Here is a 72,089-nt window from a genome sequence, read left to right as displayed (position 1 = left end):
TAGATGTTCAGGAAGCCCACAAGGCCACCCTGAAGCTGCATAGTAATCCACTGAGCCTTGCCTGGCACAATAATCCCTCTGCCCACAATGGCCTGCTGCAGTGAGTCCGCAATAGTCATACATACCCCACCCTGGATGCCTCCAGGTCCAAAAGCAGCTGACCAAAAGGTATCATACCATCCACGCAAAATCTGACCACATCGCCGAATGCGGCTCTCAGACAAATGGTGCTCCTGAAGCATAAGGAGATCAATCTCTCCTCCCACAAGGCAACGCTGAAGCTCCTGATGCAATCGGCCCCGTTGTCACTGAAACTGGGGCCCACCTAGTCCTTGCACGTTCCACGAGACAATCCTCATGGGGAGCGATAGAGAACAGATGCTGTCGCAGCAGCAAGACGGGCTATCTTCGAGGCTGGCTTGGATGGGGGGTAATCCGCATCCGAGCGTCCTCTAGATAGGCGAGACTGCAGTGAGTGCCTTGCCCAAGCCCAAGCAGATCGAGTCGTGCGTAAAGCAACCTCCTCTATCCAGGAGTCCTCATGAATGTATACATAGCAAGGCAAACACTGCATATCAGCAAAAAAGTACACCACAATGTGCCTACATCCTACTGAGTCTGGGGGTGTCACCACAAACTTGGCCAGAGGCCACAAAGTCTGCAGCAAATCTGTAACTCCAAGTTCTCCCATGTGGTGAGAGAACTCGATAACCTGTGTATGCAACCATCCCACCATTGAGTCTAGGGACCACTCTGTCTTGGTCCTCCCATAGAGGGGGAAGGAGAAACCAACTGTTGAGTCCAAGGCCTCTGTTCCCCTAGCGGCGAGGAACAAAGCGTGGACCCTGAAGCAGGCTGCCTCGTGGTCTGCTGCGGAATCGCCGAGGAAGCGAGTGAACCCGTAGTCGAAGAAATCCCAGCGGCATCGGAGGTCAATTCTCGTCAGACCACGAGGGATAGCTGCAAGGGAAGATGTCTGAATCTGCAGAGGGGGCCGCAAGAAGGGCTGACCCTCTCTCGCTAGGCGACTCGTGGCAAAGGCGCTGCCAAGAGATCTCCTAGCCGTTGGCGAGGGACCAGTATCCTGAGTCGACTGTGGTACTAGAGCAGGAGGAGGGGGAGAAGGAGCTGGGGGGGGAGGAGAAGAGAAGCGGGGTGGGGCGATAGAGACAGGAGGGCGAGGAGGGGAGTAGGCGGAGCAGAGGGCGGGGGAGGGATGTGGAGGAGAGGGGAAATCTGAAGGTGGGGCGGGGAGGGGAGTGAGGTGGGAGAGCAGGAGGGCGGGGAGGGGAGTGGCGAGGGTGTGGAGAGGAGGGAAATCTGAAGGTGGGGCTCTAGCGAGGGTGCAGCTGAGGTGGAGGCTGGCGTAGGGGGCTCCTCCTGCTCAAGAGGACCAAAGCGGTTCCCCGTGGGAACCCACTGCTGCTGAGTAGGCACCTGAGGGCCACTCTGAGTGCCAGGCTGTCGCTGTGGCCCCTGGCGTCGACGACCACGGGCCTACGCCACGGCCTGCTGCCACCCCCTCTGCTGGAGCCCCAGGCTCGGAGGATGGCTCTGAATCTGTGCGCTGTGCCGCTGGCTGTGGCTGCGGCCCAGCCTTGGAAGGCTTGGGCTGAGGCTGAGGTGCAGGTCGTGGCCTCCTTCGTGGACAGGCCTTCACTAGGTGGCCCATCTGTCCGCAAATGAAGCACTGGTTCGGGAGACCCGAGTACTCCACACTCTGTCTAAACCAACCCCCACTCACGCGAGGCAGAAGGATCACCTTCGGGAGCGTGTGGGTATCTCTGACCAAAACTCGAATTGAAGGGATTTCAGCCGCCTTGGCAGCTACTAATGTTGCCGTACGAGGTGTCTCCAGGACAGTCCCGATGGTGGATCCAATCTTGGAGAGAAGTGGAAGGTACTCCCTCCGTAAACCCGGAAAGCAAACTGAGATGGGGATGTCTGCCTCCTCTACGAGCACATCCGAAGTCGGGTCAAAACCATGTCGCCACTGTAGAAAGTGGGTGCGCGATGCTCGGATGGCCAGTGGACTCATAGCTATGACCTTGGAGGCCATCTCGGAAGTCTCAAACTCGATCTGGTAGTACCCCCGTTCGAGAATCTGGACATCCAAGATCTTTCCCACCTCTGCGAGAAGGCGGGCCTGGAGAAGGTCTCGCAGCTCTCCTCTACTAGGACGGGTGCTGAGAACCTTGCAGATGACAGAAGTCACCTGCAAGCGCTCTACCTCTGCGGCAAGGCTCGCTTGCTCTGTCGGCAAAAGAGCAAGTCAAATGGTGGGCTCAGCGGGGTCTGGTGAGGGGGCTTCAGGCGAGTCCCTCTGTGGAGGAGCTGGAGCCTCCATCTGTGTCTACTGCTGAGTCAAAGAAGCGGATGGTGAAGGAAGTCTGCAATCGAGTACGCCGAGCACTCGTCTGAAGAAGAAATGTTGCAGAGCGAGGTGTAGAAGACCTTCGGGAACAGTGAGGACGACGGGGGGGGGGGGGACGGAGAGAGCGGCGAGCGAGAGACAAGAGGCTGCAGGCGGGGTGGGGGAGAAGCGACCAGGGAGGGGGGAGGGCAGCGGATGGGCTGGAGGGAAGGGCAGGGACGGGCGGGGGGGGGGGGGTTTGGGCTAGGCAGCGCGAGGGTGAGGGAGGCATCATGAGGGCGAGGGGGGGGCAGCGCGAGGTGGCAGCGCGAAGGGGAGGGGGGGTAGTGCACGGGCTGGAGGAAGCGGAGGGCGAGGGGGGGGGGGGGGAGCGTGCAACAGTAGTGAGCAATAGACTCTTGGTATGGCTACACAATAGTTGTTGGCCTTAAAATGGTTCTTTCCAAAATGTTCATAAACTTGCTTACAACTCCCACTACAAATGCAATGTTTGTACAAGTCCCAATATGGCATACATCAAAGAACCAACAATACATGCATATGGAATCCTGGTCATCTCATTCCTTATATGAAAAAATATGGGACATTTTCCTTAGGTGAGTTTCGCCAATAAAGGGAATGAAGTAGAAATCGCATCCCCCGCCCCCCCTCCCCCCCCCAAAAAAAAAAAAAACAAAACAAAACACTTCAATACACAAAAGGGTACTCTTTTTTGACTAGTAAAGAACATTCTTTGCCTTGTCCCACATGAATATGGTTTGTTGTCAAAGTTCTCATGTTACTTTTCCTTCAATGCATCTGCCTCAAGGATGTATTTCCAAGTTATGAGCATGCCTTACACATAAAGGATCAAAATCAATAGACTAGCAGGGACTAGCATCTATAGCTTTCTTTGTATAGAGGCAATGACCTTGAGACTTCATAAAATGGACATCATCTGTCAGCAATTCAGACTCTCAAGGCATTTTAGAGAGAAACTTGCAGAATTGTCTAACATTGGTACTGTATTCCCCTAACAGGAGCAATGCAAGCTACCGAGAAGGCCAAGAAAAGGGTGTCCCAAAAAGAGAAGTTGCAAGAGCTGCCACCCTACCAACTTGTCCCAAGTTCAGTAAAGACGGCCAAGGCAACATACTAGTCAAGGGAACAGCTTGAAGAGAACAACACCGCGGTTTTCACAGGCGGGTTTAAGAGTGAAGAAGGACACCAGGTAGAGTTTCAAATGCTACCAAAGAAAATATATGATGTAGCTGCCAAGCCAAACACAAAAGAAGCCAACTAAAGGCTGGGCCTCAGGGACTTATACGACCAGGAACCATGCGGTGTAGATTTCCAGGAAGCATATGAGCTACTGTCCACAATCAAAGAGGATGGGTCAGCCCAAATCACTGACCAACAAGGGAAAAAATTTGAAGTAGTAATCACCAAAGAGATAGTGGCTAAGGCACTGAAGCTGCCAATTGAAGGTATGATGATGCGGGCCCGAAACAGAAAGACAACAGGCACATTCACCAAGGAGACTGCTGTTGTAACCTTTTTCGACTTGACCCAAAGGCAAGTGGAAGAAACAACACGCCTATACCATCAACACTTCCACTTTTTATCAAAGAGACTACCACGGTACACTACCCAAACCATGCGGTTGCGATCACCTTCACCCAAGTGTTGAGGTCAACAACCAAGCAGCCAATTGATCATGCGCAATATGTGCTCACAATGCTCAAGGGCACAAAGAAATAAGGTAAAATCACATATATCTAGACGTGCTTGAAGTACTAACAAGAATAGCATCTCATGCTATTGGCATGACCGACAATTTGACGCCAGACCCACATCAGAACACATGGATTGTTTCCTCCCAACCTTCTCTCAGAACCACACGGTCATCAAAGAGAGTATATAAGTTAGACGAAGAATCTGCAGAAAGCTCTCATGAAGCTCATAGCAGTGAGATCTTGGACAATGAGGAAAGGCAAGCAAGAATTGAAGAGATGAAGAAGAAAGCGATAGCTACACACCAAGAAGAACCTCAACAAAAGAAGGTGAGGTTTCAAAGAGAAAAGAAAACTTATGAAAGGAGCCGCCATCTCTCTAAATTGGAGTTCAGAGCTTGCTTTGTTGCAAGATTTTTGAGGCTTTCATTGAGAATTGGAGCAATTCATTGGTATACTTAATCAGCATGCCAATCTGGCTCTACCATTGCGTCATCATTTCTTTGAAGTTGATTAGTCGTCTTTCATTTTTGACACTCATTCAACACATCCTTCCAGGCTACCCACAATACCCACAATACCCACAATAGCTGGAGGAGGTGGAGGGGATTGGACATCGTCATCATCCTTCTTATCTAAAACTCCTGCCCCAGTCTCCCTATCTTTATCCTACTCATCATCTTCATCTTCTTTATCCTCATCCACATTGTGAGTTAGATGTTCAATGAGGGCTTCATTGGCAAATGTGACAGTATAAACTAAAGTTTTCTCTTTTGAATCCTCCTTTATGGTAATCACCCGATTTTCCATGTCTTCAAAATTCAAAGTGAGATTTCCATTAGTATCAGATATATCCTCCATGGATTGGTAAATGCATTTATTGAGGATATTTCAATACAATATGCAATTCCTTTAAACTATTGCAGACTATAAGTATTCTTTTGGTCTAACTGCACCCTCTCCATACTCATATCCTTGGTTAGTCTCCACTTATCCGCACTCAAAGTGGAGTTTTGGGTCTTTATCTATTCCACCTATTGTTGAAGTGCCTTGATGGTATTGTGATCCTTCTCGTGTCTACATTCTACATTACTTAAATATTCTTTCTTTGAAATGATCTCTTTCCTTTGTTTTTCAGACTTGAGGACCTCTCTTTCCAATTTCGCCTCAATACAGGTTATGTCAGACATTGCTTGATAGAAGTCTAGGCTTGCATCATCTAATCAATGGAATTTACTATAGTGTTCCAACCCGTATGGATCATCACTACATAGCTATTTGTAATAGTCTTTGGATCTAACTTATCAACTTTGTATGTAATTACTAGGCTTTTATATGAAACTGGTAGCTTCCAAGATGTGTCCATGACCCTACTTTCTACCAGTTTATTCATTTGGAGTGCCTATAACCTATCCATTGATGTTTCAATGATAGTGGAGGTGACAACAATGGGTTGTTTAGAGGTGCTTTGGACTCTTCTACAATCTAATTGAAGTCTTTGGGTTGGTGCCTTGCAACACAATTACTATTGCCTCGAATGTTCCAAGAGCTTTTTCAAAAGTAGATTCCGTTGTTTTCTCAACTATTGATGTGGCGGCAATTTTCTTACTAACTCGAGCACTAAGCTGATCCCATAACTTTTTGATGAGCTTTTGCTTCTTTGTTGCTGGTTTAGATGTCCAAACTTCATCCTTACCCAAATCTATTTTGGCTCCAAGTGTGACCAGAGTCGTTTGCTCTATCTAAGATCTTAGATCACTAGTGAGGGGAGTGGATCCCCGTGCTAGTGTGCATGCAGGAAGGGGGAAGGAGAAGAGGAGAGGAGAGAGACCAAGCCTTTGGGGGAAACACAGAGCCAATGTTTGTTTGTGTCACCTTTATTCTTTTTGTATGTAGAAGGAATACAAGGGTTAGTGAGTTAGTGAGGGTAGGGGGTGTCCAGGCAGCCAGCTACAAGGCCTTTACCCAAAAATCTCCCACTTAAAGTCCAATGTGATTGTAAGTGGTGACTAAAACTAGTATGTACATCCATGAAGCACACCAGCTTCACCCTTATTCAAATTTGCTCATCCTACACCCATTAAATCGATGCACATTACAAAATGCTCCGTAGCTAGGCTCTTCGTAAGAGAATTTGCTACGTTTTCATCAATGTGTATCTTAACAAGCTCCAAACTCTTATTCGTCAATGCATCTCAGATGAGATGTTACCTCACCTCAATGTGTTTTAACTTCTTGCCAAAGCAATGGCACTCTGGCTTCTGAGTTTTCACAGAATATGAGGGAATAACCTGAATGTGACTTTTCTATACTCAACCTCTTTGATAGGTTTTTTTGTGCATTTTTGACTCATTGAAGATAAAATGTGAACTGTGAATTACTTTGCAAGATTTTGGGTGCCAAAGATGATATCCCATCCCTCCATCTACACCATAACTAAGGAAAATGCACTTGTGTGACTTTGGGTCTAGTTTTTTTCAAAGTTCTTTGGGCACATGTGCATATGCCTCACATCCAAAGACACGCAAATGATCATAATGTGGTTTCTTTCCAAACCGCAAATACTCTAGAATCTATTAATTCAATGGCATACTAGGTGATTGATTGATAATATGTACTGTTGCCAATACTACCTCTTCTCAAAAGGTTGAGTCAAATTTTCCATAGAAAGCATGGTTGTGACTCGCTTTTGATTGTATGATTCATCCTTTCTGCAATTACATTGTGATTAGGTGTGTAATGTGCACTAAGCTGCCTCTTAATACCTCTCTTACTATAGAAATTATTGAATCCTTGGAGACATATTCTCCACCATTATCAATCCTCAAGTTGTAGTAAACTTCTTTCCAGATTGATTTTCTACTAGTGCTAAGAATTTCTCGAAAGTAGAGAAGACCCGATCCTCATATCGCAAAGGACAACCCACACCTTCCTAGTGGAATCATCTATGAAAATCACAAAATAGCTAGCTCCCCCTAGAGACTTGGTCTACATAGGATTGTAAATGTTGCTATGCACAAGCTCTAGTGGCTGCATACACTTCCTATTCAATGGGGATGAGGTGGTCCTAGTTTGTTTACCAGAAATGGAGTGCTCACATATAGAAAAGTCAGAATAACTTCACACAGGAAAGTAACCAAAATGAGCTAGTGTTTTCATTCCCTTTTGGCTCATATGGCCTACCTGGATATGCCATAACTCAGTAGACGGAAGCTCATCTATGGATATACAATCCTCTTTTACACACAAAACAAACATAGAGTAAAGCGTTCCATGTTTTAAACCCCTAAAAATCACAAAATTTGCGTTCTGAATTGGTGGTTGTGCCCCAAGTCATCAAGTTGACGAGTAGATACAAAACATTTTGTTGACCTGGGAACATGTCTAACATTTTTGACTATGAATTATGTGCCATTTTGCATGACTAGCTTGATGTCTCTAGCACCATGTATTTTGAGCTCATAGGCATCATCAAGCTTCACTCTGCCACCCACCAGTATGTGAATACGTAGAGAACCATTCTTAATGATGTGTCACATTGAATCTGGCTTCAAAATCTCTTACTTGATTTTGATAAAAGCTAGCATCTTGTGCAATAAGAGCATATAGACTAAGGTCTGTTGCTGTAAAGATGAGAAGCTTGATGGCACCACTTGGTGATAATTCACAAAGGGTCCCATCCCTCGCTTTATAAGTTTCTTAGCATGTTGTTGCAATGTATAAACCAGGACATAGTCTCTTGTTTTAAACTCTTTCGAGCGTACATGCTTATTGAAAAATTCTTTTTGCCTTCTTTTTAGAGCATAGATAGAATCTATAGCTTTTAAGCAAAGTTCATCCAGCTTTTCAAGGTCCTCTAGGCTTGAAGATAATTCATGGCCCGTCCATTCAAGTTGTTTAGCTACCCATAGTGTTGGGATCAGGAATTCCATAGGCAAGATAGCGTTAAGTCCATGTTGTATAGTGTTGTTCCAATAGAGGTTTTGTAGGCTACTCTATAAGCCCACAACGTAGAGTGTAACTTGTGATCCCAATCGGTTTGCGAATCAGACACTATTTTGGTCAAGACAGTGCATAGAGTTTTGTTTGTAGCTTTCAACTATCCATTTGCTTGTGGATGATATGGCACAAACTTCTTGTGAACTACCATGAATCCATCTAAAAGGTTTTCAATGACTTCACTAATGAAATGTGTGCCATGATCCACTTAAAAATTCTATGGGTAGGCCATATCTAACAAATATATTTTTATATAGAAACTATGCAGTGGTCCTTGCATCCGCTTTTTGTGTGGCCTTTGCTTCAGCCCATTTTGTGAGATAGTTTATAGCCACAATGATATATTGGGAGTGAGATAAGCGGAGGGTGAAATTGGTCCAACAAAATCTATGCCCCACTTAGCAAATTCTCTGGCTTCCATCATTGGCCGTAAGGGCATCTCATCTCTCCTTATTGGGACCTTGGTATGCTGACAAGAATCAAATCTCTTTACGTATTCAGCAGCTTTCATGTACAATGTAGGCCACCATATTCCCACGGTTAAGACATTTTTTATCGTCTTGTCCCCCAAGAAATGGACTCCACTGATTCCTCCATGTGCTTGCCCTAGGATTTGCAAGTACATCTCTTCAATTGCACATATCTTAAGCTGATTGTCTTTTCCTCTCTTATACAATTGATTTTCAATTAGTGTGAACTCTTGAACCTCGATTTCTATAGCTCTTTGTTGTGCCTTAGAGGTATTTTTAGGAAACTTGCTCGTTGTTAGGTAGTCAATTATGTACTGGCTCCATTTTGGTGCAATTGTTACTGAAACAATGTAGCATTTTCTACCCATGGTTTTGTCCTACAGGCTGCACATTGGGTGACGTACATATGAACATCAATTTTCATAATTGGCCAATAATCTCCTAACTGTTTCAGGCATTGGTATGTCTTCATTTGAGAGCAATGAAATGCTAAGCCTTGAACATGTGCTTCCACAAGATAACAATTTTACTCCTCCGGACTTATGCATAATCGTAAGGTGTTGTTGAGTCCTAAATGATACAAACGTCCACCAAGTAATTTAAATGTCTTGCGTGTAGAATCATTCGTCTTTTACATTCCTACCTTGTTTTATTAAACTCTCCTCCATATGATAGTATATGGACTTTCTCCTCCGACCACTTTGGTATCATTTCAATGTTGAAAAGATATGTGTCAGACATGTCATCATCTACCCCTTCTGGAGCTTCCCCATTTGGTAATCTAGAAAGATGATCTTCTCGTAGATGCATCTTTCCTTTTTTGACCATGATGATAAAATCAAACTCTAGCAATATGATGAATCATCGAACAATTCTTTGGTATTGCATGGTTTGTTTACGAGGTATAGGAGGGCTTGATGATCGGTAAAAAACATGAACGTGTTTCAAGGTGATAATGTCAAAATTTCTTAACAGCATATATCGTCCCAAGCCCCTCTCATTCCGTGGTGGTGTAGTTCTTTTCAGCACTATTAAGCTGCCTGCTTGCATAGCAGACTGGAAAATCCATTTTTCCATCTCCTGGGTGAGCCAAAATGCATCCAATAGCAAATGCCAAAGCATCAATATGAACATGAAAGATTTTTCCCCCATCAGGTGCTTTCAGCATTGAAGCATATATAAGTGCTTTCTTCAATTTTTTGAATGAGTCCTCACACTCATTCGTCCATACAAAGGCCACTATAAGTCTGTACAAGGGTTGGGCAATAACTGCATACATGTGTATAAACCTCCCATAGTAACCACAATGTCCAATAAAGAAATGAAATTTCTTTGCATTGTTTGGTCTAAGCAGTTCCACAAGTTCTTTTATCTTGTCCAAGTCGGTAGATATACCGTTCTCTAAGACAATATGTCCCAGGATTCTGCCATGTCTAACCATGAATATGCAATTTTCTAGGTTGAGACAAATTCTATAAGTTTGGCACTTCTCCAATACTTTTCTTAGGTGCTATGTATGTTCATCTCTCAAGAGAGAATGCACACATAAGTCGTCCATGTAAATTTTCAAGAAAATACTTAAGTATTCCTTAAAGGCATGTGCCATCAACGTCTGAAACGTTGCTGGGGCATTGTTCAAGCCAAAATGCATCACCCTATATGCACATATTCCCCATTCCATGGCAAAATCTATCTTGTATTGATCTTCAAGAGCAATTACGAGTTGGTTATATTCTGAGTATCCATCTAAGAAGGAGTACGCCCGCTTACCTGTCACTCGTTCTAAGACATGGTTAGGAATAGGTAAGTTATAATTATCCTTTATCGTGGTGGCATTAACCTTCTTTAGATTCACACACACTCATAGTTTTCCATTCTTCTTAGGCACTACCACAATGGGAGATACCCAATCGGTGTGTTCTATCTTGTAGATAAACTTCGTCTCCTTTAATTTATCAGTCTCGTCTTTGATGCGCTTAGCAAATGTATCATTGTACGTGTAAGGTCTCTACCAACTAGGTTTTGCATCGGGCTTTAAGGGGATTGTGTGTTGGCATATCGTAGGATCTACCCCTTCCGGGTCTTTATATGACCAAGCAAACACGTCCTTGTACTCCTTGAGAAGACTTACAAGCTTTTCCTCCTCTTTCGGACTTGGATCAATTGCTATGTAGGCTGGTCGTGGTTCTTCTCCTAGCCCTACCAAGTCTATTTTATTTGTATTCTAGGGCCCATCGTAGGACTCCTTGTCCTTTCGCTCTCGTAGAGGTTGCATCATTACTACCCTCCGATCTTGTATAGTGAATTTTTTGTAGTGGGAAGGAACACTCATTTTGTCCTCATTTTTCTTATATTCTTCTTCTCCACTTTCTACTTCTATTGTCCATACCTCCTTGAGAGTTTTCTTAAGCTCTCTGTACTTCTTACTTCTCTTAACCTTGGTCCATTGTGTTTCTCCAAACTCGTCCAGTCCTAGTTTCATTGTTTTCTTTAGTTTTGTTTCATTTTCAATCTTACAAGTTTGTTTCCTTTGTCTTCTTATATTCTCCTTTTTTTTTTTGGATCTAGAGCTTTAGGGAACCTTCCAGATATTTGATAACACAATTGTCACCCTTTATAAGCATCAAAAATTGAGTTTTATCCTTTATTCTAAGCATAAGATTCTCTCTTGCTCAATTTTTTGCTCTCTTTTTCTTATAGCCAAAGCCACATATCTGTCGAAGGATGTTAACCCTCACGGCTCAAGGACACCCCATCACCTACGACGGACGTGTATTATGTATTTGGTAGAGTCAGGTACCGGGCTTGTCGGACCAATAGGAAAAGGGTAAGAGTGATCGCCGATGAGAGGCGCACTCTAACTGGGACATTCAAGGGATTAGTTGGCTAAGCATGGGCGCCCAAGTGTGAATGGGGTGAGCTCATATAAAAGCCAACTAAACCTAAAATTCACTCATTCTCTCATTTGTGCAATAGAAGAGTGCTCTTGCTCCATCTCCATCTCCATCTTCTTCTTCTTCACCTCCTTGTGTGTGTGTGTATGTGTGTGTGTGTGTGTGTGTGTGTGTGTGTGTGTGTGAGAGAGAGAGAGAGAGAGAGAGAGAGAGAGAGAGAGAGAGAGAGAGAGAGAGAGAGAGAGAGTGCGATCAAGCATTGCGGCGGCACGACGGCAGTGAAGCGGTTGAGCACGACGTAGCGGCGTCTCCTTCTTCTTCGCGGCGAGGAATCCTCCACGGCAGGAGCATAGAGCGGTGAGTGACACACCATTGCCCTCTTTTGAGCTTACTAGTTAAGCTAGTTGTGTGCTTGGAGCCGTCTATGGCTCACACACAGTGTTAGGCAAGGTCCTTGCTTCGACAGTGCGGCAAGGAGCGCACATTTTTGGCGCCGCTGCCGGGGAATCGCCCTGCACTAAGCCCAAGAGGCACTTTGTGCTTCTCCTATGAGTTGTTTGTAGTAGGAAAGAAGAGGAAGAGGAAGAGGAAGAGGAATGAGTTGTTTTTCTGCAAGTTAGTTAATTTCTGTATTGTCTGCAAGTTTTGTGATTTCTTTCTGCATAATGTTGTGTTTTCTGTTTGCACACAGTCTTTGCACAATTAGTAGTCATTAGCTTGTTTGCAATGAATAATAGGTAGGAAGGCAGTTAGCAATTTTCTGTGGACAGTTTGCACACTGTTAGTAAGCAATTAATAGAGTAGCTAGTGTTAGGCAGCACTGTTAGTAAGTAGATAGGTAAAGAGCTGTCTGTGAGCTGTTGACACTAAATTCCGATCGGGATCAGGATCATTTCCCTATGCCCAGGCCCAGGCCCAGGCCCAGGCCTCAGCCCTCAGTCTTATGATATATACTAGACTCACTCTTATATATATACCCTACCCCCTCAAGAGGGAATGAGAGCATGTGGGCAAGTCCTCCACTCTCCTCCTTTCTCTTCCCACTTGCACCCTTAGACTTTCTAATTTGGCCTAGTTCCCTACTAGAAATTGACGGTTTTAGGGATTCCGAGGGCATAAAGTGACCAAACGGAGGGCTGTAAAGCACGACACGTCCCTCTGACGGAGACGCTCGTTTTGAGCTATCATACGTTTTATTCTTTAGATGGGTCAGAAAAAAAGGACCAAAAAATCAAAAAAAATAAAATAAAATAAGAGAAGACTTGGGTTGCAAAACACCCAAAAAGACTAGGTGAGCAGCCTTCACGGGCACTCACTAACACTTCTAGGGGATCCAAGTCATATGAACCTACACTCTGGACGAGTGTTAGAGCACGAGCATATTGGTAGTGCCTCCATTTACGCAGGCACCCATTATTCCTCCACCTTAGGTTCTGGACCTTCGGCCGGGACTCAAGGTAGCGCGACCCAAGATCCTCATATCGCGTCTAGTGATTCTTCCTCTGACTACGAAGTCATGGAGGGGTATCCTACACCAAACCCTGATGGTTCAAGTCAAGACATGCATGCCATGGGCCCACGGCCCGGGTCCAGCATGTTTAGCCGCTTAAAAGAGACCCTTAGTAGAGCTACTCGCTCCGAACATGCGGTTAATGAAATAAATGAAGGGAGTGGGGAAGTAAATTCGTCATTCATGCCTAAAATAGACCCTATGCTTCTTGAGAGTGTGCATGTGAATGTTCCATCCACTGCACCTCCTGATCCTTTAGGACTATCTCCCTCTGAGGTTTTACTACCCGATGGTAGGAGTCTTGCCGAAGTACAAGAGATCGAACGCTATATGCAAGCAACAAGGGAGAGGGAAATTGATAACCTACGAAGGCTAGAACAAAGTCGAGCCCTGAAAGCAAAGGCTCCTATGACAACAATCATGCCAGCCGAGCAACCGAGTGCTCCCAAGGTAGCAGTCACAGAGGGGCCAACGATGGGGAGCAATAATGCTTCCACTTCGAGGGAAACCTCCAGCACGCCAGGCCTAGATGGGATATTCCTAAACGAAAATTGGGAGTATGACCTACAAGTAGAAGCTTTAATTGATCGGTACACAGGACACACCTATCATGTGGGTTGGTTAGATGTTCTACAATCCACATCGGGTGCTACTAGCATAGATGAGCAACACCAGAAAGTCTGTGATGTCCTCCATAGGATTGTCGAGTTAGAAAGACAGAACACAGGGATCAACATGCCTTTAACAGGCCTAATGAGATTCTTGGATACGGGAAAGGCCAACCAACCAACCCTATCACAAATGGAGACTCTCTCAGTGAGCCCCATTGATCCTCCATATGTTGTTTTGCCAGGGGCCTCAGTACAATTTGAGCCCACAAGTGGCAGCTTTACCTTCCCAGATCTAGCTCATCTTTCTCTTAATGACACTACGGCTACCATGCATATCCCAGTGGTGAGCATGACAAGAAATACACCATGGAGTTCATTTGTTAACACTGCGCCGATGCCTAGTAGCACAGTGCCCCCAACTATACCTACATGTATGTATCAATCATGTGCACCTGTCGTACCTCAGCCTCATGTAGCTCCTACACCACCGATTATTCCAAGAGCTTACAATCCACAATAGAATTATCCAAGCTCTTATACAAGTGGAGCCATGCCATTTAATAATAACATGCCATATCAGGCACCCCCTATGCCTAGGGCCACGCCTGTAAACTTTGGACCACCGTCTGGTACACCACCATACGAAATATGGGACCCAAGAGCCGCGCATATGCCAAGGCCAAGGCCAACTCCCATCTCACATGTGGTTCCAGGAGCACATACACCCATTATACCTGCTCAAATAGGAGATTTGGCAGCATTTGCTCAAACTATCGGTCACTCTATTGCGGAAAACATGCGTAGTGCACCTGATAGAGAGCCTAGGAGCAAGGCACTTCAAGTAGCTAAGCTCACACAGAAATTCAGTGGAGATGGAGATGCTAGAAAGCATATGGAAGTCTTTGAACATGTGTGCGATTCCTTGGAAGAGCACAATGAGCTACATAAGTGTAAGGCTTTGAGTTTGACCCTAAGCGGAAAGGCTGGAGATTGGTATAGAAGCTTAAGAGTAGAAGAGAAAACGATCTACTCTACTCTTAGGAGACTGTTCTTAAAAGAATACATACGAGAGGGAGTACTTTGGGGTGTAGCCTCTCAGCTCCAGAAAGCCCAACGAGAAGAAGGTGAATCCGTGAGAGACTTCATTAGTCGCCTAAAGAATTTGAATTCTCGATGCAATCCAAACGAGCGATTCAACAACAACCAATTGCTCGATAGATTCATTAGGGGACTACGACATGAAAGTATTTATAATGGCCTAGTCATTAGAGGTATCACTACTTGGGAAGCAGTCACCATGAATGCAATCCAATTGGAGGATAATTTAATGATTGCAGGAGAAAGAGTGTCTGCCGAGCCGAAGTCTAGTAGCTCGCAAGCATCAGGGCATGAGCCAATGAAGATAAAGCCAATCGTGAAAGATCAAACGATATCTGAGATGACTTTGGCTGATCTCACAAAGGCCATTCAAGAAAGCCTTAGGGGTAATCGTGCTCCACAAAACACTCATATGTATCCAAGAAGGGAGCAACAATGGTGCTCAATTTGCTTGGGCCCACATACTACGAGTGAATGCTTTACTTTCAGAGTAAAGTTTAATGGGACTTGTAACGCGTGTGGTAGGTATGGCCATCAAGCGAAGGATTGCCTAATGCTTAAACGCATCATGGAAAATAGACTGCCTATAGCTTGGGCAGACTCACCTCGAGTTCCTGCATTGATGCCTACCCCACCCATGGAGCAACAGTTGCCATTACAGCACATGGTCCCTAGAACCCAAAATGTGGTCCAAACCACACCGTTGCCACCTCCAATGCTAGGACCGCAACCCCCTCATCCAAGAGTTACACCTATGAACCAAATAGGTTGCGAGTCATCTAGTACTTATGTAGATTGCGAAGAGGACATAGACTCTAGTATCACCTATGGAGTCGACATGCTTGAGGAGTGTCCCATGTACTATATGGAAGACCATTGGGGACAAATCAAACCGGTATATCAAGCTACTGCGCTAGCAGCAAGAGGCCAAAACATTAATAGTTTTACCAGGAGACCACCTCTTCAGTGCTACGAATGTGGTGGACCACATCGAGTAGCTGAGTGCCCCATTAGAATGCAAAAGAATGCCGCACTAATGCAAACAAGTCAAGGGAGTGCATTGGCAATGCCAATACTCACTTGTAATCGTTGTGGCATAGATCATTTGATCGCACAGTGTCCTAACAATCCAAACGCACCGAAAATCACACCATTGAACATAATAGAGATTGTTGATGGGACACCACCAACTATAAACATAGCACCAGTGAATGCACTCACACGGTTGATGCTCCAAAAGCAAAATTACATCCTCGAAGAGAGAGATGCTGCATCCATTGGCCGAGCGAGAAAGAAGAAAACACGAAGAAAGAAATCCCTTAATGCTTCTAGCTCAAAACCTAGTTCAAAGACTAACATAGGGACAGGAGAGGATCCCGTGTATATGAATGACCCTGAGGATGACTCAGATTCGATAGAGACCACGGAGACCAAAACTGCTACTGCAAAGGAAAAAGCCAGTGAGGAGGATCACGAGAGGGAATTACGACGAACACCAAAAGAGTATTCAAAGTTAAACCACCCAGTTGCGAACCCCCAAGATAAGCCATGAGAGACAAAAAATGAGGATTGCAAGAGAAAGATTGGAACCTATCCAAACCCAACAGTGGAAATTGAACGAGTCCAACAACTGAGGGGTTTGGTGGAAGAAACTCAACGAACATTAGAACCTGAACCCAAACATATCTAGATGTCGGACACAGTGTTTCCCACACAAGTTCAACCTCACAAGAACTACAGGCCATTAGCTATACCCAGTATCATTCGGGAAGAGAGTGAGCGTAGGACATCTGAAAGTGGACACACACCTTTCCTACTAGAGAGAATGTTTGGTGAGGGAATGCCCGACCCCCTTGAGGAAGTGGAGATTCCATCTTCACCATTCTCTTGTCAGGGTCCTACGTCCCACAAGATGCCATTAAATGTTTCCAAATTGATGGATTTCATGTCTTCAGAAGTTAGAACCACCATCATGTCCAAACTATATAAAGACCTCGAGCTAGTCTCAGCTCTTCGAGCCTTCCTCAATGGAGAATTACAGGCCGGATTACCACAGTTTGCACATATGAACAAACCTGACTCGGTAATGAATGATGAGGAACATTTAGCACCATCATCTGACCTAGCGGGACATGAATCTGTAATTGAAGTACCCGTTAACAAGTTGGGGCAATACTTTGAAGGTGATGAATCTAATGCTACTCTACCAATCACTACTAAAGGATTAACTGTAAAGGGGGTCCTTGACGGTGGTGCGGGAGTCAGCATGGTGACAAAGAGTTGTTGGGAGTCTATGGGCGGCCTCACCTTGAAGCCACAAGCGTAGTGGTAAAAATGGCTAATGGATCTATTGTTACGCCTATTGGAATGCTAAAGGATCTCAGAATCAAGGTCTTGGGACACAAGGTAAGACAGACTTTCATTGTTATGGATTTTTCCAAGCATCCTATGTCATTTGAGATGATCTTAGGGCGTCCATTCATGAGGGAAGCAAAAATGGTGCATGACTGGTCCAAAAACCACGTCTACTTACAGTTCCAAGACTCTGTCATTCGAGTTGATCTTTTAAGTGGTCGAACGCATCCTCTAGGAAATAAATTCATCATTGATAATCGATCAGACACAACAATTCACTCAGCTCCGTTACAGTATTGTTACACGTGTAACGAAGACACGGATATTGGGGAGAACTCTCCTTATATGGATATCCTACCCGGAATGGCTGAGTTAGACAATGTCGATTGGGTGCACCTAGCGGCAACTATAGATACATGGGGAGCTAGAGGAACAACCTGGGTAACACCAAATGGGGAAGAGATACCACACATTGCACCAGTAAACATGTTAGGTGTAGTGCATGTAACATCCGATGATAAGAAAGAGGCACACCTACCTGAGAGTGAAACCGATGATTCCTCAAAGGCTTCAGGCCAATACACATTAGAAACGGAATCTCAGGGAGAAATGGATTCAGAACCTGAGGAAACATCGAGTGAGCCAAGTATAGAAACTGAACACTCAAGGCCTAGTACGACCTATCAAGCGAGTCGAGTTCAAACATTTACCAAAATCAAAACCTTAACAAGAAACAAAGGTCATATAAGAGACGACGATATCCAGCAAATGTGAGAGCTAGGATAAACAAGGAAAGATCTACTGCAGTATGGCTTAGCTATCTAGGGGCATGTGATGCTCATTGAAAGCTAGTAGACAATTGGGGTAAACATCTCCAGAGTGTCATGTGGTGCAGCCCGCGACCCATTGACCTCGCTCAATTGGAGGTTACAAAGCCGAAATTGAGTCGAACTATAAGAAGACGTCAAAACCGAGAGTTAGCACAACAACAAAAGGAGGCAGAACTAAAAGAAAGGTCTCCGTGAGGACAAGAGCCTGCTGACTTACATACGGCTCCTGAACATTTTAAATCTTATACCACGGGGGAGCGAAAGGTTGTGTATGCCAAAGCCCAACGAATACCTACCAATGGAAGCAGTGGAGTCTATGATGGTCCACAGCGGTAGTTAAAGAGATAGAATTAGCAGAACCAGGTGAGGAGTCTAAACCAGTCTTTATTGCTTAAGACCTTACCGAAACTGAAGAGGCTGTACTTAAGGAGCTCCTCAAGGAATACAAGGATATCTTTGCTTGGACATATCATGACATGAAGGGCGTTCCACCTTCTGTGGTGCAACATACAATTCCCATGATCAACACTGCTAAACCCGTCCAGCAACGACCCTATCCAATGAATCCTAAGTACGCCAAAATTGTACAAGAGGAGATTGAAAACCTTATCCAATGTGGATTCATATACCCTATTGAGCACTCAGAATGGTTTTCTCCAATAGTCATTGTGCCCAAAAAGAATGGGAAACTAAGAGTGTGCGTGGACCTCAATAAAGTTAATGCAGCCACTAGGAGAGATCATTATCCCTTGCCATATTCAGAACATGTGCTTGAAAGAGTTGCGGGCAAGGAAGCTTATAGCTTTTTAGATGGGTACTCTGGTTACAATCAAATCACAATTGCATTAGAGGACCAAGCTAAAACTGCTTTTATCACAGAGTTTGGAGTGTTTGCATTTGTGTTATGGCTTTTGGCTTAACGAATGCCCCTGCTACATTCCAACGATTAATAAACACTGCGTTTAAAGAATTTCTAAGGGAGTTTTGTGAAGCTTGCCTAAACGACCTTTGTGTTTATTCTTCTTGGGAGAAGCATTTGTTATATCTACGAAAAATATTTGAAAGGTGCAGATTTTATCGCATCTCATTGAACCCTTTCAAATGCCGATTTTGGGTTAAGCATGGAGTCATTCTAGGGCATATAGTGTCCAAGAACGGGATATCCACAGATGAGAGTAAGGTTAAAGCCATTGCCGATTTGCCACCACCTACAAACTATAAAGGAGTTCAAAGATTTATGGGCCATGTTGGTTATTATCGAAGGTTTATTTTAAACTTTGCCGAGATAGCGCGTCCATTGTACAAGCTTCTTATCGAGTTTCACTGGACGGAAGAATGTCATCAATCTTATGAGTTATTAAAGAAGGCCCTAACAAGTGCTCCAATCCTGCGAACACCTGATTGGAATGTAGCTTTTCATGTGCATGGCGGCTCACGGACACCCCATCACCTACGACGGACGTGTATTATGTATTTGGTAGAGTCAGGTACCGGGCTTGTCGGACCAATAGGAAAAGGGTAAGAGTGATCGCCGATGAGAGGCGCACTCTAACTGGGACATTCAAGGGATTAGTTGGCTAAGCATGGGCGCCCAAGTGTGAATGGGGTGAGCTCATATAAAAGCCAACTAAACCTAAAATTCACTCATTCTCTCATTTGTGCAATAGAAGAGTGCTCTTGCTCCATCTCCATCTCCATCTTCTTCTTCTTCACCTCCTTGTGTGTGTGTGTGTGTGTGTGTGTGTGAGAGAGAGAGAGAGTGCGATCGAGCATTGCGGCGGCACGACGGCGGTGAAGCGGTTGAGCGCGACATAGCGGTGTCTCCTTCTTCTTCGCGGCGAGGAATCCTCCACGGCAGGAGCATAGAGCGGTGAGTGACACACCATTGCCCTCTTTTGAGCTTACTAGTTAAGCTAGTTGTGTGCTTGGAGCTGTCTATGGCTCCATTAGGAGAAATATGAACCTTGCATGGGCCTTGTAAGGAATCCTAATTTTTAGGGATTAAGGCTAATGGTGTGTAGGGTTAAGGGGACAAGGGCATTCAAGAAGCTAGTTTTGAGTAGGCTTTTCTAGCCTTTTTTTTAGACACATGTAGGATGTGGACCTAAGAGGTCACCTTCTCTCTCTAGCTTTTTGAAAGTGAAGGGAGTAAAGAGGTGTGGCCACATCATAAAAAACGTGGATCACTAAGAGCCAAAATTTGACTTTTAAAAAAAAAAGTTATTTTTACTTATTTTTGACTTAAAACTCCCCCCCAACATATATCCATATCAAAAAAGTATTTTTTGACATTTTTTTAAACTTACAAGCACTAAAAGTCCAATTTTTCAAAAAAAAAACTCCCCCCAAAAAAAAAACCTTTCTTCTCTCTTCCTCCTCCCTCCTTTCTCCCTCTCCTCTCCCTCCCTGCCCCTTCTCTCCTCCTTCTCCCCTCTCTCCCTCTCTCCCACTGTCCCCTTCTCTCCTCCCATGTTCCTCCCTCTCCCTCCCTGCCCCCTTCTCTCCTCCTTCTCCACTCTCTCTCTCTCTCTCCCCCACTACCCCCTTGTCTTCTCCCATGTTCCTCTCTCTCCCTCCCCCCTCTCTCTTTTCATCCTTTGCTTCCTCATGCAACAACTACCATGGTGCTCAAGGACATCACAAATCGTATGCATACATATTTGTTTGTTCGCAACTTTTGCATCGAAGGCCGCACGTGAGGGTGAGCAGAGGTCATCCCAGGAACGTCGTAGCATCGGTGAGATGAATGTTGACGATTCTTCAATATCTTGCCAATACCATCACATATTTGAATAAAACACCCCTTTATGCAAGGTAACAATATACTTATTACTTTTGATTGTGTTCTTCTTATCATAAACTTTGAAGTCTAAGATGTTGCCTCTACTTGTTTTGTAGTGCTTGGCACAAAGGTTGCTTTTATGCACAAATAGTGAAAGGCTGCAGGTTAGAGAGGCCAAGTGTCACCACTTTTCCTCTAAAACAGTCTTCTTTGTTACATCTTGCAGGTAGGTGCTTCAAATCCATGCTTATTAGGGGTGGTAGTCTCATCCTAATGTATATTTTTATATTGTTTATTCCCAGCTAGATAGAAATACTTGCAAATTTGTACAACATATACTTAACAAGTGTTTTCATTATATAGCTTGCAAATGTTGAATTCATACATGTTTTTGTTACAAGGTGACCTCTTGCTATGCTAGTTGAGTGGCGTTGTTTGCAAGAACGGCTCAAGGAACTGGCATAACATGAAGCTTTTACGGTGGCACAAAGCTCTCCTCAGCGGCAATGTGGCTCCCACTACACCAAAAATCATTATGCTGACATGAAGAGATCCCTAGTAGGACAATGCAAAAACTTTTCATTAGCAGCAACACACTCTTTCCTAACATGAGGGCACTCCTACCAAAGATATTTTTATGTGATAGGTCACCCCAGGAGCATACCATGTCATGGAATGGATGTAAGAACTATGACCACACTACTCCTTGTAAAGTGTTCACAGATGTATGTTTATCAAAGTTAATGAGAAGAAATTTGGACTTTTTTGTTTGTTGATGTGTAAGAGCACTCTAGGTCTACCATATTTTAGATTGTTTGATAAGTTAAATAAAATTTGTAGTCATTTAAAGTGTAAGTTTGTTTTTGTTTGGTAAGATTATACATGAGAAGACATAATAAAGTATAAGAGACCTTGACGGAATAAGCCTCGATTAGATTCCTACCATGCACTTGTGACACCAGACCTCTCCTTGAACCTTTTGATTTCTATCATTGTGGGAAGTCTAAGGGTGGTCTATTTTCAAATTTTTAGCAATAACTTTTTAAAAAAGGAAATTTTGGTTATTTTAAAGTTTGTACACAGTCTAGGAGTTCATTCTGATTGTTTTCCTTCAGTTTCAATTTTTGATCGAGGGCACTCCTTGGAAGCCACTTTTGAAGGTGTTAGGGTGAGATTTTGAGAAAGTTTTGTATGTAGGAAATGCAGTCCTTAACACAATAAAAAACATTGGTTCTCTGAGTATTTTCAGATTCCATGGTTTTAATGCCCGTTCGAGCCCGTAGATTAAGGAAAAAGTAAGAAATGTCTGTTTTACATCATTTTGTAAGAAATTGCCAACTTGCACGTTGATTTTTGGAAAATCCGAGTAGGATATGATTTTTTTTTGCATCACACGATAGTCGAAGAGCGCGACGAGATGAACAAATTTATGTGAGACAAGCCCAGACAGATTCAGAGCCAATTGAACACTAGAAGCTCTTGAAAACAGCCTAAAAGTCCAACACTTAAATTAAAAAAAAAAAAAAAAAACTTACCACTTGAATTATGACCATGCATAAAATAAATCCTGTACTTGTCATTTTAGGGCCCCAGGGACCCTCAACATGAGGGGCCACAAGGGCGCGCAAATCAGCCATCCAAAATTTTTGGATGGCTGATTTGCGCGCCCTTGTGGCCCCTCATGTTGAGGGTCCCTGGGGCCCTAAAATGACAAGTACAGGCTTTTTTTGATGCATAGCCATGAGATAGAATTGGGCAAATTGATGTATTCATAGCAATTCCCCCCCCCCCCCCACAATGGAAAATAGCTAAACATTGTATCATGCCATGCATAAAAATAAATCTTGTACTTGTCATTTTAGGGCCCCAGGGACCCTCAACATGAGGGGCCACAAGGGCGCGCAAATCAGCCATCCAAAAATTATGGCTGATTTGCGCGCCCTTGTGGCCCCTCATGTTGAGGGTCCCTGGGGCCCTAAAATGACAAGTACAGGCTTTTTTTGATGCATAGCCATGAGATAGAATTGGGCAAATTGATGTATTCATAGCAAACTTCCCCCCCCCCCCCCCACAATGGCAAATAGCTAAACATTGTATCATGCCATGCATAAAAATAAATCTTGTACTTATCATTTTAGGGCCCCAGGGACCCTCAACATGAGGAGCCACAAGGGCGCACAAATCAGCCATCCAAAATTTGGCCACAAGGGCGCGCAAATCAGCCATCCAAAAATTTTGATGCATAGCCATGAGATAGAGTTGGGAAAATTGATGTATTCATAGCAAACTCCCCCCCCCCCCCCCAATGGAAAATAGCTAAACATTGTATCATGCCATGCATTAAAAAAAGCTTGTACTTGTCATTTTAGGGGCCCAGGGACCCTCAACAAGAGGGGCCACAAGGGCGCGCAAACTGTCCATCCAAAAATTTTGGATGGCCAGTTTGCCCTTGTGGCCCCTCTTGTTGAGGGTCCTTGGGCCCCTAAAATGACAAGTACAAGCTTTTTCTAATGTATGGCCATGAGATAGAACTGGGCAGTTTAATGTGTTCATAGCAACCCCTCCCCCCCCAAATGGCAGATACCTAAACCTTGTATCATGCTTATCAACCATTTTTTACTTCCTTGTGTCCATCCCCTGTTCTTGGAAATATCTTGGTCCCTATTTGTGCCTGGATGGGCATTCTACGCGTCGTTGTGGTCCCTCTTGTTGAGGGTCTCTGGGGCTTCAAAATGACAAATAGGGGCTTTGTTTTAATGTATGGCCATGAGATAGAGTTGTAGTGTTTGATGTCCGGAGTATTCACTATGTCAAATTTTCCTATATCATGTCCGTTCACCACAATGGATTGAAAGTAGCCCTTATAGGCCTTACCTACACATGCTTCTGTAACTTTACAAGAATATAAATTCCCTTCTGTTGAACACATGTGCTATGTTACATATACTTTAGTGAACTCGTAAGGTCAAAGGCCTCACAAATTTTGTGCACTCAGAACATTTAGCACTAGAAATCAACCAAACAAGGAGCCAATTTTTACTTCCTTGTGTTCACCTCGTGTTCTTGGAAATGTTTTGGTTAAGCCATTTCTTTGGTATTTAAAACCACATGTGACCCCTATTGTTATAGTATCCGACCAAAGGTTTCTTGATTAGCAGTTATATAGGTTCGAGTGATATATCTTCTATGTTAACAATGCATGTATCTATAATTTATGTTTACACTTTCTCTATCCAAATGAGCTACATAGTAAAAATCAAATCCGCAATTCAACAATTAAGTTCACAAGGTGATAGCTATTGGTATGATCTTTAACAATACCAAATAAATAGCTACCAATAGCGAATGAATAGGGATATTTAAGAAGGTTTGATACCAAAAACTTTTCAACACTACTCAAAAAGGTGGAAACTCAAAGGCTTTATAATATATATGATGAAACAAGAATCAATAATAATTCACCCCTATATATCTACACCTCCATCTCAAGTTGTCATTTCTCTAAGTCAAGCTTGGCATAGGAATAGTATGGAAACAATAACATTTTGGAAAGCAAGAATTTAGCTTTCTCAACTTTTGAAATGTTGCTATTGATATATATTCAACATCCCCAAATGAGGACATCTTGACAAAGGTTATGATCCACTTAATAAGAATAACCATTAGTGATTAAACTGAAATCAAAATATTGCATGAATTTCTTCATGGTGGAATGATTAAGACTTGAAACTTCAAACATCTTACAGACAAATCAGAATATCCAAAAAAATCAACAATATTTCTCAAATCTGTATGAAACTCCAATAATCTAAATAAAATACTCTCACTCAGTGCGACACCATTTAACAAAAAGAAATATTTATATTGCATTTATAGAGGAATCCAGCCTCATAAAAATAATTACAAATGGAGACAATGTTGTTGCTGTTAGGCTTCTCTTACAAGTATTTCTTTCTCATCTAGAGATTCATATACACGAGTATTTGTGTGTCTATGACACTAGGGAAGATAGTAGTACTATAGGGATGGCTTTTCTAAGAGCTCCTAGAGAGTACCTATTGGTTCAAGATTCTACAAAAATCCTACTATTCTTATCAAAATCTTTTAACACGATAGTGAGAGGTTCCTCACGGAACAAAAATAGGGTGATTTCCATCTCTGCACATGGTTGCTTGCTCATGTCCTCTCAAAACAATTTGACTCTGTAAGTAAACAACAGATTATGTGAGCACAAAGTTATAAAGTACAAAATGATATCATTCTAATAATCTAATGACAACTATACAAAGAATAAATTATAAGAAAAATCTTTGATGACTCTCCATAGATAACACAACTTACTTACATTGTGAGACTCAATCACATGCTACAAAACTATAGATGGCACACCAAAGCCATCAACAAAATAGCACCACCCAATGTTATGAGGTGTGAAGCCTAAACATTGAAAGCCATAAAGAGGTTAATTCCCTCCAGCATGATAAACTTAAAGATGGAGATGATCTTATGCTCTGAATGTAAGCTACAAGGGTAGTTTTCTCACCATTCTATCTTTATGTTGGAGATGAATCCTTGCAATGCCCATGCACTATTCACACCTCCTATTCTTGTGGTATGCAAGTCATGTGAGTTGATGCTTTTTCCACCTTCGGGAGTATAGGTTTTCATGTAGTGCGAGTGAATGAAAGTAGAAGGAGGAGAATCTTGTTTCATGCTGTAATGGAGGTGAGAGAAGGGAGAGGAGCTAGCTTGGTGTGGAACTATGTGGTGGGCAAGGGGAAGAGATAGGGAAGAAGCTTGCTTGGTGCTACAATGGAGATGGGAGAAAGCTAGTAGAGAGATAATGTTGGACTATAGGGGGTGCATGTGGTTGTTGCAGCCATGGAGAGCTTGGAAAAGGGTTTGTAGAGAGAGAAAATCACTTTTAGCTATAGAATAGGTTTGGAAAGACTTTGGAGGGTGGAAAATGATGTTTTGAAATTTTTTGAAAAAAATTAATTTTTTGGAATTTTTTAGTGCACGTTTTGACTTTTGGAGGTCAAAAATACTTTTTTGACCATGAAGTAGGTTAGGGGACCTTTTAAGGAGGGAAAACTTGAAATTTGAAATTTTTTGAAATTTTGAAATTTTTAGTGTATTTTTAAATCCGGGCCAAAAAGTGGGGGAAAAAAGGTCAAAGTGGTCCCCCCCCCCCCCCCTCCCCCTTTCCCCTAGCCACCTCCCTTACCTTCTCACTAGGTAAGAGGCCATTAAGAGGTGTAAGGCTACCTTGTCCCCCTACTTTTTTGAGGGTATAGAGTGTGTCCACCACCCTCTTCCTATTGGCTGGCCTCTAATTAACCTTAATCCCAAAGGGCCCCTAGAGGGTTCATATTTTTCCTAATGCGCACACAGTGTTAGGCAAGGTCCTTGCTTCGACAGTGCGGCATGGAGCGCACAAAGGAACAGCTTGAAGACGGCAACACAACAGTATTCATCGGCAGATTTAAGAGTGAAGAAGGACATCAAGTGGAGCTACAAATGCTACCGAAGGACATATATGATGTTGCAGGTAAGCTAGACACTCAAGAAGCCAATAGAAGGTTGGGTCTAAAAGAGTTTTACACGACCAAGAACCATGTGGAATAGACTTCTAGAAAGCATATGAATTATTGTCAACCATTAAAGAGGATGGCACTGCTCAAATCACTAACCAACATGGCCAGAAAGTGGAAGTGTCAATCACTAAAGAGATAGTGGCAGAAGCCTTGAAGCTGCCCACTAAAGGAATGACGATGCGGGCAAGAGACAGAAAAACAGCTGGCACTTTCAGTAAAGACACTGCGGCTGCTACATTTGTTGAACTTATTGAGAGACAGGTGGAATACCCGGCGCGTTTATACCATCAACACTTCCATTTCTTGGCAAAGAAACCGCCGAGGTACAGTAAACCTAACCATGCAGTGGCGATTACCTTTCCGCAGGTATTGAAGTCGACGGCCAAGCAACCTATCGATCATGCATAGTACGTGTTGACCACACTCAAAATCACTAAAAAAGAAGGAAAGATCACATATTTAGGTGCACTTGAAGTTTTAACACGCATAGCATACCATGCTATTGGTATGACTGAGAACCTATCGCCAGCCCCAGACCAAAACACTTGGATCCTCACTGCTCCACCTTCTCAAAGAACAACCAGGTTAGAAAAAAGAAAGCAAAAATCTGACGAGGAATCCTCTAAAGCTCATAGTAGCGAGAGCTCTGACAATGAGGAGAGAAAGGCTCGAAGAGAAAGGATGAAAAAGAGAGCAATAGTGGCTGCCCACCAGGAGGAGCCACAACAGAAGAAGGTGAGGTTTGAGAGAGAAGAACATGCATACGAAAGAAGTCGTCAGGCAGCGGGTGAATATCCCACGAAATGGGTACCGAGCAAGATTAAGGGTCCAAGGACCAAGAACCCTTTGAAGCCCACCCCAGAGGACCCCACTGAACTATTAGAGTGAATGTACGCCAAAGCTGAAGCCTTAAAATTGCAAGAGGATCTTGAAGAACAAAAAAGAGAAAAGGAAGCAGTGGTGGCTGCTCAGCAAGAAGATTTTCAAGAACAGGGAGATATGTCTCCAAGACCACACAGAGAGCAAGCATATCCTCCTACGCCACATCCAAGTCCTCCACCACTTACCAAACCAATTGAAGAGGAGCAGTTAAAAGAACAAGAAGAGGTCAGTTTCAAAAGACCTAAGAGAACACAACCCGAAGTTGGACCATCTACCACCACCCAAGAGGAATAGGTTGAGGCATCTATCAGCCTCCAGAAGAACCACTTGTGATAGCTGCACAACCACAAACAAAAGTTGTTGGCCTAAAAGATCCTGAAAAGCAACAAGAGGCTGCCACAAAAGTTCAAGAAGCACCCACATCAGAGGCAACTACAACGCCTATAGGTGAAGTAGAACCCCGGCCTCTACCACAAGCAACTTCCACGATACAAGAAAAGGAGCCACAAGCTGACACGGTAGGAACTTCACAAATCATCTAAGTGGAGCCTGAAGATTGGGAAGCTATCGATGAGGTCATTTTACAAGTGAATGGATATGCCCAGCAGATGTTGCAAATGACTGATAAAATGAGATCAGCCACAATTAGCCATAGTGCAAAGGAAAGAGAACTAGAGCTTGTCATCGACACTCTACAAGGGGAGCTAGATGATAGATTAACTACCATTTCAGAATTAAAACAATAAATCTAGCAGCTAAAGAATGAAGCAGTACAGCACCAGCTCAACAAGGAAAGCAGTAGAAGGAACTGGAAGAGCTAGGAGAGCTTCTCACCAAACTCTCCGATGCCTGCAAGACAAAAGATGAGCAGCTGGCCAAGGTGACAAATGATCTTATAGTCACTACTGAGTCAATGCAAAAGCTTTAGGTATAACTGGATGTAGCAAATGATTCCTTGCAATATTCTGAACAAAGGATCAATGATCAAGCAACAGTTCTAAGACAAATTCGAGAAAATCCAGCTGTCGTCTCACTCAAAGGAACTAGTGGCGTATGCAAAGCTTCAGAGAAGCGGAATAAAGAACTAGAGCTTGAGCTAAAGTTAGAACAATCACAACGGCGTGACCTTGCTTTGATGCGGGTCCAAAAATAAGAGTAACTACTCAAAGAGATAGCGGATCTGAGCGAGAAAATCAACTCCTAAGAGACAAACATCCGGAAGCTCAAGAAGAGGCAGGTACATCTGAACAACCGCCTTTGGATTTGTTGCCACTCTCCTTTACAAAAACAGAAACACAACCAGTCGAAGAGCTCCAGGAAGAGTCCGACTTTCAAGTGCCCATCATTGAAGAACAACAAGTGCTGTCGGGGGATAATTGTGCGAAAGGTGAGCCGGGAAGGCACCGGGTCCTTGGCTATGAGAGGTGCAGGAAACAAGGTGTAGCAGATGCAATTACCGACAACAGTATTCAAAACAAGCAGTCCGTCTAATTTCTAGTTAATCGACAGAATCCATGATTAATCAATCCCTAATGGAAGCTTAAATGCTCTTACAAGGAAAAACTGGCTTAAATCAGGTGCTTAAACAAGAAATTGATGAAATTCTGCTTACTTTGCCTTTTGCTCCTCGATTCGAATGGTTAATAAGCTTCGAGCAGATTTCGAATGGCTAATGAGGCTTAGGAAGGTTTAAGACGGCTTATGACTCGGGTAATGAAAGCTTAGAAGATTAGGCTCGGTTTAGGAGATAGAAACTCGATTAGGCTTAGCTTATGGTGATAGATTAGATTAAGAGAGGTTTAAAAAAAACTTAAGCTTGAGGGTTAACTCCGCTCTTGATAGCTTAAGAGCTTTGGATTATGGCTTATGAAGGGCTTTAAGCTTACGAGGATTAAGCAAGCTTGAAGATTCGGAGGAGAAGCTTAAGAATATCCCCGCTTATGAGGAGGAGATTAGGTGCTTCGGGATTATCAAGAGCTTAAGGGTATGAAGCTTAGGAGGAGGAGGAGGGGCCCTTCCGATGATGAGGTGAAAAAATCCCAACAAACCACACATTTGTTCTTTTTATGGATGCATGTCCCCTCTTGCTAAATTTAGCTAGGCACCCATTAGCAACATCGCTAATGGGTCCTCCACAAAGTGAGCACTTCATCCCGATGCATTCATTTCATTTTTATTCCGTCAGCTGCTGTTGCCCAATCTGGCACGGATCTGCAATCGACTTGAACTTTAAACTGCCATAACTTCTTCATCGTAGCTCCAATCGACGAGCCGTAAAGACAGTCCAGTAGAGCACATGGAGCACTACAATTTTAGAGCACAATACCCCATCCATGTTCACTTCAAGCATAACACTTTTTAGCATCATTAAGGCATGTTTTGGACCTTTCAGCCGCATTTGACATACATTCAGCATTGAACTCGACCTGCAACCAACCCTTAACCACTGTTCATTAAACATATAAGCTTCAAACAAACTTAATGTGCATTTTTCTAGCATCTTTCTTTGCATGTGATCGGAGCTGCATGACATTCACCCCCTCTGAACCTGCACAGCCTCCGGTCTGTGCCAATTGCACTTAATCAGCTTCATTAAAATCATCATCAGATATATCATATGATGTATACATAACATGATCCTCTGGAGGTGGATCTGAATGAGAATATTCAAGAACAATCTCACCTTCTCGCTTCTTGAACAACTTGATTCTTTTTCCTGCTATAGGCACTTTAAGCATAGTACCATCTGGTTCACATAATTGATATGTCGCATTATCAAAAACATGTTGCACCACATATGGTCCAAACCACCTTTTCACCATTTTCCGCATAGCAAAGTATTGGTTCTCCAAGCTACTGTCATAAACAAGTACCCAGTCACCTTCCTTGATAGCATGTGGTCGTAGTCTATGCTTTCCATCAAATGCTGCCTTGTTCTTCAATCTTGCCTCCTTAAGCTTCTCTTTAGCCTGCTCAATATCCTCTCGACGCCTCTCCAGCTGCCGAATACGTAGAGCAAGCAAGTCTTCAGTAGACATACCTTCTTCCCATGGCATTATGGTCCAAGTTGTAAGTGCTTCCTCTGTAGGCATAATGGGTTTATTCCCATACATTACTTTGAATGGCATAAATCTTGTAATTGAACTGTGAGTAGTGCGATCAGCCCACAAAGCAAATGGCAAGAGTTTAGGCCAATCACCAATATGTCCTTCACACGCCTTTGCTAAAGCTTTAACAATAGGCGGATGTCCTCTTTCACTCTTCCCGTTACCTTCTGGATTATATGCTGTGGTGAGGGCGAGTTTAATGCCCATATGAGCAAAAAACTCTCGAGCTTCATCTGCATCTAGCTCTCCTCTATCTGCAGTAATTCTGCCAACACATCCATACCTAGAGATAACATCTTTAAGCAAGAACTTGCATACTAAACTGGTAGCTTTGGTACGCAAAGCTCTGCCTTCAACCTGGTTTGTAAGATCTTCCCTGGCAAGAACAATATATCTCATCTGCCACACTCCTACTAGCATCGTAATAAGTTTCACCACCCACTTGTAGTGCATAGCTAGTGGATAGGTGGGATGCAACCCATCTCTATGTCGCACATTAGAGTACTGTTGACATATTAAGCATGATTCCACAAATTGAACCACATCTTTGTACATACCTTTCCACCAATATCGGTATTTAATTTTGACAAAGGTTGCCCAGGCTCCTCTGTGTCCAGCCCATATACTTTCATGAAACTCTTTAATCACCTGCTGTTGGGTCGCTTTGTCGCAAATAATTCGTTGTGGTACCCCTCCTGGGCGCTTCGGTTGCTTCCATAAATGTCCGTCTTTCAGGAAATAGTAATAGGCCTTTTTCGTGATCTTCCTGAATTCTTGATCACTCCATCGTTCTTGTCTAGTGAGAGTACTTAGGAAGCGGCCAATCATAAGCCACTCTCCATCATAAAACTCTTCAAAAAAGACTTCAAAAACACGAGCAATACTACCACAGTTGGCATGTAGATAAGAAGACGTTGTTGGGAAACAAGCAAACTGAAACACCTCTATAGTGATGTCACCCAAGAGCGTTGAAAGAGAGCTACAAGACACCAAAAGCTTTGAAAAATCTTTTTGAAACACCACCAGTCCAATAGGAGTAGACCCTTGGGAATTTACTAGCCGTCGCCCACCCAAGAGACTATGTCACATAGGAGCAAAACACTGTCAAAGCATGGATTTACAGCACACGCCGACCAATGTAGATGAAGACGAGAGACTCTCCTTTCACAATCAAACATCACAAACCCATAACTTCAACATCAATTCCACAATTCGTAGATACATGCCCTCCGAATCTGTCTACACACAATTTGCCACTAGGCTGCCATAGCCATAACCCTGCAGAGAACTAGTCGTAACTTGAAGAGAACAACTCCAATTGGGGCACTTTAAAGCTTGAAAAAAATATTGAAAAATGACTGGAGAGAAAGCTAAAGATAACCAAAATTGATTCCATATGCCTCCATGAGCAAAATTGATGCGAACAGAAAGCTGTCCGAACACGACTACACGTAGAGAAGGCTAGTCGGGGCAAAAAACTGCATCCAAGAGCACCAAGGAGATACAACGAGCTAAAACCTGAAAATTTCTGATGTTTGGCTGAGATTTTTTTAATTTTGTACATGAGTTTTAGTTATATACAAGGCTCACTTCAAAAAACTCACTCCCGGGCACTTATAGTAGCCCGACAGATGTCACTAGACTAGCGACTTGTAGTGCATGTACATGTGCTTGCTAAAGCAAGCTAAAAAACCCACAAAAAGAAATCCCACATGCACTTTTGACATCGGGCGTCATGTCCATATGTACAAATTTACAAAAAACGGGGTGTCAAAAATGCGCCCAACATAGTTTGCCACACCCCATCCTGCTAGATCATTCATGGTCAGCAGCACAAAAGAGATCTTGTAAACCACATGAGGGAGTCTTCACTTTATCTATCATTAGAAACATGATCAGAAAATGCTTCAAAAGAAGGCTCATCCTCAATCACAGTCATCAACCTTGCAATATACTTCTTCAACCTGTAGCCATTCACACGTGCTTTATGCGGGGTACCATCCAAGTCAGCAAGCTGATATGTGCCATTTGGAAACCCGTTTAAGACCAAGAAAGGACCTTGCCACTTGATTTGAAATTTCTTTTGAAAATTTCTATCAAGCTTACTATTTTAACGAAGCACCATGTCACCCTTCTTGATGTCCTTGTCCTTTACCTTCTCATTTGCCTTTGCTTGATTCTTCTTCAAGACCTACTCATAATGCTCAAAAGCTAACACCCTATCCAATTGTACACATTGCAAATATAAAAGTCTTTCCTTGAATTCATCATTGGGCTCTTCTTCAAGCTTTATCATCATCTTCAAGGCTGGTATATCCACCTCAATAGGAAGTAAAGCCTCTTTGGCAAAAACTAGATGGAAGGGAGAAAAACCAGTACTTGATTTGATGGCAGTCCTGTAAGCCCATAGGGCACAAGGTAGCTCTAAATCCCAAGTCTTCACATTGTTTCTTGTCATCTTTGTAAGCATCCTTATGAGCTCTCCATTAAACCTTTCATTCATGCCATTGCATTGGGGATAATATGGAGTAGTAAACCTGTGATGCACATGAAGCTTCTCACATAGATAATCCACCAACTCTCCCCTGAAACCTGGACCCTTGTCAGAAAGTAACTCCAATGGCATACCAAATTTGCAAAAAATATCTTCATATATAAATAAGGAAACATCTTTACTCGTGATGTGCTTAACAGCTTTGGCTTCGGCCCACCTGGATAGATAATCAACAGCAGTAAGTATGTAACATTTGCCTCTAGCTGTCATAGGTAGAGGACCTATTGTATCAATACCCCACTTCTCAAACACATCTCAAACACATCATAAGCCACAATGGTGCCTCTAATTTATGATTTGAGAACCCTATTTTCCATGCTTTGACACTCTTTACAAGACTTGCATCAATGATGAACATCACGTTGAACACTTGGCCACACATAACCCTATTGCAAGACTTTTTGCAAAGTGATCTTTGAAGCAAAGTGACCACCACAAGAACCCTCATGATTCTCCTCTAAAATTTTGTAAATTTACTCTTTCCAAGGCACTTTTCTCATCACAAGATCAGCCCCCTTCATATACAAGGCATCACAAGTAGCGCATACCTTTTGGCACGACGTAGGAAGGCGTACGTTTTTGGCTTCTCCAACTCTGATGGAAGCATACCGATTTGTAGAAACTCTTCCTCCCTCTCTAAAGCTTCCCTTCCCAAATAAAGAGGAGAATCATCCCTTATTACATACAAATGCCCAATTGAAGCTTGCGCTGCACCATGTGCTTCTTCATTTTGAGACCTGTCCACATGCCTTAAGCTCCAAGGTTCAAAATGCTTAAGCATATTCTTCACTTGAAAACACATATTTTTCAGCCTTGGATTCTTACTTTGCCACACCCTAAGTACTTGCTTAACCACCAAAAGAGCATCACCTCTTACCCTCACACGACGGATGCCAAGCTCAAGGCAAAGGTTGAGACCTTTCTCCAAAGTAGCATACTCAGCTTCATTGTTGCTTTGTGCGGTAAGCTTCAAAATCCTTTTAGTTACCAAAGCACCTTGAGGATCATAGATTACCACACCTCCTGAAGCTTCATCATGCGCTTTCCTGTAAGAGCCATCAAAAAACAATAGATAGGCATTGTCCATGTCAGGAGCTTCCATGTGTTGCTTCTTCATTGCATCCTCCTTAAGAAGAAGAGGGATTTCCTTATAGGTAAACAAATCAGCCAATGTAGCCCTTGTACTCTCCTCAACAAGAAAAGAGAATTGGAATTCCTGTAGCTCCATAATCCACTTCATGAGCCTCTTTGACAAAGTAGGGCTATTCACCAATTGAGGTAGAAGAGTGTAGCTAGTGAGGAATGTGAATGGTTTAGGGAGAAGGTAGTGCCTAAACCTTCTACATGCATAAATCACGCTTACCATAATGAGCTCCACCTCAGTATAGCCTCTTTCCACCTCTAGCTTCACCCTGCTAGCACAATAGATAGGCTTCATGTAGTGGGAGTTTTTACCTCGTTGAAGAAGCATAGCTCCAATAGCATCCTCACCTACTGATGGATTCACATAAAAATCCTTATCCCAATTAGGAGCTTGCATAGCAGGAAGAGAACCAAGAACCTCTTTGATACCTTGAAAAACCTCTTCACATTCATTTGTCCATTGTAGAGGATCCAACCTCGCTACTTGTTGTAGAGGATAAAGAAGTTGAGAGGACAAAGGAATGAACCTTGCCATATACTTCACCTTTTGAATAAAAATAAAAAGTTTTTTTGTATCTTTAGGTGATGGGAGGAGCACCAAAGCCTTCACTTTGTCAAGATCCGCTTCAATCCCATTCTCTGAGATCATATGCCCCAAAAACTTCACTCTTGGTTGAGCAAGATGACACTTCTTTGGGTTGAGTTGACCTCCACTTTCATCATATTGCTTCAATGCCATCCCAAGCTTTGCACAATGATCCTTTCTAGAGCTATAAACACAAAAGTCATCAATAAGATCCTTCACAAACTTGCCAAGAAAAGGAGAGAACACCTTGTTGACGTGCTTTTGATACCACGCACAGCCATTCATAAGACCAAAAGGAAGCACACAATAACAAAAGCATCACCATGGCATGATAATTGTGGTCTTATTTCGATCTTCTAAAGCCAAGGTGAGCTGAAAATATCCAGAGAATCCATCACATATGCTATACCTCTCATGCCCTGCAAAATAATCAAGTATGTCATCTATGAAAGGAAGAGGGTATGGATCCCTCTTCATGGCTGCGTTTAGAGGCTTAAAATCAACACATATCCTCCAATTTCCATCCTTCTTGGGTGTGACAACAACAGGACTCACCCATTCTGCAGTGCTCATAGGACATATGAAACCTGCTTCAAGAAGCTTGTCTACCTCTTCCTTTAAAGCATTAAGTTGTACGTTGTCGTGCTGTGACACGTACATAGTGGGAACGCATGCTACAAGATCTATCTTGTAATTTTTTAGATACATAATTATCTTTCCTATAATGTACATATGCATATTTAGGTATAATAATAAGCCTTCTATATCATCCTATTATTTTTCTCAAGGGTAACCTATTCTTACTTTACCACCATCAGAAAATACTATGGGAAAAGCATCAATAGCTCCGCCTGTTTAACTTGGGGCAAAAAACATTGATTCTTTATTTCTACTATCTCATTATCATCTCACACCCTAGTTAGATCCTATATCTAAGTTAAACTCCAATATATATATATTCTATGTATTTTTCATATTTTTCTTATATTTTCTTTTAAATAGCTACTAGGAGGGAATCAAATCCTAGTGGGACACTAGGTGGCATGATTTCAAAGATACACTTATTTTAATGCATTATTGCAAGCATGATTACAAAAATTTGTCAAGGAGCAATGTCATGCTTTCATATGGCATGAGGTGTCCTTTGGAATCAAATGAATGTCTAAGCTAAGGGGACCACAGGAAGAATTTTGTTGCCAGAAATGGACCCTATTTTGATGAATTTTTACACAAGGTTCCAATCTGAATTGGAAAAACGATTTTAAAATGCAAATCGTAGCTAATGAGCTGCATTTTCTGCCCATATTTTTACTTTTTTATTTGGAGCCACGGTTGAGGATATATGATCAAAATACTGGACCCCAGTCTGTCCACATCATGTAGGGACAGCTCATTTTCAACTTTTCCAATTCCTGTTCACACTGGCTCCTCTCTTCTTGTGTAAAACCTTGGGGATTCCCTTCACCTATAAAAGGGGACCTCTTCTTCCTTGAAAATGAACTTAAGCATTCAAGCCATTGATGAGAGGAATTCTTGAGGGAGTGAGTAGTAATGCCTAATTGTACTTAGCCATTAACATAAGCCTAAGCCTACACTTTCTCCTAGAGGAAGACTAGCCATCCTTGCATGCTATCCTTGGTAGATCAACTCTAATCAAAGAAGGGCGTTGACTTGGCGTATCAATCAAAGTTGAATTCTCCCCTCTTCTTCTCTCTCCATCAATAATGGTGCCGAAGGGTTTGTCAAGTAAGATGTGTTCTACATTGATGTTTTCTTGATTTCTTGTTGTTTTCTTTTTCATCTCTAACCCATTATATATATATATATCTAATCTCATCTCCTTAACCAAACCTATCTCTCTCACTCTTAGTAATTCATCCTCTCTACAAATTTTAGGTTCTCCTTGCTACAGGTACATCTCTCCCCGCAGTATCCTTATTGCCTACGGGCAAGAATAGGGCTTGGGAGGGAAACTTCTCATCTCTTCACTTCTCTTATATCTACATTTCTCACATACTATCCTAGATTAATAACCCACATGATGATAATTTCTATCGCTTTCACTCTGTACGATCTATTAGAATTAACGTATGGATTAGTCGTAAAATACACTTTCAACAACGTATAGTGTTTCTCTTTGGCCCAGAAAGGCTCAATGAAATACTTCTATCACCGGATCCCATCATACTACCTCCCATAGACTATAACTTTTCTTTTGACGTAAGCATAGTTATCTTGCTTTGAACCAAGAGGATTTGTACACACAATTAATCCCAATCACTAGACAAAATATATATATTATGGTAAACACAAAACTACAATTCCAAAGAACAATTCGTAGCATATTTGGTCAGCCAAGATTGAATTCCATTAACTCATCTATTAACCCTTTCATATTACCCATGATACGATATGACCATAGCCTTGATGTTTTCATCTTTGTGTTATTTTGACATTCTCTTTTGTGTTCTTTCTTTGTGCGTGTGAGTGCAAGAGAGAATGGGTGGGCTTCTTTGATTGTACTTCTTTCCAAACCCTAGTCTTCATGGAATCTATGGTTTAACTCCTTCATATAGTTTTTGCTGAGTTCTCTCACAAACTCTCACAGCCATAAGCCCGGGTGCTTTCTTAGCAAGACCACAAATTTCCTCGACAAACGTGCCCAATTCTCCTTAGCTTTTGGCGTACGGGATGAGCTCCTTCCTTGATTGGAATGTGGATTCCCTCTCCATAAAAGCCTCTAATTTCCTCATAAGAAGTGATGAATAATTGGGGAAATTGTTGTATCATATGTAGGTACTCACCCTTCTCATGACTAGTCAAGTCGGGAGACAACATACCTTGTATCAGCTCCTATTTGACATTAGGTTGAACTTTGGGTTGCATCAGCTCTTCAATTTGCTCATAAGGACTAGAGATATCCTCATTCTCCATAAGGCCAATAAATCTTTGTTTCTCATCATGCTCTTCTTCAAGAAACAAGGAGGAAACATCTAGATCACTATCGCTGCTATCTTCCACTTCACTGCCATCATCCCCATTGTCTTCTTCTTCACTTGAGGACTCTTCTTCATCACTTTTCTCATCAAAATCAGCATCCAAAGATTTCTTGCTAGCCATGTCAAACTTCTTGTTATCACCCCTTCTATTGTAGAGAGTGATGGTACCATGTCCCCAATCATGTATAGCTTTGGTTGCCTGTAACCATGGTCTTCCAAGGATGAGAGGGAAAGCACCAATACCTACGGGCATAACATGACAATTGACCAGCACTTTAACATCAAATACATCCATCTCCAAGTCCTTTACAACTCCCAAGCATCTCACCCTTGATTGGTTGGCAAGCTTTATGCAAAAACCTGAATTCTTCACCATGTTGAGTCCCAACTTTGATACACAACCTGAATTCTACACCATGTTGAGTCCCAACTTTGATACACAAGCTTGAGTAATAACACATACCTGTGCACCTCCATCAATATAAGCCTCTCCAATGCACTTCCTCTTATGCCATGCATCCATAGTGGGGCATATATCAGGTAGCTCATTCAAAGATAGGACTCTCACTGACCCCCTTGTAGGCTCCTTCTTCATGGGGTTGACTACGTGCTTCCATTGCCTCTTTAACTTGGGACACATCTCCATGAGTTGCCCAAAGGTAACATCAGCCTTTCTACCCACCAAATCTGCCCTTAAACTATAATTTGGTTGCCCTTCTCCCAAAGGAAAGTCAGATGCATTGTAATGTTTCCTGGGCTTTCTCTTCTTCTTCTCTTTACCTGTACCTGTTTCCCTCTTTTATGGCTGGGACTTGCATCACTCATGTCATGATCTCTTGTAACCCTCTTACCTACAGGCATGACCATAGCTCCCAAATCATCCTCTTTCTTCTCCAAACGGATTATGCTTACCACTTTTGTTTTGCCCTTTTCTTCTGCTGTCAATCCACTTGGTCCTGCTTCCCGTTTAATCTCAATACCATAATCTTGAGCTCGAGAAGGAATTTGTGGAGAAAGAGGAAACATGTCACCACCCATTCTCTTTGGCTTGTCACATTGAGGGCTTTTTTGACCCGATTCACCACAATTGTAACATTGAAACATATCCCCTCTTCCAACCATGCCTCTTCCTCTACCACCTGTATAACCCTCATTGCTTCCATAACCACGTCCATATCCATAGCTTTGACCTCTTCCACCTCCCATCATATGCACACTAAGATTCTTCATAAGACCGACAACCTCTTGCATCTCCTTGCGAAAGGCATTCACATCATGAGAAGCTTGTTGATCATAACCTGGCTCCCTGATGAGGACCCTTGGTTGCTCTACCACTTTCACTTCAAGCTTTGGCTCGACATTGATTCCAAGTTGATGAAGACGCTCTGCTTTCCACTCTTTATTCTTTGCAATTTCAACTACCTCCTCAAAGGTCCTTGGCTGCTTGAGCTCTACCTTCAAGCGTAGGTTACTCCTCAAAATTGCAAGAAACCTGTCCTTCTTCAACATGGCTGGAGGAATTTTAGCCCCGAAAGATGTACACCACTTTGTCCATAATGCATTGAATGCCTTGACAAAGTCTTCTATGGTTTGGCCTTCACCTTGTACTAAGCCTTGAATAGACTGCCATACCTTTTGTGGGTCTTCCACCTGTTGAAAGTGTGTAAGAAAAGCATGCCTTACCATTTCATAAGTCATAACTTGAGGAGGTTGGGCTGATTTTAGATCCTTTTCGTAGCCTTCCAACCATTCCCTAGTATCTCCCTTCAAACAGAAATAGAAGATTCGCAACACCAACGCTAGGTCTTGCTTGTCAGCAAGAAGGCAAGCAAACTCCATTCTCTCAATGAAAGCTTTGGAACTTTCATTTGATTTCCCATTAAACTCCGGAAAATTAAATGCCATGTCTTCAAAACCTGTAAACTGAAGGTAACTTGAAGCGATTCCTTGGTGGCGGGCACCAAAACACTGTTGGGAACAAGCAAACTGAAACACCTCTATAGTGATGTCACCCAAGAGCGTTGAAAGAGAACTACAGGACACCAAAAGCTTTGCAAAATATTTTTGAAACACCACCAATCCAATAGGAGTAGACCCTTGGGAATTTACTAGCTGTCGCCCACCCAATGTCACTTAGGAGCAAAACCCTGTCAAAGCACGGATTTACAGCACACGCCGACCAATGCAGATGAAGACGAGAGCCTCTCCTTTCACAATCAAACATCACAAATCCATAACTTCAACATCAATTCCACAATTCGTAGATACATTCCCTCCGAATCTGTCTACACACAATTTGCCACTAGGTTGCCATAGCCATAACCCTGCAGAGAACTAGTCGTAACCTGAAGAGAACAACTCCAATTGGGGCACTTTAAAGCTTGAAAAAAATATTGAAAAATGACTGGCGAGAAAGCTGAAGATAACCAAAATTGATTCCATATGCCTCCATGAGCAAAATTGACGCGAACAGAAAGCTGTCCCAACACGACTACAGGGTGAAAGCATGTTAACCTGTCGCGCTTTTTGTGCTAGTTAGCAGTTTCAAGTTAGCACATCTTCGAAACATTGGGCGTCCGGTAAATTTTTTACAAATAATATCAAAATTTTTCGGAGGTTGTACATTTGGATTACTTGTTTCAAGTGCTTTCTATTGATATATCATATGTCATAGATCTTGGAGATGTAGCTCAAGTTATTGTACTAGTTAGCATATGTCAAAATTGTGCTAGTTAGCATTGTCCGAGACATGAAAAAGCATGACAGGTTAACATGATTTCACCCTACACGTAGAGAAGGCTAGTCGGGGCAAAAAACTGCATCCAAGAGCACCAAGGAGACACAACGAGCTAAAACCTGCAAATTTCTGATGTTTGGATGAACTTTTTTAAAGTTTGTACATGAGTTTTAGTTATATACAAGGCTCACTTCAAAAAACTCACTAACGGGCACTTACAGTAGCCCAACAGCTGTCACTAGACTAGCGACTTGCAGTGCATGTACATGTGCTTGCTAAAGCAAGCTAAAAAACCCACAAAAAGAAAGTCCACACGCCCTTTTGACATCGGGCGTCATGTCCATATGGAAAAATTTACAAAAAAAGGGGTGTCAAAAATGCGCCCAACAACGTGTAGAACTTCAAGTCAACATCATCACTCGTGGTCAGCATCTCTTCTTCATCTTCAAACCTGGCTCTTGATAACATATCTACAACAGGCTTATCTCTACCTACAATATGACAAAATTCAGGGTTAAGAGACTTGATATACGCTATCCAACGTAGCATGGAAATGTTCGGAGTAGAGCAATTTGCAATCATCCCTATCAGTGGCAAGCAATTTGTCTCTACCACAACGGAAGCTCCAGTAAAGTATTCTTTATCGGTCCTTAGAGCAGTAGCAACGCCCCAAAGTGCCCTCTTAACCTGTGGATATCCTCATTGACAATAATTGAGCACCTTGGCTCCAAATCTCACTGCATACCTGTGTCCTTCAACATCATCCTGACCTATAGCCCATCCAATACCTATCGGGCTAGTGTCAACTGTTAAAATAACTGGCCTGTCACATTTATAATCAACTTTCCTCAAGGTCGGAGCCTCAAGAAGCATCTTCTTTAATTTCTTAATAGCTTGTGTGTGAACTTATTCAAAAACAAACCTCTTACCTTCCGTAGCAATTGATACAGCACCTCTGCAACATGGGCAAAGTGTGGCAGCCAAATACGATAGAACACACATGCGCCTAAGAATCGACGAACCTCAGTAACTGAAGAACATGTATCCTTCATCTTTTGGATTGCTTCAACTTTTGTTGGACTTGGCCTTCTTCCTTCAGAACTACACATATGTTCCACAATTAAGACCTCCTTAGCTCCAAAAGTCGATTTTTGACCTAAAAGTGTTAAGTTAACTTCTTCAAGTCTTAATAATATAGCATCACAGTCAACAATATGTTGAGCAACAAACTGTTTGCACCCCCTCTAGTCTTTTGCTTCATCTTTTGAACCTTCTTCACAGCCCTTAATTGGTAGATCATCAATGAAAGGCATGGTAACATGTGCGATAAAGTCCCTTAATACCTTATTCATGCCGTTCATCATATGAGCTACTGAATTAGTAGCACCTTGTGGCAGAGTGCACATCCTTACCAAACCAAGAGGATTACGCATTGTAGTAAGATCCCTGCTCTCCCAAGCTAATTGGAATTGATCATATCCTGAATAAAGATCGCCCATGGAGTTAATAGATCTACCTGCAAAGGCCTCAGCAAATTCATCCACAATTGGGCCATTACCCACATTGCGGATTGTTACTTTGTTAACCGGTTGCATATCCTGAATGAATCTTAATGTACCATTTTTCTTCGGAACAGTAAACCATCGATTAGAATACGGAGCACATGACGGCTCCAAAACTCCCATTTGGATCTTTTCATTAAGCAAATTGATGAGCTTTGGCAAGTGAGCTTTAGGAACTGGAATAGGACGCAAGCTCCATGGCATGTGTGGAACAATGAAAATAACCATTGGTGAAACAACACTCGGATCCACACACCCTATCTTAGTTGGCTCAAAATCAAAAGCTTTACCATGTTTTTTGAGCATACCTTGAAAACATTGGATCTCCTCTTCATTGAGGAAACCGTCTTCTCCAACCTTCAGCTGCTGCTGCAGTGTCTCCTTAGTAAACTTATGCCCTATGTTAATCGGATTTCTGAGTATAGGCTGTCGAGAAGCCTCTTTGATCATCCCATCACTTCCTTCTGGCAGCAGTGTAGCCACTGGCCTCACTTTGTTTGCAACAGTCTTGTATTTGGTCTCTACCTGCGCTTCAACAGTTTCACCTAAATCATCTTCAATATGCATAAGTGCTTTATATAAACTTAACTCATCATACATGTCCATTGAATGGACCTTGACTACTTCAGTTCCACTTTGTAACCTGTTTTTCCTCATCTCTTCAAGCACTGACATAGTATCTTCATAAGATACCTCTTCAAAGACTCCTGAAATCACATCATCAGATTCAAGCACATCACAACCCTGCAATTCACTTTGAATACCTGAAACATACTGTTTTTCTCACTTCAGCAAATCATTAAATTTTCTGAAAGAGAATGAACCTTCAGATGTTAACCCCAAAAACCCCGAAGAGAAAGCTTCTCTTTGCGAGAACTTCTCCTCACTTGTACCACCATAGTCCCGCTTTATAATGGCACTCCGAGAAAATCCTATGCAAACCTGTGTTCTCTAAACTCCTTGTGTATCTTTGGCATTGGATGATCACGTAGACTGTCCTTATTCCTAGCATGGTCAACACATACAGTCAAGAATTGCACTGCTTTCTTACCATCATGGCTCCGAACCCTAGCATAGGCCGAGCCATCATCCAGCACTTTGGTTTCCATTCGCACAGCCGTAATGTATGGTTGCCCCAAAATTAAAGGATAAGAGGAATGCTCCTGTATAAATAATTTTTGCTCATCACAGACATCCCCTAAAGTTACCTTAACATTGCACATGCACCATAGAGGTCGCCTGGAAGCATATTGGCAGCTCGAATTCGCCAACCATGGTCCACATAAATAGGCCATTTCCCCTTTTTGTGCAAGCTTTTAGCCATCAAATTGATCTCTGATCCACGATCTATGAGTGCTAAGACCGGTTCTTCGATGTCGCCTAGCTTTACAACAATTTCGGTTGTTGCTCTTGCCCAATGAGTCCTTGAAAAGTGACTCCTTGGTATGCTTTCACTATCGTCATCTTCATTGAAATGAACATGCCTTACCTCAGGTAAGGTTGGATTTGACACCACCACAGACCTCGACTCTTCTTCTTCTTCTTCTTCAAGATTCGCCAAATACTGTTCATAGTCGTCTAGAATTGCTTCAATGTGGCAAACCGCCTAGCTCTTCACTAACTCCGGCTCTTGTTCACTTGGTATCTGCTGCTTCCTTTTGATGATATCTATTATCTCCTCATGAAACTCACGTTTGGCAATCCCCAATGTGAGCTCCACCTTGCTATTCAGAATTCACTCTTCAAAGACTTTCTTTAAATCCGTAGCTATATTCAATGTCAGACTTGAACTTATAAGAGGGCCCCCTGGGTTTTCTTTGCTTTTTGTCTTTAGGTGCCTCCTCCATCACCACTTCAGGAGCGGGCTTTGGAGCAGGACTTTCTTCTTTCTTGCTGTTGAACCTCGTTGTCCTCTTCGATGTCCCAAGAGCTTCTTCATCTCTTTTCCGCTTTTCCTCCACCATAGCCTCATTAGCTTGAGACTTCGCAATGAACGCATACACCGAGAGGGAATCCATTGGATCAGTCCACCCTGTGGTTTCTCGAACTGAATTCCCTACTTGCCGCAGCTTCCCGTAAGTTACCTGTCCAGTTTTTGTTGTCTTCAAAGCATAAGGCCATAGTTGACCCTTGGTACCTGCACCATCTTCATCACCCTTCCCGCAGACTTGCAGCCCATATGTAGTTTCCTCCATAAGAGAAACATTATGCTGAATCTCATCAACTATCTTCTTCATGCCGCCCCTACCAAAGTTTAGGTGGAGCATCTCACCTGTTGCCCTAAGGTGTATCTTCTTGTCCTTCCAGAACACCACATTATTTTTATATGCTTCATCAAAATCATCACATTCCTTAACATACTTGTGGTCTTCACTGTCACACCACATGCATTGGTCCCAGCCTTTGCATGGTGGCTGCTACCTAGGCTTTGATGTAGACCCCTTTGCAGCTACACCATCAAATTTAACAGCTTTAAAATTCAAATTCAATTCTTGAATACCTTTTATCAATTTGTCAAGAACTGGCTCCTCCACTCTGGGTATTGCAGAGGTTGTTTTCTCTTTAGGTTCCTCCTCCGCAACATCCATGATGTCAGCCACGATCATTTTGTCGACTACCTTCTAGTCGGATGTTAAGCCCAATTCTCCACTTGGATCCTCTAGCAATTGCACTAAACTCTTCTGAAGTCAAGGATCAGCAGCCTGGATGAACAGCTCAACCTTCTGATCCCTCATTGAACGTTGCTCTGTCAAGGACAATTGCTCGAATTTCTTCTCAAATTCCCATAATAACTCTCGTGCAGACAGATTTTTGTTCTTCTTCTGCACCCACTTCATGAACCTTTGCCTGGTTACTCTTTGAGAATCCTCCAGGAAGTATTCCTCCTGAAGCGCCTTCTTGAAATCCTGCCAATTCGGGCCTTGAAGCACCTGAATTTCTTTAATTTGACTCCTAAGTTCTGGCTGAGCAATCAAATGGAACCCTTCTACTGCGTTCTAATCATCAATTCCATTCTCTTCCATTGCCTGTTCATAGATATTGCAAAATTTGCTAATATCCCGACCTTCAAATCGATGCAATTTCTCGGTAACTGTGTGCCGAGCTTTACGGATCCTCTCTTGCAAATTGTACTGCTGTTGGGCAGCCTGCTGTTGTTGCATGTAAGCAACAAACTGCTGCATCATTTGCTGCATGGCAGCCTCTTGCGGTGTCGACATCCTTCTTCACCACATTGCTCACCCCGGCTCGTTTCGCGTCGGGTTCACCAAGAATGTCGGGGGATAAATGTGCAAAAGGTGAGCGGGGAAGGCACCGGGCCCTTGGCTGTGAGAGGTGCGCGAAACAAGGTGTAGCATATGCAATTATTGACAACAGTATTCAAAACAAGCAGTTCGTCTAATTTCCAATTAATCGACAAAATCGATGATTAATCAATCCCTAATGGAAGATTAAATGCTCTTACAAGGAAAAATCTGGCTTAAATCAGGTGCTTAAACAAGAAATTGATGAAATTCTGCTTACTTTGCCTTTTGCTCCTCGATTCGAATGGTTAATAAGCTTCGAGCAGATTTCGAATGGCTAATGAGGCTTAGGAAAGGTTTAAGACGGCTTAAGAGAGCTTATGACTCGGGTAATGAAAGCTTAGAAGATTAGGCTCGGTTTAGGAGATAGAAAATCGATTAGGCTTAGCTTATGGTGATAGATTAGATTAAGAGAGGTTAAAAAAAAACTAAGCTTGAGGGTTAACTCCGCTCTTGATAGCTTAAGAGCTTTGGATTATGGCTTATGAAGGGCTTTAAGCTTACGAGGATTAAGCAAGCTGGAAGATTCGGAGGAGAAGCTTAAGAATATCCCCGCGTATGAGGAGGAGATTAGGTGCTTCAGAATTATCAAGAGCTTAAGGGTATGGAGCTTAGGAGGAGCCCTTCCGATGATGAGGTGAAAAAATCCCAACAAACCACAGGTTTGTTCTTTTTATGGATGCATGTCCCCTCTTGCTAAATTTAGCTAGGCACCCATTAGCGACGTCGCTAATGGGTCCTCCACAAAGTGAGCACCTCAGCCCGATGCATTCATTTCATTTTTATTCTGCCAGCTGCTGCTGTTGCCCAATCTGGCACGGATCTGCAATCGACTTGAACTTTAAACTGCCATAACTTCTTCATCGTAGCTCCAATCGACGAGCCGTAAAGATAGGCGGGTAGAGCACATCGAGCACTGCATTTTAAGAGCACAATACCCCATCCATGTTCACTTCAAGAATAACACTTTTTAGCATCATTAAGGCATGTTTTGGTCCTTTCAGTCGCATTTGAACTCGACTTGCAACCAGCCCTTAATCACTGTTCATTAAACATATAAGCTTCAAACAAACTTAATGTGCATTTTTCTGGCATCTTTCTTTGCATGTGAGTGGAGTTGCACGACAACGCCAATAGTAAATCTATGTAAAGTTGAAGAGGAGGCATTAAAATAATAGATGATCAACGAGGTAGATGTAGAGTGGAAAGTAGCTATGGGTTGGGAGTTGAGAGTTCTTCATTCTATCAATGTCACTCAACTCACTCCCAACCAAATAAATGCACAATGGCATCAACAAGTACTGCCATACCCTTTGATCAAAGTAGATCTGCTACAGGTGAAAGAGAGACTGTTTAAAGAGATGCAACAAGAAGGTGCAGAAAATGACCACCCAAAGTGGCGGAAGAGCTGGTTGAACAAGAATCCGAGGTATCTGATTCTGCTCACAAGAGCACCTGCAAACCTTCAAAAAGACCCTACTTTTGTCCTGTACCAAGAGTAAGGACTTGGCAAGCACATGAAGCACTAACAAATAAAAGACCAACCTAGCTAAACTACCCCAAACTGCCAGCTCCAGAGTAGGGTCAAGTCAGCACAGAGGAGTACATGGTGAAAATCCTCACGGGCGTCATAAAATTTTTCAAGAGTGTACCGGACCTCTCCTGTGCCATGCTCTATAAAATTTGCAAAATGCTGCGCACATGTATTCAAGCATTTCATAAGCCGGAGCAGGCAGGAGCACCATGGATGTCATTGCTATGATTTGAGCGGACAACCTTCAGAGGAGGTTCTCTACGGCTTCTACGCAAGGTGTATGTTCCTGCCGTCAAGAAATATACTCGCCTTTGAAGAAGCCTTCTATACATGATTTTTTACATGGCGGACTAAAATTTTTGGACCAGTAATCAATAACTTGACATCCAGGTTCGTCGGCTACTTTGCCATAGAACTAAAAAATAAGATCACCATGCAGTTTTTGCAAGTCCTAGAAAAAGAGTGATGCCTCAGATACGAGAAAGCTTTACAAGAACTCAAAGACCGCCTTGCCAGTATCGTAAGCCTGAAGACTACCTCAGCCCATAAAGTTGTGTCAAGGGACAACACAGGCGGACATTAAAAGCTAGCTCGAACAACATTTTTTGGAGCTCTCATCATTGTAAAAACATTTATTATTTTGATAAATTGAGAATATTGTAACTCCTACTTCACAGATAACTTTGTAATTGATGAGCCGGGGCTACAAGCTTCCTAGATTATTAGTTTTGACCACCAAAAACCTTGGCTAAGGTATAAAAGCCAACTTTTGTAATATTTTTATAAGATTTTGGATAAGAAATACACATCGTGAGCTAACGGTGCTCACTTCTTGCACTCTCCCACATCCTACTCCCTCCCCGGTTGTCACATTGCAGTCGCGTCTGTTGCGTTGCAACCGTAGGTGAGAGCTCTACGCATTGGCGTAAGCATTTCACGGTATTTCGTAGCTTTTGGCGTCGCTGACCCGCGGTTTAATTTCATCATAACTAGGAATTTACACTCTTAAATAAATAACTAAGTATAGGCGGGGTATTGGGGCATTATTGCTAAGCATTTAGATGCATTCTGGGTCGAAAACAACTAGGTCAAAATCTCACTATTGTTAATAATCGCGTTTTTTGCACTTCATCGAAAGTGGGATTTGAGACCATAAGCATTTGTGCATAGGTCTTATAGAATTGTCCTAAAAGTTTCATTACGTTTGGATGTCATTTGATGCTGTAATGGATGTGAATTGTTTGCCGATGAGCGTTTGGCTCTTGGTGATTTCGGTCATTTGAGTGTAGCTTGAGTTAGATGCGAGTTGTTAGTTGTTTTCCAAGAGATTGACACCCTCTTGTAGCCTCCATGCACTAGTCGAGTCAGCTTCATCCCATGGATTGACAATTATTCGTGGTTCTCGCTAAATCTGCAATAAGATAGGAGTGAGGTTAGACGCACGTCCCACAAGAGGTAACTAAACAAATAATCAACATTCGACTTTCTAAAGTTTTTAGAACACGCAAGAATACTTCTTTTGAACTTTTTGTGAAAGTGACTTGTTGACATGTCACATTAGCAGAGTTCTTGTATCTATCTTATCGACGAGAAATATTCAATATATCCATATGATTATGGACAAAGTCCTTGACTTGTTGAAATGCCTCATCATTAACCAACCCCACCATAATTGGTGATAGAGGTTGAAAATCGTTCATAAGCATGAAGGGATTAAACTTAATCGTAATATGCTTTGCATCATATTAACAAACTCCAAACTAGAGAGGTAATCTTCCCAATTGAATTGTTTCACGCTAATGTAGGTTCTTAGCATATCCTCTAGCACTTAATTAACATTTGCAAGTGTTAAGGTTCAGGCCATCTAGCCGGACACCCATCACATTGACCATACTAACCTTATCTATTCTTTTAATCATATAGAACAATAAGGAGTTATAAAGTAATTCCAAATCCTCACCGAGAGCTCCAACCACATTGTGCTCATGTCTGATCTTCTTCTCCCTTGCACTCCACACACATTGCGCACTCTTCAAGTGGTATTGCAGTTGGAGTGAAGGTCTTGTATCATTGCAATGTCGTGGAGGAGAATAGGACGAAGCTATAAAATTTTCAAAATTATCTTGTAGCTAAAATTTGACTAAGTAAAAGATCGATTTTAGCTTGGTTCCATAATCCTTGCTGTAAATGTCATGGTCTACTGGAAGGTGCCATTATTTTGAGGTGCCAAAACTGATAGATCTACATTTACGTTACTTAAACTATTGAACCTACATTTATGGCGGTACTGTGTAAAATGATGAATCTACACTAATGCTATCTAAATCGGTGGATCTATATTTATGGTTGTACTATCTAATTGGCAATCTGCACTAGCATTACCTAAACTAGTAGATTTGCACTAAATAATTTGGTGTTGCTTAAATTGGTGAATTGACACCATGTTGACGCTTGTACACTGCCTAAATTAGCAAATTTGTGTACTTGTGACCAAGGCAAATCATAAGATATAATACATTTATCACTTGTTTGACACAAAATTTGAGTATGTTGGGTAATGAAATACTTACGAGATTGTTATCGATTATTCCAAATCACCTTATGTGATATGGTTTAATTTAGAAGTAATTAAAATGCTTACGGTATTAGAGAAAATATAAATGTAAAAGGAAATAAACTTGCTTGATTGATCAAAATGAGAGTGAATTACAAGTTAAGCATGGTGGCCTTATAATGAAAGGTGGCAATAAATGATGAAAAGTGATATACACCATATGTGGAAAAATGTCAAGTAGCATGTGGGCTATGTAATGAAAATTTATAGATAATTATTTATTGCAGGTGGCAAAAGAATAAGTGAATTATGGACTATGCAAAAGGATAACAAGTTTATGGATATTTCATTATTAAAGTGCTCTTTATGAGCTATGGTCACTTTATGTGTGGGCAGACAATTTGTAATCATTTTAAGCATTCAAGAAATTTGTAAGTAAATATGTGCAAGAGGAAAATGCTCACTCTTGCACCGGGGGGGGGATTGCACCCAATGTCTGTGTCCTTCTTTTCTCTTCTCACATCTCCTCTCTCAACGTGCCTGTGTAGCACTCCGCTATCGGAGATGTGCCTGCATGTGCTCTCCTACTTCTCTCTCTCTCTCTCAAATCGTGTACTATTTCTCAATTGTACATATGTGCATTTTGCCAAGTATGCAGATATGTTGATTCAATTGTCTGCAACATGCTATTTGTGTATTTTGCAGGCCCTCTGTGCACTTGACTACAACAGTGGTATCAAAGCAACAAGGCTACGATCTTGTTAACAATCGATCAAAGAGATCCAAAAATTGGCATTTGAACAAGGATACAATTATGCACTAGAGCCGAGTGCACTTACATAATTATTTTTTGGTTAATTTAAATATTTTTGTTTTATTCCTCTTTCATGTTACCTATTTCTTGTAAATCTTTGGATGCCTCAATGTTTAATCCTTCATTAATTTGTAATCAGTGAAAGTTATCCTAATAGGATATAAAAATTATGATATTTTATATATTGAGTAAAATCTAATTATTGCTAATACCTCAGTTAGCGCTTGATAGATATTGATATAGCTTGTTAAAACAGTGGTAAGATGGACATGAGGCTAGATATGATTAAGAAGAATATGTCATTAGATTGAGGATGTGTATAGTACAAGAAGAAGTTCTTCATATCAACGGAGGCTTAGTTAATCCTTACCTTGGCTCCCAAGAGACCAATTCCAAGAGAAGTAGAAGAAGAAGGCATGGTGAGATGTAAGAAGAAGGATGGATAGAAGAAGAATTGGAGAAAATTTAACATTGTAGACACAATCCTAAGAGACCTCAAGAATTTTTTTGAATGAGTTTCATTAAAGATCTAATGGATATGGGAAACAACCCCAAGTGACTACAAAGTCTCAAAATTTGAAGGACCTGTGTAGCATCTTGATAAAACCCATCACTCGGCAAACTCAACATATGAAGCGGAGTAGGCATGATGGAGTAATAGACTAAGGGGCCAGTATTATCGTGCTCTAGTAAGGTAAGGGGCAACCATTACCAAGGTTGTAGTAGCATCAAACCAATGCACTCTTTGACCACCCCACAATGGACATCTTTATTGTTTGACGGTGATAGTAGGGTGGGCCTTATTCGGCGGTGGTTTTTGTTAGCTCCATAGTCGTCAACACAATAGCGGCAATAGCCCGACAATGTGCATGGGAGGCACATACCCATGTAGCCCACCACCCATTCCACCCATGCAAACAAAAACGTTGTGGTGGTAGGCAAGAAATTGACAACAACAAAGAGCGGTTTGAGCTCGTGAGTTCGTAGCCTGCTAAAATTAGGGCATGCCAACCTTTTGCTCAGCCGTTATCCCAAAGACAATGACTATCAGTTTAATAAAAAAGGGTCGCTAAGCACTCATGCAAAAGAAAAAGAATTGCCTCTATATATATCTCTCGCTCTCTCTTCCTTTCTACCAACTCTCCTTTGACTCCAGTTGCCTACCCAGTAGCACTTGCACTGCTTTGCGCCCCATTTTCCACATGATATCACCGTATGACTGGCACACACATAACCTGGTTTTTCTCTACGTTGTGGGTGTGCTGATGATCATGGTGGAGAGAGACGGGAAAAAAACAATAGATAGCTACGACCCTTGCAGTGTGAGGAAATGCGGGTCTTCTTGACCATCATCATCATTTTAAGAAAGCGATGGCCTTACACATGCGCATAGGAGGGCTACATCTGTTGCTTGAGATTTTAGACAAGTGCAAGTTGTTTGATGGAAGGGCAACAATTGCAAACTACCATATAATAGGAAATTTGTGGCTTGTCCTGCTATCACAAATATAAATTTACATGTGCAAAGATGCCTAAATGCCCTACTTATCCATTTTCTTGATTCTACTTTGCATGCATGTGCACATAGCATCTGCTTCTAATGTTTTTTGATTGCATAACCAAATGATGACAAGATTTTATACGCATAGCATTTTTCTCCCCGAGAATGCAAAGCAATACAAGCAAGATAGAACAGACCCAAGAGTTGAAAAACATTGAAGTAAAGTTGGTCTCTTCTTTCAAAATTCATCTTTTTCTTCCATTCCTATTGCAATAGTTGAAAATGATTAGCGCAATCTAATGATGAGCAAGTATATTGATCCAACTAAAATTCTTTAGGTGTATAACATTTATGAGGAGACACCTTCTTGAGATCCTATTGAAAATGAGAGATCAGATTGTTTACAATGTAATGTGTCTAATTCCTTATGGGATGGTAGGGTGTGGTTTACACACCATGAGGCCTTCCACCTCATTGCTCACTAGTCGTGATTAGCGTTTTATGCATTAAAGCTTCATGATGGGGCAAACCTAACTTATGCCCCTAGTAAACTCTCCCTTAGTCCACATGCATGATTACATATCCAAAATGATTCCCACATATGTATGCATGACCCATGGACCTTTCTAGCACCTTTCCACTGCATAATGGAGCCAATAGATAGGCCAAAACAGCCCCAAAAAGGTGTACATGAGTTTTCAACTTGTACTCTCCTCTTTGGTTAATTTGAATGATCTCTCGCACCTCATTGATGATGTCACTCAACCTACCACTTCTTCTCCTATATATTGAGCTCATTTCTATGCTCACAGAAAATGTAACTTGATGCTACATTGAGAACTTGACCAATTTTTGTCATTTTGTGTTCTTAAGCATTCTCTATATTAATTAGGATTAGTGTTGTCAAATCATGAATGGGACATTAACCCGTCCTCCTTAACCACACTTATCTATCACGTCAAATTTTTAAACTATGTCCAATGCTCAACTCCCACTTATACTTGGATATATTCTCTTGACTGACCAACCTCTCATATGCCCCTCTTTTAGCCATCCCCTTTTTGCCTCTTGCCTCCACCGTATGCACAAGCTGGGAAAATGATTTGTAAACATCCTATACTCATGCATCTTGAAGGTTTCTCATGATGCAAGTGTAAACTATATGGTTTCAAGGTAAAAAAGAGGCTATTGTTTTCTAAGTTGCCTAATAATTCATAAGCTAGGTAATTTAATAATTGAGTTATTGATAAAAGGGCTTTTGACAATAACTAATAAAGCCAGGTTACATATACACAATGTTTGATTTTGTGGTTTTGATTACATTGAAGGATAAATCTGAAATCTATATTGATAGGTTTTGAGGTTGTAAATTGAAGGAACTTGCCCGTGAAAAATGAGCTCAAATAGAGTTGAGGTATTTCCTTTGCCTAGATTTTCTTAGAGGAGAAGATGATGTATGTGAGCTGATTGTGAAGTCTTTTACTCAAGATCATGCAGCATTTATTAGACAAGGACAAAAATGTCTCTGATTCAAATGCGGCAAAGAGTCCAAGCTCAATGGCTAAAGGTTTGGGCTCCCCTCTAGCATGGCATGGCAGGACAACATCTCCTACCCGTGCCTCAACACTTAATTAACAAGAGACAATTAGAGAAGTCTCTTTTGAAGCTCAAAGGCCACACACTAGAGCACAAAAGTGGACTTTGTCTCCACTTAATCATGCTTAGTCATTAGATGCAATGACCAAAACATTAGAAAGATCTCTCAACAATGCTTTGATGGCATGTTCATTTCCTCTAGGGGGCAATCAAAATCTCCTCTCAACATTTTACTCTTCCACATCCAACTCATCACTTGGCTATCCAGATGCCTCGCACAATGACATGAGATATCTCACTAATGCATTAGGAACGTCAAGTGGCTCTGCTCAGTTGCCACCATTGGCAATTGGTAGACTATGAGAAGAGGCCATTGCATCACAAGAAGCTCAAAGCATGCATCAGGTCCTCAAGTGTGGTTTTGATGTTTGTGGTGATGGGATAGACATGCAAAGGCTCCCCTTGATACTTGCAGCTCTTGCAGCATCTAGAGACCGTTGTTTTGTGGCATCAATCAATCCATTGGAGAGCTTATGCCAATGAAACATTTGAAGTTTCAAAACATGACTAATGATGAAGAGAAAGCTTTTTACATGACTTGTCTAGAAAGAGAAATCTCGTTATATAAAGAGATAAGACACAAACATATTGTTGGTTACATAGATATGGACAAAGATGAAGAGGCAGTGTTCTTTATATATTTTTGGACGATGTTTTTTAGCGGATCTATTCAAAGAATGCTAGAAAGATTTGGCACATTTAGTGAGTCTCTTGTTCCTGTCTACAAAACACAATTACTTCTTGGTCTTGAGTATCTTCATAAGAAAAAAAGTTTTCATAGAGATATCAAAGCTGGAAACATGCTTGTTGATTCTAATGTTTTTGTGAAATTGGCTGCCTTTGGAGTATCTAAAACATTTCATGAGGACACAATAACTGATGCTTGCAAATCCATCAAAGAGTCTATTTTTTGGATGGCACCAAAAGTTATAATAGGAGACAATTATGTACGTCATGTAGATATATGGAGTGTAGGATGCATGGTGATCAAGATTCTTATTGCCATCATGTATATCTAAACACATGAGTTGAAGTAACTTAGAATCATTGTCAAAACTTGTTTTCCTACTCAAACAATGCATATTATAAAAGAGCTAAGCACGACAAACTATACCAAATCTCAGGCTTCAAAAACCTCTTACATGTGCTAGTTTAATGATTGTTATAAGTCTATACATCATACAAGATCATTCTCACTAATGAGTGGGATAATTTGTGACTAGGTTGAACAAAAACAAGGTAATTTCTCTTCTTTTTTTGGTTTTTCTTTACGTAGTCACTTAGCACAACATTATGCACCACCTCTTAAAACGTCTTCTTATACAACAATCCCTCAATTTATTTTACTCGTTTGATAAATGCTCACTTTGTTTACTTGTTTTAAGTGATTTTGTTGTAGATATACCTAAGGAGCTACACTCAGGTAGTTTTGGACTTTTACAACAATGGAGAATACCACCACACAACTTTAAAAGCTACTCACATGAGCTAAGGTGATGTCAAATAAAATATACTCCAATTTGATGACAAAAAGGTAGTCAATGTTTTGTCTTTTATGCCTTGCTTAGTCCATTGGTCGTGTGCACACATATTTGCATTTAGGCAGTGTGTAAATGTTCATCTTAGTGTAGATTGTCCAATTTAGGCAACACCAATTATCCGTGTAGATCCATCGATTTAGGTCACATGAGTGCAGATTTGCTTATTTAGGCAGCATACCAGCAAACAATAGATTCTCTAGCTTAAACATTACTAGTGCAAATTTGTCGGTTTAGGTAGCACAAGTGCATATTCACTGATTTAGGTAGCACGCTTGATTAGTATTGATTCGTTGATTTAGGGAACATTGATTACAAAATCATGTTGCAGTGATTGTCCACCACTGGCCCTAGTATGATTTTGTTACCCAGGTATATAATGAACGTGATTTGGATTTGGATTTGGTGTGTTGGAGTTGGATTTTTGAATTTGGTTTATGATCATATGATTTCAATAGTATACATTGAATTAATGAAATTTGATTATGTAACAATGGTTGTGACGAATGATATCTACATACATTCAGACATATGACATATACTGTCTATTCTCGTGGTATGGGACATTATAATATACAGCATGTGGATGACGGTAGGCATAAGCAAATTCATTTGTTTCAGTTTATGGCTTTTTATTTTTTCCATGATATTTTTATACATAATTTTAACCATTATTTTTGAAGTATGATTTGCTGCTGGCCAACACCATATTAGTGAATTTGGAAATTTTCCAATAATCACTTTCAAAAGGAGCTTAAGATTTGAACACATGGCCAAAGCTTTGAGATCATGGCTCAAAAGAGATTTTCAAGTACTATCTTATAGAAGGAGTTGGCCTTTAAAAAAAGTTTGAGATTTGTCCATATGGCCAAATCTTTAAGACATCGGTGATTTTCAAATTGGCTCTAAAGTCTCAAACTCTCTAATATGGTGCTTGCAGATTCCTTACTTAGTAACTAAAGGTGGTTGCTTCCTAACGGAAAGGTATGTAATGGAAATCGATAAATAGTTATTTATTACAATTGTCATGCAATAAAAGCATAAGTGAACTATGCACTATGCAAAAGGATAGCAACTTTATGGATATTTCATTATTAAAGTGCTTTTTATGAGCAATGGTCACTTTATGTTCGGATGAACAATTTGTAATCATTTTGAGCATGCAAAAAATCTATAAGTAAATATGTGCAAGAGAAAACTGCTCACTCTTATGGGGGGAGATTGCACCCAGTGTTTGTGCCCTTTTCTCTTTTGACCTCTCCTCTCTCACTGTGCCTGTGTAGCATTCGTCTATAGGAGGTGCACATTAATGTGATCTCATTCTTTCTTTCCTTTTCTATCTCTCTCAGATCGTGTATTGTTTCTCAATTGTGCGTATGTGCGACTCACCAAGTATGCGAACCTATTGATTTTTATCATTTGTAGCAATATTTGTGTGTTTTTTAGGTTCTTCGTGTACCACCAACTATAGTAGGCTATACCAAATAGGCACATGTGAGGCTTATAGGGTCCTTATGAAAAATGTGACTATACACATAAATGGTGCATGCTTGGCTTAAGGGTTTGTTCTCATCATGAGTGCAAGCTATAGGATTACCTCAACAAATGCCCTCATAATCTGAAGCTTACATGATATAGCATGGATTTGATAAAAGAGTCTAATACAGGTTACATTAAGGAGTAACTATATAGGGCTCATAAAGATCAAATCTGATGCAAGAAAAATAGTGTAGGTCTTACCTACAAAGTATATGGTTTGAGGAAGTGTTTAAACACTTACAGATGCAAGTCATCACTTTCTTTAGGGAACTATGAGCCTCCTTCTATGCATTACCTTCCTTGATTTTTGGGAATTTGGAGGATTCTAATGTTGATGTATATGTGGGTGCACTTGGTTTTTTGAACTGGGTTGGTGCATATCTACTTCTCGTTGTAGTGAAGGCACACCTGGGTGGATGTAGTGCTTGTGTATATGAAAAGATGGATGCAATAGGTTTATACAAAATGTGGAAATAAGCTCATGCAAATCTGTTTGGCTTGGGGCTACTTGGGTAATTTTTGGATTGGATAAGACATACATTGCTTTGTGCTTAGGCTTATGGAGACTTTGCCATGGAAGTAGCAAACTTTGGTTCACGGTTCTTGATGCTAATGTGTTGGAGTTGTTGATGGCACAAGAGCATGGGCTTGGATAATTGACTTTTAAATTGAAAGCCAAAAGGTCCAAAAGGTTTCAATGGGAAGGGTTCTTGAATGAGATTGATTTCAATGACAAAAACCTTCAAGCTTGGTATATTGCAAAAGGGTAGTTGAATTTCAAACACAACATTACAAAAGAAAATGTTCATTGGCGGTTAAGCCATGCACTACACACTTTCAAAAAGAAAACAGGGGAACACACACACACACACAAACCAAAGGTTTATGAGCAGTGTTTAGCAAATAAATAAAACAAAGAGGGGAACAAACAAACAAGCATACACACACAAAGCAAAGATTTATGAGCACGGTTAAGTAAAGAAATCAAGCATAAAAATGTATGAAAAAATTAATAAGATTTCCTTGTTCAATGCTTGGTCCAAATGAGACATAAATTTGCGCATTTGAAACATTTGGAAAATCGCTATACACACAAATGCATTTCAATAGTACAATCAAGTGGGGTAACTCGGCTTGGAGAAAGCGAGAAGAGCAAGAAACAAAACATAATCAAGAAAGTTTTAATAAAGAAGAAAAATCACACAAATTTTAATGCTCAATCTTATTATCCCTAAACATTGGCTAGGGGAGTAGCCATATAGACTTGCCAAAATCCAAAGAGAGAGATACTTAGGCTTGAGATTAATTAGCTGCATTTCTAAAGAGATATGAATCAATTGAGTGCTTAGAGAGAGAGAGAGAGAGAGAGAGAGAGAGAGAGAGAGAGAGAGAGAGAGAGAGATCACTAAATCTAGCATAGAGGTCTAATGGATACAATTAAAAAATTCTAATTATTCATTAGCTCTGATACCATGTGTAATATCTATGGTGGATAGAACAGCGAGGCATTCATCATAATAAGAGATTCATAACAACTAGCAATAAGTATTAGAGAGAATATGCAATGTAAAATAAACTTGCTTGATTGATTAGAATGAGAGAGAGAATTGCAAGTTAAGTATGGTGGCCTTATATATGCTCAAAATAGAAGGTGGCAGTAAATGATGAAAAGTGATATGCACCACATGTGGAAAAAAGGTCAAGTACCATGTGGGCTACACCAAATAGCATGTGACTATAATTGTGTAGCACATGTGAGGCTTACAGATTCCATAGGAAAAATGTGACTATACACATAAATGGTGCATTCTTGTCTTAAGGTTCTCACCATGAGTACAAGTTACAAGCTTATCTCAACACTAGTTTCATTCAATGTTGGACGGGCGACTCACACACCCATGAAGTGCATGCAAACACTACCTAGATCAACATAATGTCAATCGAGGACACAGATGACACGATACGCACACGGAGGAAATCTCTGTAGCTTGTCAGGCTGAGACCATCCTATACATACAACACTCTGGAAGGCCAACTAAACCACAATCAAGAACCTCATTGCCCTCAACTACACCACCTAGCCACATACACACATACGGAAGGTAACTCACCTAATCATGCCAGATTCATACGAAACTTAAGGAACACCATCCCCTCACTAGGATACACCTGTCCCTAAGCTTCTACACTCAAAACCCTCACTCAAAACCCATCTGCAGAAAACGCCTAGGATGACAGAGCAGAATTTTGAAAGTGCCCGAAACTGAAATTTATGAGTACCTATGCATAACTTATGTTGCCATGATTCTATAGACTACTAGCACGCAGAAAACAAACATCGTTTGATACACTTACGGCCACAAATAGCTCGTAGATGTGTCGACGTGTGCGCTTCGTCTCGCGTGGAATGCTTGGCGTTGTCGCGTAGCTCTCCTCTAGCCTACAGCAATGGTGCAGTCAGATCTCCAATGTGTTGAGCGAGCCGGGCGTAGCGAGAGGATAAAGCTCACGCTCACTCTCTTTCTCTCTCACACACAGTAGACGGCAGCGCTAAAATTTTGATTATGATTAAAAGTCCTTTTTACAAAATGACCTAGGTACCTTATATACTAAGGCTACCTTAGGTTTAACCAAAAAATGGGGTTGAAAGGGTCAAATGGCTTTGTATTTACAATTTGGAAGTGCCATTGCACCCCGGCTTCTGAAACTAGAATAACTACTCATTACAAATGACGTTTATAGCCATAATCCGTAGCATTTCATAACTCGCAAAAGATAAGACTTTGGTACAAAACTTGAGTTATGTTGTGTTGTTGACCCAGCGGTCAACATTCCCCCCTTCCGCGTTTATGTCGTCCCCGACATGACCTGATTGTCGTTGGCGATGTGGTCTTTGCTGTCGTTTTGTTGTTGGAAAGAAAGTATAGACTATAGCCTTTGTAGTAGCTTGTCTTGTTCGTCCAATCCGATGTACATAGTCTTCACATGATTCAGGAAAATCATAATTGATGACAAACTTTATGTCTTTCACATCCACGCTCCAAGCTGCAACATCTGTTTCTGTCATTATAGGTCTACTGCCAGATCTAAATTCAAAAAGAACCCAATGTCGTTTAACTTGACTCTTATCATCATGGATAGAGAAAGCTCCATCCATCATTTGCTCCAGAAAATCTGTCAATTCGAAGTATTTGTGATTCTCAGAAACAACTTCTACAATCTGTAGAATTGAGTGATCGGCTTTCTGATCTTGTGAGCCAATGACAACTTTGTAAGGATTTTGTAGAAATTGTATGGTGAAACCCTTAACTTCTTTAGGCCAAGTTGCACTCCAATGCAAAGTCTGTCTGTCAGGCCGAATCCAGGACTTAATTATTCTAATTTGAGGTTCAAAACCCTGCCGAGCATTCCATGCGCATTATCAAGGACAAGCTTTTGAGATCTCTATACTCTTTGTCATTGAGGACTTCTTTGATTGATTTGTTGTTTTGAGTTATGTTGTTTGTCACTTTGCAATTGTTTGGCTTCATCTGTTGCAGCTTGTTATTTGTCAAACACAACAATTGTGCATTAGAGTGGACATTATCATCGTAACCATTCATCTTTTGATCTGATTATTTGTGTCCTCTTCTTCATTGGTAACTTCTTTGTTCTTGTGCAATCATGTTGTTAGTGTTGTCTGCAGCTTTGTCATTGTAGGCCATTCTTCGACTGTTGAGGAAGTATGCTATGATCTGAAATTGGTCCAATTCATTTGTCAATTGATTTGAGTAATTTCCTTATTGTTAATTTAGAAGGTATGTACAAGAGGATGGTGATAGTGTCTTTAGATTAGGGTCAAAACCTGGATGACCAAAGGGAAAAACCCAAGGGAAAAAAATGCTTTGGTATACGCTCAATGAGTTGAGCAGTTGAACGTGAAGTACATGTTAAGTATGGACCTGATTTACCCTGTAATTTTCTGTGGTAAAACGCACATTGTAAGGCCATTATCAGAGAAGCCATCGTGCGTGAGGAAAATCACTCAGGAAACCAAAATTTTCAGGACAAGATCAGGGGCAACTTTAAAGGCCTCGGAAGACTTTTTTGAATATCCTTTTGCCGAATATTATGCCGGACGGCTCAAAGTGGAAAAACAACCGGTCGTTGGCCGGTGGTATCAATGGCCAATGGCCGTGGTCGAAGTCAATGGCCGGTGGCCGGTGGTCGGAGTCAATGGCCGGTGAATTCATGGCGTGGCCGAATCAAAAGCGACTTGTCTCTCAAGGGCGGCCACACATGGGCATTGGAGGGTCCGATTTGGACTTATTCGCACAAGGCGGCTACACTGCTGTCTCTCATAAGAGAGGGCATTTTTGGCCTATAAAAGAGCCATTTCTATACACATTTCATAGTGTGAAGTTGATGCAACAAGGTGAGTGTGAGGTGGTGAGAGTGAAGCAAGCGGGAGCTCCATTAGTAAATCCCTTTGTAAACTACTTCTGAAGTACCAAAGCCATTGAGTGGCTGCTTTCCGACATAGCCCACATTGGGTGAACCACGTATATCGTGTACTCTCTCTCTCTCTCTCTACACTATAATCTCGTGTATATAAATTTGTCTCTCTATTAAGTAATCTACTCAATTATCTATTTACTACCTTTCACTTACAACAGACTTAGAAATACTTAACATTGTTTTTGCATATATACAGATGAGCAAAAGAATGTAAATATGCTAAGATGGACATTGAGATGTGTAAAAGTATGTAGAGATTTAGACTGTCAGAGAATATTACTTGAAGCTTTGAGGTATTTGTCACTCTTTTGTGGCTAATTTACTTGACTTTGACTTGTAAGTATGACTATTTGACTGCAATGTTGTGACATTAGTTATTAGTTAGAGAGAATGTGGATGTTGTACTGTGTGCGTAGTATACTCGACTTTGACTTGTATGACTTGTCGGTTGCATGTTGACACTGCTTTGTGACAAGTTCTTCGGATGTTGTAGTGGCTGCTGAGACATACTTTGTGAAGTTTCATCGTTTCCTTACCTTCTTCTCAGGCCTCTCGTCAGTCTTTTCTTCATGTGGATTATGGATTTAAAAAATAAAATAAATATCAACAAAGAAAATCTTTAAAAAAACTTCACAGAAAAAAAATCATTCAAATAGAAATCTAAATGCTATGTACACTATACACATGTCCCTAGGGGCTCATATATGGATTTTGTCCCCATACTCCTGTGTAACACATCTATGAGGGCATATACTCTAAATTTTGTCAAAAAATTATCACAATAAAACGCAAAAATTCAATGCATCTCACAAAACATTGCCCTCTAATAGTCATAATGTTAGGTCCGCATTCAGAATGCCTCCCCCCTTCCTATTTGGAGTCATCCTTTACGACAGGGTATCGCAAAGGGTATGTGTCGTGCTTGGGCAATTAAAAGTTGTGCCTATGCAGGCCTTGTAATGTAGCCCTATTATGCATACACAGTCAATGCATGGAAAAGATTTATGTTGTGCAAGATTTGGGTATAAGCAATTTGCTTATTGGCATTTGTTGGCGAGGCTTCCTATTCTAAGCAATGTAATGGTCTTTGAAGCTCCTGTATCGTTGCTTGATTGAAGTGACTTGCTCTCTTCTAACTGTACTGTAATCGTAGAAAGAATTGTAAGAATTCAAGTGGCGATGCACTGACATAAGTTTTGTTGTTCTTCTTTGAGACCCATTTCTTTGTGATTATTGGCTGTTTTGTTGTTGACGCTCGTTTGGGAACCCATACTTGTGCGTGCTTTGTTTGTGTTTGAAGAGACTTCTTTGGGATCCACCTTTTTGTTGTGTGAGTCAACAGTGGTCTTTGCTTCAGCCCTTGTACGCTTTGTTGGGGACGGGATTCAAGCTTTGAAAGTTGATATTGTGGTTGTTTTGGAATCCAAATAAATTCCTGACTTTTTTGTGCTTGAATCAACTTCTTTGGAGCCCAAACCTGAGTTGTGAAAGCTTGCGACTTTGTGATATTCTTACCCGTTTGTGCACGCTTTCCTTCTTTTTGTTTTGGTGTTGGATCTTGTGATTTGTCATTAGAGATCTTTGTCTTCTTGATCCATATTTGTTTTTGGCCGATCTAGATTTTTGGTATCCAGATTTGTCGAGATTTTTGGCTTTGACTTGTTGTCATGTTCTTTTGACCTGTCATGGTTGTTGCTGAAGGGGTTGGTGATAGTGATGGCCTGAGTTGATGATAGGGGATGTCGTAAGATTCATCACTATCGCTACTATCCTCAGCAAGGTTGACTTCTTGTACTTTCCCTTGATTTTTTGGCTGGTAGTGGAAAGTTACTGTCTGTTTGCTTGTGGGTGGTAGTTTCTTGGAGGACTTTTCTAGCCCATTGATTAGAGCATTGTTAGCTCGTTTCTCTGGTTGTATTCCTCCTAGGTGAGTCTTTGCATCCTTATTAGGAGCCATGGATGAGGATGCTTGTGGTGGTTGTGTCTTCACCGAGGAGTTTGGAATCCACTTTTGATGCACGTTATTCGTGTAGCGATGACATTGATTCTCGGGTCGTTGATCTTCTTGAAGCTCGAAGTGTTCTACAGAGTCATAGAACTTGTCATCTTCTTCATCTTTTGATTCTCCACATTTCTTTGTTTGCTCCTTATTTTGAGAGCTTGTTGATGTCTGGTTCTCTTCATTTTCCTGGATTACACTCACTGCAAAATAAGGAACGACATCATAGCCATTTTCATCACAAAACTTTGTTGTGGGAGCATCCTCCACGGCGCACACGTCCAGAGTAGCCAAAAAGATGTGTTCCATCCAAAGGCTCTAACTCTTCTTCAGGAAATGGTTCTGGGATATAGTCCTATCCTCTATAACCCGCTCTAGGATACATTCCTCGCATTTCAAGCTACCACATTGTGAAGCTCCACACATCCACAGTTCTTTAGGCTTACCTAACCAAGCTGGAAGTTCTGATCCTGCTACTGTGGCGGAATCAAACTCCTCAACGGTGTTCTCATCACATCCCTATAGCTATGGTCCCTCAAGTTTATCTTTGTTATGGTTTCCATATGTCTCAGGTATATATGGTCATAACCCCAATCTTGGACCATTTTCAATTGTTGCATGAATGGTCTTCCCAGAATGATGTCATAGTTGTTCTTCTTGCCAAAGTCAACAACATCAAAAGTGTGTTCATATTCAATGCCACAAGAAGTAACAAGTACTTTTTCTAGCAGTCCTAGGGGCTTTTCCTTGTGTCCTTCTGCAAGCTGCAGGGTCATTCATGTGGATATCAAGGTAGGTTTTTCCCCATTTTTTCCAAACCTCTTTGGTTGCAATGGCCACACCAGCTCCACTGTCAAGGATTGCCATGGTTTTTACAGTATTGAATTCCACAGGAAGGGTGGTGTTTCCCTCTTCTCCCTCGTAATACTCGCCTACCTTGTTTAATGGCACTGGCCTAGTATTTAGTTGAGGCATTTCAAGCTCTTTGATGCCTTCCTCGATTTGAGTCATTGGGGTTTTTACACCAAGTTTCTCTAGACATTTACCCACATTAGCCCACATGTTTGGTCTAATTCTGAGCAACTCGGCTAACATTATTGTACAGGTGACTGGGGTAGATAGAATATCTACTAGCCCCTTTGAATCGATGGCCTTGTTGGGAGAGAGTCTGTGTGATGGGACTGCAACCACATCTGACTTGGTCTCGTACTCTCCCATGTAGGACGGTAGTGTTCTTAGCGAATGGGGTTGACTATCCATAGATTGTACAGATCCTTTGTCTCCCCAATACGATCGCACTTCTAGATTCAATTGAGATCCAGTCCCAAATTCCTCTATTGGTGGTAGAAACACTCCTCGTTCATCACTAGTCTTGTCTACTCGTCTTCTTAGGTCATCCGCTTCATTGGCCTCTCTGACTTGTTTCCACAATTCGTCAAGACCATCTATCTCTTTACAATCCTCAGGTATAGCTTGGTGAAATCCCTCGGAAGAGTTATCTGTGGTATTCAGTACTATCCTTGTTTCGAATGCTGGGTCTTTGAGGTTTGGTCTGTGCTCATGACTAGAATCTGGCTCTTTTAGTTTCTGGTTTGTGGGATTACTTGTGTAGGCATGACACGGATCACATCCTCAGGTTTTGCAACTGGTGGTTCTAGTAAGGCTTGGGCTGTTTGAATCATTTTCTGGCACATTTCAAATTTTTGCTTTTCTAGTTCCGAATAGGGATATTTCATCCACGTGTGTTCTTGGGTTTGGTTGTTTTTGAGCCTCACATCATAGGCTTTCAAGAGGGCATCTAATGTCTCATTAACCTTCTCTACCCACACAGATCCTCCTGAACTAGCACTTCTCAGTTTCTCATCCGTGGATGGTTCTTCTAGAGGTTTAACCATTTGTGTAAGAGAAGGTGCCTCCTTTTCCTCATGTTGTTTTATCTTCTCCTCAGCTTCAGTAAGCTTCTCAGCTAGGGATTTTTGCTCTCGTTCCCTGCGTGCTTTCATACTAGTTTTTCTAGCTTTCCAACTATTTCGTTTGCTCTTGGTTTTCTGACTAGGTGCGTCTGTCTTTGGTCCATCATTTTTCTTTGGACTCGTGTCACTTTCCGTGTTCTTTGTCTCTGGATCCTCATAAGCTTTCCTTTGAGATTGTGCTGTCGTAACCACTTGAATTGGTACAACATTTTCATTTTCTGAGCTATTAGGTAGCTGAACAATCACTAATACATTTGTCGTGATTTTCCTAATTTGGTTTGGTTTTTTCTGGCAATCGGGGATCAAGTGAGTGATGCCACACTCAAGACAATAGGCATTTACTTCAGTGATCTCCATATGAGGACATTGTTTGACCAAGTGGTTGTCATGACTTTAGTGACAATCTATCTCTGGTTGAGGAGATTCTTTTAGCATTTACTCTTGGCTATAAGCAAGCTTTGACCTAGATAAACCGCTATTTGCAATGAATCGCAATGTCCTTTCGTCCATTTCATACCTTCTTTCTTTCGACTGAAACCCAGGAGGTGGAGGTTGTTCAGGCCTCACCACTCCATGTGTTTCTCTCATATTTTGTTGCTCCAAAGGGTAGTACTCACTTTGGTTGCTATACCACATTGTAGCTTGTATTGGCGTTGGTTTATTTGATGCTTCCATCATTGGCATGTATCTCATGTCTATCGGCATTCTAGCACCTGGCAGCGGAGGTTGTTGTCCTAAGACAAGCTGTGGCCTTAAAACTCCTACTGGTCCTGGCGCATTCCCCGTAATGTATCTAGGTGGAGTAGGTGCTTCTGGAACAGGTTGTACATACCTCTCCTTAGCGTTTTCCATGCTATAATAGCACTCTTCCTCCGTATGGTTCGTCCATTTTCTCTCAATTTCACACCACTTCGGCTCTCCCGAATCAGACCTTACAAGAGGAATCAACCTCTTGACCAAGTCGTCGATAAGCTTTTCTTGATCAATAGGTTTCGTTGGCTTGGCAATGGACTCACTTATCTCTGAAACACTGTGCTAAGAGGATGTGTCATCTCCTTGACTCTTTAAGTCCTTTTCTTTGTATGCCTCACAATTATCCACTAGATAAAGAGCTTCTTTGATCAACTCGTTTAACGTCGTCCTCCTTATCATATGCAGATCCTTCTGAAGGCCCGCATGTCTCATTCCCTAGATAAAGATCAACATCAGTCTTGCTTGCATAGGTAATTCCGCTCTCGAACAGAGCTTAACATATCTCTTGAGCCGTAATGATGCTTTGCGTACTGATTCATTCTCTTTCTGTTTGAATCTATGGATTTGCGAGACCGTGTTGTGAGCAATGCCTTTTGGCGAGAATTTTTCAATAAACTCCTCAAACAGCTCATCTAGGGTCTCAAAATCCCATTTTTCCACCGAGTCGAACCATGTAGTTGCATCATCTTCTAGAGTCAATCCAAATCCCGCAAACTGTGTCGCAAAATCTGAAACTTCCTCTGCTCTAATCACTCTTCTAAAAGCCGCTACGTGATCTCTCGGATCTTTATCTCCGGAGTATTTTCTGTTTACCCATTTCTGGACTTGGGATGGTCTAACTCGTCCATTGTCTACAAGTCTAACCAGAGACTCTCCCAATCCTTCTGTCGTTATCGCTCTTGAAGGGAATCTTGGTGGCTCTCTTCTTGGTGGAGGCATTTGTGGTCCTTCATTGACCAAATATCCACCTCTTTCTAGTACACTCAGTGGATTTGTGCTTTCTACAACTCTGTATTCTCGTCTATACTTATCGACAACTATAGATCTCCATTGACAGTCGACTCCGTATGTGTAGACATATAAGAGCTTGTAATCCGTTATCTCTTCTAGGTATGGATGTGAGCACCTATAAAGATTGACCTCATTGTCGTCAATGTATCTATATAGTCCGTCACTCTCATGACCAATCATCCAAACTCTCTCAACAAGATGGATCTTTATCAATTGCAAGTTTGGAAGATCCATCGTGGGAGGATATTCCTCTATAGTCGGGATCTCCAAGCTTGTGTAAGCTGCGTTTGAATCTAGGGTAGACATGATTTCTGGGCTTAAGAGCTTTTTCTTGGTTCAAGTAGACTTAGTCCACTGTGTTCAAGTGCTTTGGTTAGGGAAAAGTCGAAACTATGTCCAAAACCGCAACCGTTTTCTCACAATTCTTGCAAATTGTCGCTTTTAGACACCCCTAACTTGCGGATGTATTTTGAGGCCTCAAACGAAGTTTTTTTCAAAGTTGACCTAAACGGTTGCCGTCGGCATCATTTAGTTCAAGTTTTTCTCTAAGATCTGTAGAGCCGCTCTCAGGCTACGTTTTGATATAAAAACTTTTCCAATCCGATACCGTTTGTGAAAGTTATGGCCAAAACAGTGAAATGCAGTTTAGAATGGTCAAAATGAGTCCAAATTCAAATTTAAAAGAATATTTGGGATCTCTGTGAGACTGTGAACACTCCTGTATGGTCAAAAGTATAGTTGGACCCTAAAACTGGCCTAGAGACATCCTACGCGTAGGATGTCTATATGCTCAGAATTTAACAAAATTTGGTCCACAGACTCCCCTTGAGTCTAGCAACACAATGGTATGGTCAGAATTTCCTTTGGACCTAAAAATGGCCTTGAGACATCCTACGCGCAGGATGTTTTTGCTCAGAATGACTTGAAATTTTCACCCCAGCTTCTCCTTGATGTGCTGATCACAGTGGTGTGCTCATAGGTTGGTTTGGAGTCCTAAATCAAGCTGGAGACATCCTACGTGTAGGATGTCTAACTGCTCAGATTTTGTCCAAACTTGATCCCAAGATTCTCCTAGTTCTCAGCAACCCAATGGTATACTCAAAATTGAATTTGGATGCCAATAGGTCAAGATTTAGGCTGCAAGAGCTTCTAGTGCACTCCAAGAGTAGGATGTCTCACAATTCTTGTCTTTGCTTGGTAAATAGGCCAAACAAGGTCCAAATTCACTTTTGAAAAAAATTCTGGAATCCTTGAGACACTTAGAACCTCCCTATATGGCCAAAGTAGAATTTTGACCACTTTATGACCCTGGAGACATCCTACGCGCAGGATGTCTTTTTGCTCTGTTTCAGCTCAAACTTGCACTGTAGCTTCCCCTTGATGTGCTAAGCTCACAACTATTTTTACTTTTTGATTCTGACACCTATAGGTTGGGCAAATGATCAAGAATCTGTTCCAAAAGCCTGATGTCTGTTCTGATGAATTCCCAAGTCAAATCAACTCCAAATTGGACCAAATTTGCCTAGGAGGCTTGCCTAAGGCTATACAACACCCTGCTATGTCCACAGTTTGAATTTGGCCTCTAAATCATGCCTTAGACATCCTACACGTAGGATGTCTAACTGCTCAGAATTGCCCCAAATTTGAACCACAGACTCTTCTTAAGGTGCTGATCACTGTGGTATGCTCAGAATTTTGTTTAGAGTCCAAAATCACACAGAAGACATCCTACGCGTAGGATGTCTTTTTGGCCTGTTTGACCCCAGACTTGTCCCACAGCTTCCCCTTGATGTCAGCAACCCAATGCTATGCTTAGATTTTAATTTGGATGTCAAAAGACCCCAAAACTAGCTGTTCTTGCCTTTTTCAGTCAAAAGTGCTAAAGTCCGCTCAATCTTCCCTTTCACTGACCCAAATGAGATGAAATTTCTCACATGCACTCAATACAACATTTAGAACATGCCTATGGAGTCACCCTATGGTTTGGTCTCAAAAATTATGCCTTTGCACAATTTGGGTAGGATGTCTGGCAATTCTCGTCTTTTGGCTTTGATCTGTCAAAATTTGGTCAAATTTCCACTTTCCAGGTGAAAATAGGGTAAAACCTACCTTCTGAACACACTGGTCAACTCAGAATTTCAAAATTTGGTCTCCAGAACCCCCTTGAGACATCCTACGCGTAGGATGTCTATGTTTACAGAATTGCAGGTTTTTTTCACAGAACCCTTGCAAATGCTCTTTTATGTGCCCAACATCAGTCAGTCATACAAAAATATCCACAAAAGCTTGTTTAATGCATTTTTACCCTCAAAAGCACACTTTTCCGTGATTTCAAATGCAATCAAGCACTTAAGCCAGCAATTTAAGCAAAATAATTCAGTGTGAATAGCTCTAGATCATAATCAGATCACTTACCTAAAGCTACTCTACAAACATATGGGTTTTGCATCTATGAGTAGAAAAACGCTTCACTGCCACACACGGACTAGTAAATGCTTTATCACCTCACAAATCACTTGACCACCCAACAACTACTCTAATCCACAGATCCTAACTAAACCTATCTAGTCACAGACCCTCGGCAAGACACACGGTTCCTGGCTATCCACTTGATCGCGGAATATCCTCTTCCGGATCCACTTAGAAAAACGCTTTCTTTAGCCGAAACTAAGTCAAGCAACCATCACACGAGTGTTAGTAGGAAACCTACTTAGGTCCTTGTGTCCCCGGCAGCGGCGCCAATGTTGGACGGGCGACTCACACATCCATGAAGTGCATGCAAACACTACCTAGATCAACATAATGTCAATCGAGGACAAAGATGACGCGATACGCACACGGAGGAAATCTCTGTAGCTTGTCAGGCTGAGACCATCCTACACATACAACACTCTGGAAGGCCAACTAAACCACAATCAAGAACCTCAATGCCCTCAACTACACCACCTAGCCACATACACACATACGGAAGATAACTCACCTAATCATGCCAGATTCATACAAAACTTAAGGAACACCATCCCCTCACTAGGATACACCTGTCCCTAAGCTTCTACACTCAAAGCCCATCTGCGGAAAACGCGTAGGATGACAGAGCAGAATTTGAAAGTGCTCGAAATTGAAATTTATGAGTACCTATGCGTAGCTTATGTTGCCATGATTCTATAGACTACTAGCACGCAGAAAACAGACATCGTTTGATACACTTACGGCCACAAATAGCTCGTAGATGCGTCGGCATGTGCGCTTCGTCTCGCGTGGAATGCTTGGCGTTGTCACGTAGCTCTCCTCGAGCCTACAACAATGGTGCAGTCGGATCTCCAATGTGTTGAGCGAGCCGGGCGTAGCGAGTCATCTATGTCCTCACACACAGTAGACGGCAGCGCTAAATTTTTTATTATGATTAAAAGTCCTTTTTTACAAAATGACCTAGGTACCTTATATACTAAGGATACCTTAGGTTTAACCAAAAAATGGGGTTGAAAGGGTCAAATGGCTTTGTATATACAATCTGGAAGTGCCATTGCACCCCGTCTTCTGAAACTAGAATAACTACTCATTACAAATGACGTTTATAGCCATAATCCGTAGCATTTCATAACTCACAAAAGATAAGACTTTGGTACGAAACTTGAGTTATGTGTGTTGTTGACCCAGCGGTCAACATTCAATTTAAAATATGAGTTGATGTCTTACAAGATTATTTGCATCACAACTTATAAGATAATGTTGATAAGGAAAAGGTAGAAAAAGGAATACCTTTTTTATGCACATACCTGGAACATCTCCTCTGCCCAAAAATATACTTGCATGTGTATGTGGAGTGAGCTATAATTGATAGAATCTCAACCCAAACATCAAGGATTCTTGATTAGAATCCTTGTACAAGCTAGAGAGAGTTTCACCTATCAAACTCACACCAAAGTATAATTAATGAGTCAAGAGTGTGTCAATTTTGTGCTAAGAAGAGGCGATTCACAAGATTGATTTCGATACGATCGCACAAATATGATAAGCATAGTATTGAACAATGTAAAACAAAAACCATATAAGTGCATTAGTACATACAAATCATGTTTACATATCTAACTAAAGATACTCACGAAGAAGATTGTCAGTAAATCAACTTATCCCAAAGATTTCTTATTCTAAAAGATGTAGCCAAGAATCCAAAAGTAAAAAATAAATCAATTTAGTAAAAAGCTTCTAACTCAAATGCATGGAACAAAACTTTTATTCTTTCCAAGTTCTACGACCCAAAATCATCTACAAAGCCAGCTAGTTAGAATATTAAAAACAAAATAAGTTTATTATCCTATGACTTTTTCAACTCATAATATAAATATTGACAATATAATAGGCAGTATAGTTAAAATTAGTAACTTCAAAAAACATGGATTTTCTTTTAAAATTTCTGTCCAAAAACACTATTAATATCCAAGGTCTAATATCTCTTTAGAAGAAATTCAGGTTTCTTGTGTACAATTACTGTCGTAGCTATTGTTAGGTTGCAAACTTGGTTATCTTGATTTTCCACAAGAGAAAAATTAGGGTTGTTTTAATCTACAAATTTGAAAGAATCTATACATGCAAGTTAGGAGAGTTGATTCCTAGAATAATATAACCTCTACAACACAAAGAAGATTGCATTCATAATATCTTTGGTTGGTTGTATTCTACGTTTTCCACAACAGCCACACATAAAATTGTAGACATGTAGTAGTGTTAGTGTGTATACGCGCTTCACCAGGGGCACTTTTGTCCCACTGGGTTTTTCCCCGTGGACATCCGGTGTGAAAGGACACCTTATCTCTTAGGGTCTCATATAAGCTTTGTAGCTCTGAGTTTGTAAATACTCTATTATTCTAATACAGAGAGATAGACTACAGAGATCTCGTACGCAAGCTCTGTGTCTTCTCCTTCTCCATCTTCTTCCTACTCTGAGTTGCTATCTTCCTTCTGTTTCCTGTTTCATCATCTTCAACAATTGGTATCAGAGCAAGGTGATTTCCAGATCCTCTACTTGCGTTTTTGCGTCCGCGCGCGCAATCGAAGTTTTCAGGCAGTTTTCGGAAAATTTGCTCGTGGGAGCATCCTCGACGTTCCAGGAGTATTCTCAAAAGGCGACCTAGGGTTTTACCCCCCTTTTGAAGCCGTTCAAGCCCTCAGAATTTTGTTATGAGCAGCGTAGCAGAAGTTACTTTTTGGAGGCGTTTAGATCAAGAGGGTGTGCTTTTTGATAGATTTTCTTCAAGTAAACAGTTCTTTTGGGAAGCAGCTTGTCTTAGCTTTGTGCTGAGATTTTGTGTAGAGTTTTGCTTGCATTGGAGAGGAGATTTGTGAATCTCTTGGAGGTTCTTTTGCTCTCTTGTGTGCATCCACAGTATGGCTCAATCTACGGAGAAAGAGATTTTTTGTGCGTTTACATCCGAAGACAAATTGGATGGTACCAACTATTCTCTTTGGTCTTTTATGGCCAAAAATGTTTTGGTTGGTAAAAGATTGTGGGATTATGTCTGTGGAGATGAATTTCTTCCAGGTAGCATTGCACCTGCCACGCCTGGTCGTGGTGCAGCTGTTGGTGCAGGACCCTTACAAGTCACTCCAGAGCAAAAG

The 72,089-nt window shown here is 41.5% G+C and overlaps 1 protein-coding gene and 1 pseudogene across 1 annotated transcript; both read left to right on the top strand.

Annotated features, from left to right (window-relative positions):
- The first annotated feature begins 52,998 nt into the window (after window positions 1-52,998).
- On the top strand, window positions 52,999-53,601 carry LOC147464665 (uncharacterized; annotated as a pseudogene).
- Window positions 53,602-53,606: 5 nt separating this feature from the next.
- LOC147464664 (mitogen-activated protein kinase kinase kinase 2-like) lies at window positions 53,607-54,182 on the top strand (the record flags this gene model as incomplete). Its single annotated transcript, XM_086514650.1, has 1 exon — window positions 53,607-54,182. A coding segment is annotated over one exon (576 nt), but the record flags the coding sequence as incomplete, so codon positions are not given.
- Window positions 54,183-72,089: the final 17,907 nt, after the last annotated feature.

Source organism: Adiantum capillus-veneris, chromosome 1 (assembly GCF_014529385.1).
Source record: "Adiantum capillus-veneris isolate H3 chromosome 1, ASM1452938v2, whole genome shotgun sequence".
In the NCBI taxonomy this organism is placed as follows: Eukaryota; Viridiplantae; Streptophyta; class Polypodiopsida; order Polypodiales; family Pteridaceae; genus Adiantum; species Adiantum capillus-veneris.
This window is presented reverse-complemented; position numbering and strand designations above follow the sequence as displayed.